The 56,724-nt window shown below is 45.8% G+C and overlaps 2 protein-coding genes and 2 long non-coding RNA genes across 4 annotated transcripts; 2 read left to right on the top strand and 2 right to left on the bottom strand.

Annotated features, from left to right (window-relative positions):
• The first annotated feature begins 2,125 nt into the window (after positions 1-2,125).
• On the top strand, positions 2,126-4,200 carry LOC131698807 (uncharacterized). Its single transcript, XR_009307832.1, has 3 exons — positions 2,126-2,245; positions 2,502-2,545; positions 3,252-4,200. It is a non-coding gene; the product is annotated as an uncharacterized LOC131698807 (long non-coding RNA).
• Positions 4,201-4,217: 17 nt separating this feature from the next.
• Positions 4,218-10,726, bottom strand: LOC117963809 (vesicle-associated membrane protein 3-like). Its single transcript, XM_058992974.1, has 5 exons — positions 10,561-10,726; positions 7,201-7,303; positions 6,612-6,770; positions 6,366-6,417; positions 4,218-5,673 (listed from the first exon to the last, which is right to left on the bottom strand). Coding segments are annotated over exons 1-5 (333 nt in total). The 5' UTR covers positions 10,563-10,726; the 3' UTR covers positions 4,218-5,656.
• Positions 10,727-15,743: 5,017 nt separating this feature from the next.
• Positions 15,744-37,576, bottom strand: LOC131698805 (calmodulin-binding transcription activator 1-like). Its single transcript, XM_058992972.1, has 15 exons — positions 37,349-37,576; positions 28,290-28,435; positions 27,819-28,015; positions 27,623-27,701; positions 27,258-27,457; positions 26,976-27,100; positions 26,145-26,611; positions 23,014-23,204; positions 22,215-22,458; positions 21,156-21,227; positions 20,175-20,195; positions 19,836-20,023; positions 19,107-19,181; positions 18,298-18,328; positions 15,744-17,444 (listed from the first exon to the last, which is right to left on the bottom strand). Exons 1-15 carry the CDS (start codon positions 37,365-37,367, stop codon positions 17,412-17,414), a joined length of 2,088 nt encoding a protein of 695 aa, XP_058848955.1. The 5' UTR covers positions 37,368-37,576; the 3' UTR covers positions 15,744-17,411.
• Positions 37,577-37,925: 349 nt separating this feature from the next.
• Positions 37,926-53,665, top strand: LOC131698806 (uncharacterized). Its single transcript, XR_009307831.1, has 5 exons — positions 37,926-38,137; positions 39,184-39,374; positions 50,766-50,992; positions 51,248-51,420; positions 52,963-53,665. It is a non-coding gene; the product is annotated as an uncharacterized LOC131698806 (long non-coding RNA).
• Positions 53,666-56,724: the final 3,059 nt, after the last annotated feature.

Raw genomic sequence — 56,724 nt, 5'->3', positions numbered from 1 at the left:
CTTTGCTGTGCTTTTACTGTGGGAAACTTTTATAAGGGAGCTGGCGCTAGCTGTCAAAGGAGTCGATGATTTTTGATCGGTTGACTAGCTGTGGTATCTATTGCCAGTACTGACCGGTGGTATTAAGACCCGCCGCTGCTTAGATCATTAAAATAGAGCCCTGGCACTGTACCGGGTATCACAGTGATGCTTTTCAATCGAAGAGCACACACACATCAGGAGGCAACGTTGCTAGCAACAGGGAGGAAAGAGCTTCACTGATAATAGCCGGAGAGAAACATCAGTCAAGATCCAGCTGTAAAAAAGGCTCAGTTGGGGAAATGGCATCTCATTTCATCCTGTCTGGACATAGGCCAATGTCAGCCTGAATCAGGCTTCTCCACTGGCCGTAAATCCACCTGAGTGCCCACCAGAGCCATCCACTGACCAGTCCGTCCCTCATAACTCAGGGCTGATCTCAATACACCATCTGAATTCATCAACCCCCACCCCGTCACCTAATAGGAAAGCACTTTGCACACCTGCGTTCCTCAAATTTATGGACTTATGGATAAATTGAAATACATCAAATTGAATAAATTGAATAAACTGACGCGCGGCCGGCCGCCCCGGCCCGAAATGGGATTAGTTTATAAGCAAACGTGTCCTTCGTAAAATATTAATTTCGGAGCAACGTGGAGAGAGGCAGGGAGGAGGAGGAGGATGGAGGAGCGGGATGGCTGGTGGGGTATATAAGTGCAGTTCGGAGCGAGGGAGAGAGCAGAAGTGACTCAGGACTCCTACTGGACTTGTGAACCTGCACACAGCACCTCAGAAGAGCCCTCTGACCTCCAGAAGAAACACCATGATGTGCAAGCTTCTCCTCGCCTGCTTCATCCTCCTCAGCCTCTCCTGGAATCTGCTCTCCCACCCCATCACAGACTCCAGCGAGATGGCTTACTCAGTCCAAGGTAAGCTTTTTAAATATAGATAGAGATAGATTGATAGATAGATAGATATCTTATCAATGATTGCTTTTGTGAAAGCACTTTGGCAGCTCTTTCTAAATGAGCTTCCGTATTATAGCGCTTGGCAATGGCCAGCACAAGGGCAGTTACAATGGTAAGAGGCTGCCATCGGTAGAATGAGATGACAGCATTCTAACTATACCATTCCCAAATGATCTTCAGCGGCAATGCAGGCAGACAGACAGTGGCACTGCAATGGCAATGCAATAATAGATCTGTATTATTTAAAAGAGGCAATGCACGTGTATAGGGCAGCTACAGTGGCATGACAGTTTCTATACCCTTCCCAAATGATCTTCAGCGGCAATGCAGGCTTTAGACTTTAGATTGATTAGATTGTTACCAGCTCCTCAACCAGCAATAGGTCTCGCTTTTCAAAAGAAATAGGAGAGTTCATTAAGGCTGGAGTAAACGCTTTGAAAATATTCAGCTTGACTGCTTATTGCAGAAGGCACTGTGTTGTCATGTCGATGAGCGACTCACTTAATTTAGTAAAGTAACATCTAAATGATGCCACAATCACCTCTGCAGCAGTTACACCAGTTTGATATTGTTCTACTCTGGTGTTACATTTATTTTCATTCTGCTCGCTTAAAATCAACACAACTTACTGAAGAGCAGAGCAGATTACAGTCCATTCCTTCCCAGTCGCTACAAACCCCTCTCCTGCTCTGTGCTCAGTGTTCCTGCTCTGTGCTCAGTGTTCCTGCTCTGTGTTCAGTTCCTGCTCTGTGCTCAGTGTTCCTGCTCTGTGTTCAGTATTCCTGCTCTGTGCTCAGTGTTCCTGCTCTGTGCTCAGTGTTCCTGCTCTGTGCTCTGTGCTCAGTGTTCCTGCTCTGTGCTCTGTGCTCAGTGTTCCTGCTCTGTGTTCAGTGTTCAGTGTTCCTGCTCTGTGCTCAGTGTTCCTGCTCTGTGTTCAGTGTTCCTGCTCTGTGCTCAGTGTTCAGTGTTCCTGCTCTGTGTTCAGTGTTCCTGCTCTGTGCTCAGTGTTCCTGCTCTGTGCTCAGTGTTCAGTGTTCCTGCTCTGTGTTCAGTGTTCCTGCTCTGTGCTCAGTGTTCCTGCACTGTGCTCAGTGTTCAGTGTTCCTGCTCTGTGTTCAATGTTTCAGGGTCGATGGAGGAGGGCCACGGTGTGAACTCGGAGGCTCTGAGCTCGGCTGATAAGAGCTACCTCTCCCAGAGCCTGCCCGCTCTCCTCGCCTACCCCAGCCTGCTTGCAGAGGAGATCAGCCGTGACGGTAAGCACTCCGACTAGAAAACAAACGAGGACAGCGACCAACACAAACTGCAGCACGAACAAACTACTGCCTCCCCCTCCCGGTCGCTTTTACGAGTTTAAAAAGAGTAAGGCGATGTCATTTGAATTGGGCTTAATGACATCACGATGAGGTCACAAACTAGATCCCACGCTGAACTATAACAGTTCCGATGCCTGCAGTGAACCCCCCCTAGTCTCAGCAGCGCAGTGACAGGCGTCTCTCGTTTCTCTTGCAGGCCTGCGGACAGGAGGCTACATGCCGAGCGGAGCTGTGAAAGAGGTAGGGGGTCCAGCAGCTCTCTCTAGCTGCCTACCTTTCAACAGCGTTGGCACCAGTTCTCACTCTGCAGTGGGAGTTGCAGGAGTTTTGAGGGTTTAACACGTTACAATGAAAGGAAAATGATTTTTCTTCTTTTAGATAATAATAAGAATAATAAGAATCATAGTAATAATCATGGACCTGAGGGTTAGTTAGCTTCAGAACCCTTTTCACTGCCCTCCCTGGTCATGGCTTTTAAAGCATCACTCAGCACCCCAGTCAATGCAGTACAAGTGCTACTGAAGTGCCATCCAGTGGAATTGCCTCAGGACTGCACAGCCTTTGACTGGCAGTGCAGTGAGCTGCTAACAGGGTTGTGTTAGAGATGCAGTGAGCTGCTAACAGGGTTGTGTTAGAGATGCAGTGAGCTGCTAACAGGGTTGTTAGAGATGCAGTGAGCTGCTAACAGGGCTGTGTTAGAGATGCAGTGAGCTGCTAACAGGGCTGTGTTAGAGATGCAGTGAGCTGCTAACAGGGCTGTGTTAGAGATGCAGTGAGCTGCTAACAGGGCTGTGTTAGAGATGCAGTGAGCTGCTAACAGGGCTGTGTTAGAGATGCAGTGAGCTGCTAACAGGGCTGTGTTAGAGATGCAGTGAGCTGCTAACAGGGCTGTATCAGAACCTGTTTTGTGCACTCGCATGACGATGATGTCGCTGTTCTCTCTCAGGTCCTCTTGGAGAAGCAAAGCCGACTCCCCCATATGACCCGGATCCTGGGAAACAGGAACCAGTTCAGGAAGAGAGGAAGCACGTCAGAATGCTTCTGGAAATACTGCGTCTGAGACACACACTGAAACACGCACACACACACTGAGAAACGCACGCACACTGAGACACACACACACTGAGACAGAGACACACACTGAGAAACGCACGCACACTGAGACACACACACACTGAGACAGAGACACACACTGAGACACACACACACACTGAGACAGACACACACACTGAGACACACTGACACACACACACACAAATCCTTGCATGTGTAATGAAAAGTACAGCCGCTGTTATTTTTTTATAACAGTTAAGGAGTGCTGTGCACAAACCGTGTAAATAACAATCTACTGGCAACTCACCGGCCTTCTCGAATGCTAAACTGTATCTTCAATAAAACTTCATGTTTCGAAAAAAAAAGAACCCCAGTCTGATGTGTTGTTTTTTATCTGAACGACTGAAAGTCTGTTTCGATTTCACTTCAGTCTGAAGCAGGTTCAGAAATATCACAAGAAAAAACAAACAAAGAAAAAGGTGTTCTTAAATTTTGCCTCTTCTGAACTTAAAAAAAAAAAAATAATTATATATATATATATCCTACAGCAGGTCTTTGCAAAGAAAGCTAGGTATAGAAAGGATCAATTACGTTCTTAGCAACCGTTTCTAACAAGGCATCAGCACCAGCTACCTCCCCCGCTCTGACGAACTTGTAATGAGGGAGAGAGGGAGTGAGAGAGGTAGAGAGAGGGAGGGAGGGGCTCACGCCAACATGAGGCAGGTACAGAAGTAACGCTTTTCATTTCTTTACTTCGAAATCAAGCATTTGAAATGAGGCTGTATCGGCTTCCTGAAGCAAGCCATCGTGATGAGCTTTATATAATCACTCAGAACAACAACAGCCGTGCTGATAAAAGTCGTGAAATCATTTTTTTATTAAACTTGCAACAATACAGGCATCTCCAAAGCGTAGGAGTTGTAAGGCTAGGTCGTTTAGTAATTGCACTGGTTTATAAAACACAAACCCACAATCACATACAGGCACATTGTGTGAATGACCAGGCACAGACCTGGGCTCGCATTACTGTGTGTCTTTTGCCACTTTGTTTCATTATAGAAAGACCGTTCTGGAGATCACAGAAAAATTACATGAAATTAAACAGCAGCTTTAAAAAAACAACACTTCTTTAGGCACTGGTGTGTGTATACTGTGCAATATACAGGGAGCTAGTCAAACAGTGAAGTAAGCCACAGCGAGAAACAATGTTAAACTGCCCGGGCAACACAACACAGGCATTGAAGGTCTTTTTAAGTACAGTAAGGTGGTTTTAGTTCTGCTTTTAGAGTATAGAGTACAAAGTGTTATATACTGTAGCAATGCACACTGCAATTACATTCAATTCAACAGGTTTTATAACCAGACTCCCGCAGGCCAGCCCCACTCCTTCATTTCCTACTGCAGCCGCTGCGCTGCACAATACTGGCAATGCCCTCCCCCTCCCCCCCCTCTACACGAGAGGATCTTTAATGTTTTAAGGTTAAAAAAAAAGAAATATCTATATACACACACAGTATTAAGGCACGGTGGAGTCATGTCTCACTACTAAAAACAATGCATACTCTGGCAAACCGTTCAAATGTTACGGGTACGTGTGCCTCTGCGTATGCCAGCTTTGTTAAATAGAAAGGCTGTGTTTTCTTCAGTTCCACTGCAGTGGCGTTTTCGTTGGCAGTGCGATTGAAAGGAACACACACAGGCCCGCGCTTGACATTTCATATATAAACAGTCTGCATTGTAAATCCCTCGTTCTCTGAAGCAATCTTCCACGCAGGGTAAGGCAAGGGGTAATCACAGAGGTACAGGCGGACAGGGAGCTTGGGGCACAGCGGCTGTGTTTTTTGGCAAGTTAACTCGGGAACAATTTTGAAATTAAAAAAAAAATAAAAGAAAGCTGAACCACCATGGCATGGAAACAGACGCCACACTGAGCTCCACGGGTCTTCTATCCCTTGCTTTTCCTTCCTGCTCTACCAGGCAGGCAGGCAGCCGCTGGAGGAGGAGTGTGGCTCTTATTAACAGCTGGTGGAATATACTGTGTGACTAATCCACTCTGTGCTTAACCCAATGTCTCCCCCACTCAGGTTTATAGACTGTTTTACATTCAAAAAGAACAATAAATCACCAAAATAATAATACTAATAATAATAATAATGATTTTTTTTTAAAAACCTGTTCAGATCATTTTTTTTTTTACAAAACCACGGGCTCTGGAATACAGTAGTCAGAAGGATTTTGGTGCTGGAAGTCGTGGTCACTTTCTCCTCCTCTCTCTCTTCGTTCCTCCAGGCACGCTCCCTACACCTGGCTCCAAACTGCACAGCAAAGAAAGGGTTAAACCAGGCTGCAGTTTCAGGCCAGCGCTTGTCAATACACAGGCTTCAAAAACCCGTTCACCCGATCCAACACTTGCGACAGGGAAGGTAATAAGACTCCTACTGCACAGCAGTGTCAGCCATTCCAGGTTTTACTATGAGCTTGATCAGCCACAGCATATTGGGAACAAGCTCAGGTGTGTCTTATTAAGCTCATGAGAAAACCAGGAATGGATCAAACTGAGAGTCTTATTTCCAACCCTGCATAGTGTTGGGAATAATATACACATGGAAATATTGCAAGAATCTCACTGAATAGCATTTGAAAATTTATATTTAAATTTTTCTTTTGTACTATTATTATTAATTAGTCATTTAGCAGGCGCTTTTATCCAAAGCGACTTACAGAGACTCGGGGGGGGGGGGGGGGTGAACTATGCATCAATAACTGCTGCCGCAGAGTCACTTCCAATAGGACCTCGTTTGTTTTACGTCTCATCCGAAGGACGGAGCACAAGGAGGTTAAGCGACTTGCTCAGGGTCACACACACACAGTGAGTCAATGGCTGAGGCGGGATTTGAACCGGGGACCTCCTGGTAGCAACCCCTTTTCTTTAACCACTGGAACCCCCCCCCCCCCCCCCCGAGCTAAAATAAAATTGCTGAGTATCGAAGAGAGATCAAATACTCACTTATAATGATAATGATGATAACCAGGACAACAGCTATCAGTATAGCCCACATCTGCAAACGAAGAATGAAAACACACATTCAAAATGCCTTCGTTCGCTCTGCCTGGGAGTTAAGAGCTAAAAGAAAAGAGTTAATAAACCGATACAGCCACTCCCCTAAGACAACGGCTTAAGTAATTTTTTTCAGTGATTACTAAGCATGCATGTTGCGTGTTTCAAACACAGGAACCCATTGCTTGCTTGCACCTTGCAGTTCTTCCACCAGTACTTTCTCTTCAGCCTGGCCGCGCTGGTCTCGAACTGGGAGGCCCCGGCCTGCAGTGCGTCCGCACGGTCGTCCAGCTCGGACAGCTTCTGGTCTCGCTCCAGGACTTTGTCCACGTTCACACGCATGATGTCCACTACCTGGGGACGGACAAGCGGGGACAGGGTTAACACAAGGAGTTTGTGAGGGACAGCACGGGCTCGTTTGATTTAACAACATGAGGACAGACGGGGGATTGGAGGACAGGATTACGCATAGCACACTTCAGGAATGGAAACACGACTCCCATTGCAGAGCAGTCTGACTCGCACCACGCTTTACTCTGAGTTGAGTAAGACACTAGCTAGAGACCTCTACACTGTGGCTAACTAAAAACTCATAGTAAATCCTGGAACGGCTCAAAAACACTCTGCAACTGGAGTCTTATTTCCATCCCTGGAGTAGAAAGACATTTCGGGGGGGATAGTGCCTTCTTCGGTGCACACGACACTAACACAGCTTCTTGTAGCATCCTGAAGCTCTTGGTCAGGGCTCCTCCGAGTGGCTTGACTGGTCCCGTCGGGGTCTTACCTCGTTCACCTGGGCCTGGGTCTGATGGAGGCGCCGGTTGTTCCCGGATGCCGGGGCTGTGCCAGGGGCACCGGGAGCGGGGGATGAAGCCGGACCTGCAGACCTGAGAACAAATTCAAAATGCAGCTGCAGTTTTACTCTGTTTTGTTTCCAGACTTTGCAAAGGCGTGCTGCTCCTGACACACAATTATTTTTTTTTGTTAAGGATAAACAGGATGTTCACGCACTGATTGAAACTTCTTTATATTGCTGTCAAAAGCTGTTTTTTTTTGTTTTTTTTTACAAATGGTATCGCACACATTTTTCTTTAACCATTAATCTTTGAACTTTTACAGCGTTAATGACGGTTATGCAAGCACAGCTGGGTGACGTGGGGTCAACACTGTGAGATCAACGCGAGGGCTATTTTTAGGATCCCTCCTAACAGCTTCTTTTGTACATAACAAGCCTGGGGCCTTTTTATCCATTTCTAGGTGTGACTCATTCAGAGCCAGCTAGCTGGGTTTGTTTTTGTATCTTTAAGGAAAGTCGCCCTGTCCCTCGCATTTTCACCCCTTTCCTCCTCTGCTAATATGTTAGATTTGTAATGTTGTGATGTTCGAGATTGCTGGCTAGCTTAACTGTAACAATCAAGTTCCTGTAATTTATGATATTGTTTGGTTTAACCCTGCCCTGTGTCATAACAGCTTGTTCCACACAGATAACCGTAATAAATATTCTGAAGGAGCAGCCACAGCAAATAGGAAGTTAGCTCAGCATTGCTTTTACAGCTAGAAATTCTTCAAGCACATACGTACGTGTTGATTCTGCAGCCCCAGGTTACTGCAAATTTAAAAGTGTAATGCCACTGCTGGCCAGGAGAGAGCACCACAGCCCTGCAAAACGACCAGCAATCGAAAGTAAACTAAAATACTGGTTGCAGAATTCACAGACCTTTAAACAGGGGGAGAGATTTCAGTGCGGGAGTTTGTCATCAGACATGCCCTGAATACTCTCAGTACTGCACTGATGTTTAGGGGCACTGGAGAAGTACCTCTCACACGAATGCAGTACATTGCTGGGTGCAACCCCAGCAGTGGAGTGCAGTTCTGTGAGCTGCAGGAATTCATAGATTTGGTTACTCTAGTTTAGTGATTTGCTGTTTTGAGTGTCGTTGTCTCACACTAGCCCGGGGCATGATCTCTTGTGTTCGCTGATGCGGAAGGTTATTGTCATTATATGGAATAGGAGGCCAATTCTATTTTTGATGCCTGTCGATAAGTTTTGCAATATCCCTTTTGTTTTTACCTCCTTGTGCTGTAGAGAGGCGCAGTGTTGCTCAGCCCAGCTGTAGATGGACAGTGAAACTCGCAACTACTCTTGAAATGTGGAAAGACCATGCAAGGTGAGCTCACTGTCAGCAAACAGGAGCCTCTCCAAACGAACCCAGGGAGCCACTGCCTCTGTGATCTCAGCAGCCATTTGATTTCACTGGAATATTACAGACTCTTAAAGACATAAACGCGTTAAGAATCTAGCCTTTCTTTCTTATTTGCTTAATAAAACACAGTCCGGTGCTGAGGACACTGTCCACAGCCGCTGTCCACTTCTTTTAACCACAGTCCAGCGTGCGTCCACAGATTAAACTGGTTCCTGTAAACCCATTGTGATAGACCCTGTGACGAAAGGAAATCCTCGTGACTTTGGGAGGCCAAACTGGGTCGTTTGTGGATGAAAGCACATCCTAGCTGGAGCACAGCGAGAGGGCCTGTGACATGCGATAACAAATTAAGATTCCTTGCGGTCTCCGGCTTCTTTCACTCCCAGTCTAATGTTACACTGTGATTCCGGTCCTGCACAGACAGTGGCACGCTCTTGTGACTCTTTCCATCCACTCTTATCCAGCACCTTGTTTCAGCTTGGTTCTAAGTATATGCCATTGCTATAATGGCTGGGGCACTGCTATCACTTTGTATTCATCTAGGTCCAGGTATTTCATTGCTTAGCACATCAGCACTGTGCTGGCTGTTTCGGTGAAACTTAATTTAACAAATGCATATAGGAGAAAATATCTGTATATAACTCCAGTCTAGACTGCATGAAAAAAAATGGTTTAAAATGTTTTACTAGTGTGGTTTATGTTATTATTCTAACAAAGCAAAAGGTCATGTTTAATGCATAATATTTCATGAAAATGTGCACTTGGTATAACTACGCCGCTGACTCGCATAATATTGTTCCTAACGTCACTGTAAAACAGTGACATTAATTCTGATTTTGTGGCTACACCCTGTGAACACGCAGGCAACTGAACAATTACGTAAAGACAAACGGACAAACTTAGATATAACATAACTTAGCGAAATTACAACATATTCACAAAAAGCATCTAATATGAAAACATTATATAGATTTCTGGAACCTGTTTTTTTTTTAAAAAAGCGACTAGACAAGATTCACCCTTACAAAATAAAAGGGAGGGTGCGTTCACGGAGATCATTGTGCGCAGATTCTGACCAGTTTAACCAGTGGGCGCGTTCACGGAGATCACTCTGTGCAGAATCTGACCAGTTTAACCAGTGGGCGCGTTCACGGAGATCACTCTGTGCAGAATCTGACCAGTTTAGCCAGTGGGCGCGTTCACGGAGATCACTGTGCGCAGAATCTGACCAGTTTAACCAGTGGGCGCGTTCACGGAGATCACTCTTGGAAGATCTTTGGCTAAACTGGTCAGATTGTGCACAGAGTGATCTCCGTGAACGCACCCCGTATGTTTACCTAAGAAGCCAAACTGGTTTATATTTTATAGCATACATTATAAATTGTATTCCTGTCCACAGTGAAGGGCTGTGTACAAAACAACACCGCTGCAGCGCAACACGTTTACCAGGCCGGTCGGTATCCTGCCCAGCATTTTATAAACTTTACCAGAAGTTAGACTTTCAGCAAGACTTTTACAAATCGACTGTGCTAATTATACACACATTTTATATATATATATACATATATATATATATATATATATATATATATATATATATATATATTATATATATATATATATATATTATATATAAACACACAAACACAATTAGCGTGCAACACAACCCTGTTCCCATTTTTAAAGAGAAAGTTTGTTTTTAAAAGTTACGTGAAAATGTACACGGTATATTGCAGGCCTTCCACACGACCGAACTGTAAACGAAGCCTCGGCCTGTCCTGCTAACTACCCTCACAACCACCACCGCCTTTCCGCCCGCAGACTGGCGGTGTTTCGGGGGTGGCAAATATAAATTCAGCTCTCAATCCGAATACCGACAGTCCTCTGGTGTGAACTCGATGCACACGTTGCAATTTATAAACATTAAACACATTACTTACATGTCTGTTTGTTTGTTTTTGTTTTGCTTTCCAGCAAGTTAACCCGAACCAACTTTATTTGGAGCTGCGCTGTTCGCTTGACTCAACAACTTTCTACTGACACGAAGTGTTTTAAAGAGACAGTAACGGGCTGTGCTCCGGCAAGGGGGCTGACGATTACAGTGCAATTCAATCCGTGTGCCATACCTTAATCAACGCGACCCCCCCTCCTCTCCATTAAACTTACAACACCACTTCTGACCTTCACACACGTTTACATTTACCGTGCCCTGCTGTACACTACACTGCAGTCTATTTCAGTGTCAGTATTAATATTATTAGGAGTCTGTTTTGTGGTATTATTTCAGTTAGGTATTGGGTCTAAAAATGTGCAGTACAATATTTGTACCCACTGTGAAATATAATTCAATATACAGAAGTTCTGATGAAAATATACTGCTTTTAAAATAATTTCTCCATGATCCATGTTTTCTTACATTTAAAACGTGGCAATACATTTTTAAAATATGATTTATAGTTGTGTTGGTTCATTTTTTTAAGTAAGTTTATTGTGTTGCAGGGGTGGCAATAAGTCTCCTATTGCACAGCAGTGTCATCCATTGTGGAGTAGTGGTTAGGGCTCTGGACTCTTGACCGGAGGGTCGTGGGTTCAATCCCCGGTGGGGACACTGCTGCTGTACCCTTGAGCAAGGTACTTTACCTAGATTGCTCCAGTAAAAACCCAACTGTATAAATGGGGAATTGTATGTAAAAATAATGTGTAAAAAAATAATAATGTAATTGTATGTAAAAATAATGTGATATCTTGTAACAATTGTAAGTCGCCCTGGATAAGGGCGTCTGCTAAGAAATACATAATAATACTAATTCCAGGTTTTACTAAGAGCTGGGTGTATAGATAACAAGCTCAGGTGTGTCTTATTAATAAACTCGTAGTGAAACCAGGAATGGATCAGACTGCTGTGCAACGGGAGCCTGTGTTGTCACCATGAGATACACAGCTCACCCACAAGACAGACAGGGAGCGTTCTCATTTCAAACCATACGATGCGATAAACCTTGAAACGGGATCTCACAAAGCATTAAACACAGAAAGGACGCACTCAGGACAGAGCGGAAGACACTTTCATTCATTGTGTTTTTGTTTTTATTATTTTACAGCAGAAAGAATATAAAGCATTCAGAAAACATCTTCCGATATTTAAGGGCAATTCAAAACGTTTTGCATGGCTTCAGCAGCTGAATTATCTTTTTTTTCCTTTTTTCTTTTTTTTTTTTTTACATCTCTGTCGATTCAGTGACGCCTTAACATGCACAGCTACAAAAATAAAACTTACAAAAGAGGAAGGGAGAGAGAGAGAGAGGGAGAGAGAGAGAGAGAGAGACAGAGAGGGAGAGAGACAGAGAGGGAGGGAGAGAGGGAGAGAGAGAGAGAGGGAGAGAGAGAGAGACAGAGAGAGGAGAGAGAGAGAGAGAGATAGAAAGGAGAAGGCAAGGAGAACAGAGATAGGAAGAGAGAGAGAGCGAATGGGAGGAGGAGAGAGGTAGTGACAGGTGTGTATGGGTCTCAGGTGATTAAGCAGCAGCAGATTTTAAGACTGCCACTAACAATAGGAAACCTGCTGCTGTATCCCACAATCATAGAAAATAAGGGGTCTGTAAGCCACTCACGCTGTGGGGGAGCACCAGCTGAATTCTCTGCAGACCTAAAGCAGGGGTGGCAATAAGACTCCTATTGCATAGCAGTTTCACTCGTTCCAAGTTTTATTAGGAGCTTGAATAGCCACAGGTAACAAGCTCAGGTTTGTCTTATTACATTCATGGTAAAACCAGGAGTGGATCAACCTGCTCTGCAACGGGAGTCTTATTCCTGTCCCTGTGTGATACACAGAACCACCAGAGTCTAGATTATTAAAACAGAGAGTAGGAAGGTACGGAGGTAGTGATGGAGAATCAGAGAGAGAGAGAGAGAGAGAGAGAGAGAGAGAGAGAGAGAGAGAGAGAGAGGGGAGGGACAGACAGAAAGAGAAAATTCTACATTAGTTTTACATGCAAAGTGTTGGGGCTCCTGACTTGAAGAAGAAGAAGAAGAAGAAGAAGAAGAAGAAGAAGAAGAAGGAGAAGAAGAAGAAGAAGAAGAAGAAGAAGAAGAAGGAGAAGAAGAAGGCAGGGCCAACTACTGATTGGAACTGGTGAAAAACGTGCAACTATAATGTAGGGGTCTCATGATATCATCTCTACCTGGAAACTACTGCAGACTAGTCCTAGAATACTGGTGCTTGCATAAGAGGGAGTCAATTCATATTTTTTATATATATATATATATATATATATATATATATATATATATATATGTGTGTGTGTGTGTGTGTGTGTGTGTGTGTGTCTATATCTGTATAGATCTATATATATAGATCTATATACAGAATATTTTATGCTATCTATTTTTCTATAGCAGAAGTCTCCACTCTAGAAAAAGTTTATTGCTCTCTGTACACAGGTGGATAAAAAGTCTTGTCAAATACTGCATTGTTTTAAGGGATTATCCACCCCAATGCGCTGCTCTGACAGGTGTCTGGGGGGATAGGGGGACTGAGAATTTGGGCTATGGGGGGTGGAGAAGACAAAAAAAAAAGTTAGAGAGTTTAATAGAGGATTTTTTTTTTAATAGTTGTTAGACTTTTTTTATTTTAAATAGTTGCAATCCACCCAACGTCCAAGCCAAATGAATTAGCCCTACAAACATACGTACCAATAGCTTCTCAGGAACGAATGGTAAACCAGAACTACAGGATACTGTGGCATTTCTGACAATGCTGCTGCTGCTGCTGTCGCTGCCTTTGCAATGTGGTACTCAGGCAGGAATACTATATATTATATATATATAGTGTGTGTGTGTGTCTTTGCATATAAAAGTCTGCCAGCATTTTAATCTCCCATTCCCTTGGCGCACTATGCCACATGTTCTGCTGTACAGAACCGTAGATTCTGTCACGAGGAGTCTATCTGACTATTATTAGTAGTAAAAAAATAGGCATGCTCGGGCACTATTCAGACACCCAATTATCTACATTACCCATGCAAGCAAACAAGAGCATGGCAGTGCAACATTTCATTCAATCAGACAGCTCAGGGAGTCTGGTGGGCAGCAATCGCCATCGTTCGGACCTCCACCTCTCCACCACGCTTTGAGTTCTTTTTCTTTGTTTAGTTGTGTCCCCCCCTCCCCCCCCCTCGATCATGGTACTGCTGGAATGGAAGAGTAACAGTTTTTTGAGAGACAGTTGCTGTTCTGATAAGAGTAGGTAGGCACTTTCTATATAAACTCTTTGATAATGGTTTACATATCAAGTTCATGTTATTACATACACACAGGCATTCCTGAATTAGCAGTACCCCACCTCACATCCCAGCCCATTCGCCCCTCTCTATACAGTTCTTCAATGCCAGTTCTTATGTGTATATATATATATATATACAGTATATATGTGTGTGTGTGTAACATTTCATTCAATGTACTTGCATTTCTATGATGTATCTCTTTCCAAAATAAATGCCAACCAAAACAAACTGTACAGCGCCTGGCAGAGATTCCAACCGAAACATTATTTTGTATTGAATTATGATGACTTCATCGTCATTTCATGGTACACTCCCCGTATTCCAGACAGGAAGTTGATGTCACACGTGGGCGAGCCGCAGAGGAAACAAAGAGGCGGGGTTAGAACAGAGGTACGTGTGACATCACCTTCCTCCCCTGCAAAGCAAGCTGGCATGCTGTTCTGTATGGGAACAGAGGAGAACTCATTCAATATGAGGAAAAGTGCATTTCAAGCCGATTGCAAGTGTAATAAAGCTACCATAGTCACTGTCAGGCTTTGTATCTGATGTACCTTCAGTGGCAGTGAGCTTTCAAAAATTACTTTTAGGGTTATACTTAATAATATAAAAAAATAAATTCATGTTGCAAAGATTTGTAAGTCCTACAAGCTTGGAAACCTGCTTCATAAGAGAAGGTTTTTTCTGTATTTTTTTGCCAGTTTTGTTTTTACATCTATTTTGAAAAAGGATACCATCTAGGAAAAAGTATAGAAGCCTTAGAAATCTCTAACCTCCAACCCTTGACCCCAGAGTGCTTATTGTGCATGTAACCCAGCAGGCGCCCCTCTCTGTGTCTCCACTGCCACACATGCAGCGCTCTGCATCCCTCTGGAGGCTTTGGGGTCTGGCACAAATTCCAACTGATGTCGTTTCAGACAGGCGAGGCGTGACTTTTTCAACTCTGGTGCTTTCGACTCCTCTGTCTTACTATATAATACAGTAACTGTACCGCAGACAGCAGGCGGAGCCACAGAAAGGCTACAGCTGAAAGTTTTTTAAAATTTTTTTTCTGGAATGTGGAAACCAAAGCAGGTGTTTAAGTAAGTTAGCATTCCACAGCCTCAATGAATAGAGCTGAAAACTAGCCTGAGAAACTGACGGTGAAAGTGGATTAAAAAAATCAATATTAAAGCAACGGAGATCACCCCTTTACCCACACCGCCCTCTTCTACGGGAGGACTGCACCCCAACATCTCCCAGCAGGATTAAGCCTGGTGGCTCCCCGTTATCCGAATCTGTGCAGGGTCAGAGTTTGAGTTTCCAAAGACTGCTATTTACAAACCATTGCAATTGAATATCATGACACCCCCTTTTGAGTATTGATTTGCATTTAAAAACCTTTTTTTTCTGTTGTTGTTTTGTTTATTTTTATACTTTTTTTGTTTCTTTCTTTACTTGTGCAGTATTCTACCTTTTAAGAGTTGTGACGAGAAGATATGAGAATGTGAGAGTTATATCTTATCTCTACCCTCTTGCGCTACGAGTTCACTGGCGTGAGTGAATGGTGTTTATGCTATAATATTTCTCATGATTATCTGCTATGAAAGGATTATAACTTAATTGTCTCGTTAAGCAATATAGCATTCACATTACTTGGCACCATTGGCAAAAAAGATTAAATTCTTGGTAGCCCAAAACAAAATGTAAACATAACCCTTTTTTTTCATTAAGATAATTAGCCTTCTTTTTTCCTAAGTCTAAATACAGTTGCTTTTTTTTTTTCTTTTTGCAATAAGGTCATGCGTTAGCAAAATGCTCTTTAAAAGAACATTTAAAATAAAATACTCTTATAGTGAAATAAATTATTTGTTTTTCATTTTACAGACCATAGCCACTAATGCTTTTTTTTGTTTGTTTGTTCATGTCTTAAATTTCATGCACATAACTCCTTTTTGTTCGGTATATTTACACTATGTACAATCAATACATCTATACTTCTTGGGCATTCAAACAAAACTATACAAATATTTTTTTTTGTCTCTTACCATGTTATTGACCCCTTTTCATGAATAAAATAATATATATTTGTTTTTTTTTTTTAAATACAATCCCCTATCTTATTTTTTTTTTCATATCCACGTCTCCCTTCTTTATATACAGACACCTTTCTGTAGCCAAAAATATGGACTCATCTGGCCAGCAGGGGGAGACACAGGGATCCAAAATGTGGACCCCATGAAGTCAAGGCAATGTATGTGATTATCCCTCCAGAAACCGTCATGGGTTTTGAAGTTCATTGAAAAAAACAAAAAATTACAACAAATAAATACATAAATAAATAAAAAAAAACATACACACCAAAAAAAAAACAAAAAAACGCTTCACTTCAGCTAAATATATATATCTATATCTATAGATATACTTCTTTTAAAAGGAAAGCTTAAAAAATGAAATAAGGCCAAAATTAAAAACAATAACAAGATTAATAATAGTATAAATGAAAGCGCTGGGTATGACTTGGGAGGGGTATAGGAACGTGGGTGACGCCACCATGTTAAAACAAACAACACAGAAATAAATAAATTAATACATCTGAAAGCATGCAAGAGACAAAATCTGCCCAAAACATGCAATTATTATATATATTTTTTTCTTCTTATTATTATTATTATTAATAGAATTAATTAGACAACACAGGACTCACAAAAGGCAGGCTAGCGGTAAAAGCTTAACGTAAAATAGCCATAAGAAAAAAAAAAAAAAAAAAAGAAAGATATCTTCTTGTAAATGGCATTCTCATTTCTGGGTTTGCCTGTAGGAGCCTGTCATTAAAACCCCACCCATTTCTGCTCAAGTCCTGCCTACATTCATAGTTAACCCCACCCCTTCTGCTTTGATTGACATGGACAAGGGCAGATTGGTATGTGTGTGTGTGTGCGTGGGCATGTGTGTGTGTGTGCGCGCGTGTGTAACTGGGTGTCTGTATTTTAACAATTTTTGGTTAAAGTTTAGTTTCTTTTGAAAATGTTGAATAAAAGCCACTTTTAAAACAATATTAAATAAATTTTAAAAAGAGCCAAGGTCCCAAAACATCTGCGTTAAGATTCGGTATTTGTTGCGTCCCGACCTTCGACCTTTTCTCTCCTTCCCAGGCGCTGTCACAGAACTCCTGTAAAGCTCCTCTGCTTTAGCTCCCAAAGTGCAAAAAAAACCAAAAAAACAAAAGAAAACAAAACAATTCGATCCCTTAAAAAAAAAAAAAAAAGTGCAAAAAAATGCGATGAAGATCAAACCCTTGATTTAAGTTTAAAACGTCACTGGACTCCTCGCCACTTTTCTCCCTCGAAAAGAAAACATGAAATAAAAAGTGTTGTTGTAGTATTAGTCTCACTGTACTGTATTCTTAGTTTGTTCATTTCTTTAAGTTTTTTTTTTGTTTTTTTTTTGTAAAATGTCTCTGGTATAAACAGAAAAAAAACAAAAAGTCTGAAAAGTGATGTCACATCGCTAGAGGGTGGGGCTGCAGGTCTTCAAGTTCCTTGGCCTTTTTCAATTCTTTCACTCTAGAAAACAAAAGGAAATGTTTCAAACAAGGAGAAACAAACAGACACCTGAGCTGAGAAAAACGTCGATTCATCCGGCGTCAAATACAGCCATGCTCTCCAGAACCATGTACACACAAACTCAGGGGTGCGCTGAGACTGGGGACTCGTCATTGCCTTTCAGAAGCATTCCCAACGGGCAGATGTTCCTGAAATCCGATTCAGCAGGTCCTGACTGCGCAAACTCAGTAACATGCCTGTAGCAATAACCAGGGCAGCTGTGAAAGCCAGGACTGGCTGCAGGGGCAGGCGGAGGGTTTCTGTGAACATGTTTATTAAACCCCCCCCCCCATTACACCTCTTCCATATTCTCGAGAGTGGATCAGAACACTAAAACAAAACAAGTTACAGACAGTCGCTGCTCGGTTCCTCACACACAAAAAAAAACCAAAAAAGAAACAAGCCAAGTGGAAAGTTCTGCTCCCAGTGACATCATCATTCTGAGCATGCCTAGAAGGTTCAAGCAAGTAATAAAACACACTCATGCACTGTGACAGTCTCAACTCGTGGAGCGGGCGGGGGGGGGGGGGGGGGTGAGGGAGTTTCAATCCATTTGCTTTTCTTTTTCATAAATAATAAAAAGGGGTGCTGTGTTAGTTTTCTTTCGCTGGGTCTTTCTCTTGTTCATTCGTGTCGCAGCTAGTGTTAGTTGGGACTGGTCCCTCGAGTCAGCTGCTGGTCGGTAATCAGCGATCCAGTTTGCAGACTTTCATGCAAGCAGGCACCAAGCAGCAGTTAAGAAATCAAATGCAGCGAGAGAAATATAAACAAAACAAGGAAGAGCTGCAAACGGAGTAGCAGAGGCCGCACTCACCCTTTTGTACAGTCTATGGTCCATCAGGGGGCTTCAGTGTGACAGCAAAACAACACCAGACATCTATTAGCACACACGAGGAACTCTGGGGCAGGGGGGGTAAGGTGGGGGGGGGGGGGGGGGGGGGGTCCCTATCAGGTGTACTTGTGATGTGATTCACCCCACCCTCTCCCAACCACCCCTCCCTCCACAAAGCAAAGGGGAGAAAGTGCCCCAGTAAACCGGTGATGCGTTCCTTATTTTGTGACAAAAGTTACATTGAGTTTTAAAAGACTGAAAGAAACTAAAAGCTATGAAACACATAAGAAACTAAGCCAGGCAGACACTGGAATTCAGGCTAGTGCCTTCGACAGTCATGCAGGGATCGGAGGCACCAGCCGCACTGTCTGTCTACTGGAAAACAAATCAATAAATAAACAAATGAATGAAGAAAGGGGCTGAATCCAAGGGCATGCATGACTTTCATGGCAGATTATTATTATTATTATTATTATTATTATTATTATTATTATTATTATTATTACGGTTCCGATTGTCAAGTCAGTGCAGAAAAGTACTACACCCTTTTTGAAGCGAGGGTCGCTATTTCAAACTCTTACTACAGGTGTGACTGCGGCATTTCCTGCACGCTAAACCTGGTTTACTTCCCCTCAATTCTCGGTGTTAAACGAGATGAATAAAGTAACACACTCCTGATAAAGACACTGCCTGACCCTGCCCTCGCTCAACCTGGGCTTTGTGATTCCTCACGGGGAGGGAGTGCGGGTAATGAACCCCTGGTGCCTGTAGGTGGCGCTGTAGGCCCTCACCTGTGGCGACAGCGGCGCAGGAACCTCATGATCTTGCGCGCAGCCTGGTCCTGCTTCTTGGTGAGCAGACTGCTTCTGGAACAAGGAGACGCTGTTAAAGACACCCGCACCCTCCCTGCACGCTCACTTAGTTTACATGCACAGGGTTCTTATTGTTCAGCTTCTAGAATGTAAAACCTGGACTGGCTCAACTGTGAAACTCCCAGTTCAATCCCGGAGCTCTGGGAGTCTCACTGTGACGCTCCCTGTTCAATCCCGGGGCTCTGGGAATCTTATTGTGAAGCTCCCAGTTCAATCCCGTTGCTCTGGGAGTCTCACTGTGATGCTCCCAGTTCAATCCTGGGGCTCTGGGAGTCTCACTGTGACGCTCCCAGTTCAATCCCGGTGCTTTGGGAGTCTCACTGTGACGCTCCCAGTGGTACTCTGGGTGTCTTAATATTATTATTATTATTATTATTATTATTATTATTATTATTATTAATAAGTCATCTATCCAAAGCGACTTGCAGAGACTAGGGGGTGAACTGTGCATCACTGGGGAGTGAACTGCTGCTGCAGAGTCGCTTCCACTAGGACCTTGTTTGTTTTACGTCTCATCCGAAGGATGAAGCACAAGGAGGTTAAGTGTCTCAGGGTCCCACGCAGCGAGTCAGTGGCTGAGCGGGGATCAGAGCCGGGGACCTCCTGGTATGAAGCCCCTTTCTGTAAGCACTGAAGCAGCGAGCCTACCTGAGGGCAGCGGCGGCAGCGGTGCGGTGGCAGGGCTGCAGTCTCCCGAACTCCTTGTAGCTGCGGTAGTATTGCTGGATGAGCACGGCCGCGCGCCGGCTCTGCTGGAACTTCTTCTGTTCGTGGTAACTGCGGAATTTACTCTGGATAAGGATGGCGGCCTGCGTCATCTTTTTATAAAGTGCATACTGGTGAGAGAGGGGAGACGCACACAGGGGATCAAACAGTGATAATAGTAATAATAATAATAATAATAATAATAATAGTGGGCATTGTTTGTGATTTGGAAGCACAGTGATATCAATATTAATATGACAGCTGCTGTTCAATGTGTATTACCTTCAAGGCTATCCATGTAAGCTTGTAATTGAAATAGAAAAGGAGATGAAGAGATTCACAACATACAGCAATATCACAAAAAGACAACAGGTCCTCCGAGCACGTGTAACAGGGCAGGGTCCGGGCTCGAACCGGCGACCACGCACACCTCGAGCGAGCCGCCCAACCGCTACGCAAAAGAGCCGGGCTCGTCTGCATTCGTGGGTACAGAGCTTTTAACAGGGGCGCAGAACCCTTCCCTGCAGAGCATCCATCACACAACACAAACACAGTACAAGCGAGACACAGAATGAATCTGCTGAGTTTATACAGGAAATCCACAACGCATATAATCCCACACTTCACAGTGCAGGCGTTAATTATCATCATCACGATCAGCAGCAGCAGCAGCAGCAGACCCCTTCCCCCCCCCACCTCCCTTGCAGCAGCTCAGACGTCATTCCTGATAGGTCAGTAAGGGGGGGTGCTGGCTGTGTTGGTGACATCACAGGCGCCTGAGCCTGTCTAACAGGTGTGTTTGTCCCTGCCTGCGGAGAGAGAGGTCTGTGCCCGGGACGGACTGGCGCTGGGAGTAAAGCCCCCCCCCCCCCCACCACCACCCCCGGGGGGGCCGTGCTAATTACCAGGAGCCAGATGGAGTTTTGCACTTGTCAGCATGGCGCCAGCTTTATTGTTTAAATAATGATGCCCTGACCTCCTTTAGCTTGAATTAACTCATTATAAATAGAATGATCCCTCAATAAATTCATGTTCCACGCTCATGAAGTTCATGTGCCACGCTACCCTGAGGAGCAGAGCTCCCCTTGTTTAGGTGTAGAATTGAAATCAACAGGTGGCCGGAGTTTGAGCAGTCAGGCCCCTGTTAAATGAGCTCTGAATGAACTGATCGCTGTTTAATAAGTCTCTCCTGTGTCTGCAGGTTGGGCGCAGGGCTGGTGTGAGCTTCTGTCCCGGTACGCCTCACGCAAACTTCCTGCTTACCTCTTTGTACTTCCTGTAGCAACGTTGAATGACAGCAGCCGCTACTTCCTGTTGCTCTCTTAACGGACGTCCCTAAAAGAAAAAAAAAAAAAGGCAAAACTGAAAATACTAAATAAAAAAATATATAGATATATAGATATTTATATATTTCACCTTGAAATGGTACAACTAATTAGCCTTGATAGTGATGAAGGGTGGCAGAGAAGCTGCAGTGAAAGGTAACCCACGTGCCCACCCACTTCTGCAGCTCTGCACAGCCCTAGGGTAATTACGATCAGAACAGATGCCATTAAAGAACAAACAGTTTGAAATGCCAGGTTCATTAAAGCCAGCGACGGGAGGCGGGCTCTTTAGGTTTTGTTTCGCAGTGGAAAGGCGCCTCTGTGTGTGTCGCTGGAGATGCAGGCTTGCTGAAGGCAGTCTGCTGTCGTACCGGTGGAGAGCCGGTGTGATGCTGTCTTGCTCAGCTTGTACTTCTGAACGGTGTCTTGTTTGCCTCATACTCGTGGAATGCAAAGCCTGGTTTTTAATGGACCGCGTTGCATGTAGGGCATCTCCACTGCTGTATCATGCAGCCTGGAGAGAACTGCAAAGCGAAGCTGAGCTGCTCAAACTGTACAAAGCGATATCTCTGATACAATCTACACAGCAAGGCAGGGCAGTATGGATTCAGTGTGGTACTGCCTCGTTTACCTTGTACTGGCAAGAGGCAGTGTGGTATAGTTTCTGAAGGCAGTGTGGTATAGTTTCTGAAGGCAGTGTGGTATAGTTTCTGAAGGCAGTGTGGTTTGGTTTCTGAAGGCAGTGTGGAATGGTTTCTGAAGGCAGTGTGGTATAGTTTCTGAAGGCAGTGTGGTTTGGTTTCTGAAGGCAGTGTGGTATAGTTTCTGAAGGCAGTGTGGTATAGTTTCTGAAGGCAGTGCTGTGTTGTTTCTGAAGGCAGTGTGGTATAGTTTCTGAAGGCAGTGTGGTATAGTTTCTGAAGGCAGTGTGGTATAGTTTCTGAAGGCAGTGTGGTATAGTTTCTGAAGGCAGTGCTGTGTTGTTTCTCTGTGTTACCTTGTACTTGCGGAAGGCTGTCTGCACCAGCCGCGCTGCCTCGTACAGCTCCCTCTGCTCGGGGTCGGACAGGGTGAGCTGAGCCAGCTCCCTCTCCACCTTGTTGTTGGAGGCGTTGAGGAACTCAGTCCAGTCTGCTGCCGAGGGCAGGGTGGGCTTGTCGAAGCCCCCCTCGCTGACCGGGGAGCTGGCTGGGCTCAGGCTGGGGTTCGAGGAAGGGGTCAGAGGCTCGCTGTACAGGGATCTGGAAGAGAGGGAGAAGCATGGTCACAAACTCACCCAGAACTTCAAAACGTTCTGTCACAATTCTAAGAACTATAAGTGAGTGAAGCAGACCAGCATTTCAGCTAGTGCCCCAGTACACTGATGAAGGCACTGTCTGATCGAGAAAGGTTTGCTTGCTTCACTTAGTTGCTTATACTGTAGTTTTACCTGAGCATTAAAAACTCACACTGCACATCTGCCCTATGCAAGAAAGAATACTGGTCTAAATGGTAGAAATGATACAATAAAAATATCAATAATCACATTCTGTGCATTGAAAACAGTAAGACAGCATGAAAGTTAATAAACATACTCGGGGAACCAAAAAAACATTCACCAAGTTTTGTGTCCGTGTGAGTTCATTTAAGACCTACAGCTGTGGCCAAATGTTTTGCATCACCCTATAGAATTAAATCATTTAGCTTCATAAAGTCGAATGAATTTCGAAATCTAATACTGTACTACTATTATGGCTTCCGGTAAACTCTTTGATTACACAACGTTAAATAAAAGATCTAAATGATGTCTCAATCACCGTAAGTGAATGACGCTGGGCAGCTGTTCCACGTCGGCCAGGTAACTGGCCAGCCAGCTCATGGTGTTGCTGACCCCTGCGCTGTCCACTCTCTCGGCCAGCGGTGTGGTCTCCACGGCAACAAAATTCTCCCGCTTGATCCGCTCCGGAGTGGCCTCGATGATCTGCTCGGCCAGCGTCATCATGTTGACCTGCACAGACAGACACACAGACAGAGAGAGAGTCAGACAGACAGAGAGTCATACACACAGAGAGACAGACAGAGAGTCAGACAGAGAGTCATACACACAGAGAGTCAGACACACAGAGAGACAGACAGAGAGTCATACACACAGAGAGTCATACACACAGAGTCAGACAGAGAGTCATACACACAGAGAGACAGACAGAGAGTCATACACACAGAGAGTCATACACACAGAGAGACAGACAGAGAGTCATACACACAGAGAGTCATACACACAGAGAGTCAGACAGAGAGTCATACACACAGAGAGACAGACAGAGAGTCATACACACAGAGAGTCATACACACAGAGAGTCAGACAGACAGAGTCATACACACAGAGAGACAGACAGAGAGTCATACACACAGAGAGTCAGACAGAGAGTCATACACACAGAGAGACAGACAGAGAGTCATACACACAGAGAGTCATACACACAGAGAGTCATACACACAGAGAGACAGACAGAGAGTCATACACACAGAGAGACAGACAGAGAGTCAGACAGAGAGTCAGACACACAGAGAGACAGACAGAGAGTCATACACACAGAGAGTCATACACACAGAGAGACAGACAGACAGAGAGTCAGACAGAGAGTCAGACACACAGAGAGACAGACAGAGAGTCATACACACAGAGAGACAGACAGAGAGTCATACACACAGAGAGTCAGACAGAGAGTCATACACACAGAGAGTCAGACAGACAGAGAGTCATACACACAGAGAGTCATACACACAGAGAGACAGACAGAGAGTCATACACACAGAGAGACAGACAGAGAGTCATACACACAGAGAGACAGACAGAGAGTCATACACACAGAGAGTCAGACAGAGAGTCATACACACAGAGAGTCAGACACACAGAGAGTCAGACAGAGAGTCATACACACAGAGAGTCATACACACAGAGAGTCATACACACAGAGAGTCAGACACACAGAGAGTCATACACACAGAGAGACAGACAGAGAGTCATACACACAGAGAGTCATACACACAGAGAGTCATACACACAGAGAGTCAGACACACAGAGAGTCAGACAGAGAGTCATACACACAGAGAGACAGACAGAGAGTCATACACACAGAGAGTCATACACACAGAGAGTCATACACACAGAGAGTCAGACACACAGAGAGTCAGACAGAGAGTCATACACACAGAGAGACAGACAGAGAGTCATACACACAGAGAGACAGACAGAGAGTCAGACACACAGAGAGTCAGACAGACAGAGAGTCATACACACAGAGAGACAGACAGAGAGTCATACACACAGAGAGTCAGACAGACAGAGAGTCATACACACAGAGAGTCAGACAGAGAGTCATACACACAGAGAGTCATACACACAGAGAGTCAGACACACAGAGAGTCAGACAGACAGAGAGTCATACACACAGAGAGACAGACAGAGAGTCATACACACAGAGAGACAGACAGAGAGTCATACACACAGAGAGTCAGACACACAGAGAGACAGACAGAGAGTCAGACACACAGAGAGACAGACAGAGAGTCATACACACAGAGAGTCAGACACACAGAGAGACAGACAGAGAGTCATACACACAGAGAGACAGACAGAGAGTCATACACACAGAGAGTCAGACACACAGAGAGTCAGACAGAGAGTCAGAGAATTTATCAGTTATGGGCTGGTAAAGCATAGGGAAGCATTGTAAAGCACAGAGAGGTCTGGTAAAGCATAGGGAAGCATTGTAAAACACATAGGAGGCTGTGTGGTCCAGTGGTTAAAGAAACAGGCTTGTAACCAGGAGGTCCCTGGTTCAAATCTCACGTCAGCCACTGACTCATTGTGTGACCCTGAGCAAGTCACTTAACCTCCTTGTGCTCCGTCTTTCGGGTGAGATGTAGTTGTAAGTGACTCTGCAGCTGATGCATAGTTCACACACCCTAGTCTCTGTAAGTCGCCTTGCATAAAGGTGTCTGCTAAATAAACTAATAATAATAAGATCGGGATGGTAAAGCATATTAAACACAATCACAGTAAACTATGGTAAATGCAGAGCATAACCGTGGAAAAAGCATAGGGAGGGGTGGGGAATAAACATCCAGCAAAATTACAGTGCAAATTTATTGTGATAAACTTTTAAAAAGAAAATGATCTGAACATGATAAATGATAGGATCCTGCTGGTGCACTGTGCTGCTGCAGCAGCAGATTAAACACTTGTGTCTCTTACTATCTCACAGGTCCCGCAGCAGCAATTTATATTGAAGGCAGGATATGATTGAGGATATCATATATTTACTGCACCCTGCACAAGTCAATACTCCAAATCCCGTTCCGTTAATAAATTGTTACGTTACTGCATTGCCACTCCTACAAACTACAGGCAGGGTAAACCAAGTCATGTTTCACTTGTAGTTTCTCTCCCTCTCTCCCTACTCAGTGACAGAGATAAATCGCTAGTGGCTCTGCCAGCTCTTCCTTGCCTCCGTGTGAATCAATAAATCTCCCTCTCTCTCTTTCTCTCTCAGAGTTCATTATCTTCTTATTTTAACAGTGAAGTCCCTTTGTCAGCGAGGGCCTGGGGTTCAGCAGCACAACCTGTAAGAGTTATTGGCGTTGATGGGGCTAATTTACCGTTCCACGTGAAACGAGTGAAGAAACAGCTGCTTGGGTCTGTGTGGATCGCTGCTCTCCACAGAGTCTTTAAGAAAAGCAGAGATCATCACAAACCCAGCAGCTGCTTCTGCACTCGTTGCACTGGGATGCTTGCATATGAAGCGCGCTATATAAATTAAATTAATGGTACAGTCAGGCCGATCAACACCAATGACCCTCCCCCGATTGTCAGACCGTGATTTCTGCGGTTCGTGCAGCACTATAGTTCAGCCCAGCCCAGCCCAGCCCAGCCCAGCCCAGCACCTGCAGGTCGTCCATGTGCGTCAGGCAGTCCTCGTTCTCCAGGTTCTCTCGATAGGACAGCAGCTCCGAGTCCACCATCTCCCTCTCCGACATCATCAGCACGTTGATCGGCTCTCGCTGACGCAGGCGGCCCACCAGCTTCTCACTCCCCAGACCGCTCCCTCCCCCCGCCCCTCCTCCTCCTCCTCCTCCTCCTCCCCCTCCCTTCCTCCCCGCTCCTCCGTGGCTGTAGAAGTCCTTGGAGCTCCAGGTCATGCCGCTGCTGCCGCTGCCGGAGTTGGTCGAGTTGTTGCCGTCACTGTGTCTGCGGAGCTGGTGCTGCTCCAGGCTCAGAGGCACGGACATGGCCTTGTCGGGCCGGGTCTGGAGCAGCTCAGGGTTGGGTTTGTGTTTCTTGGCTAGGGGGAGGTCACGCTGGCATTCGGTGCTGTAGTAGCTGGAAGGCTCGGACCTGGGTCTTCTTAAATCTGAAATGCATTAAATATACATATGTTTATATATATATATATATATAGAGAGAGAGAGAGAGAGAGAGAGAGAGAGAGAGATTTTACAAAAGTTCTCTTTGGTTAAAAAAACGAGAAACCACGGTTGGAAATGGGACTCCCCATTGCAAAGCAGTTTGATCCATTCCTGGTTTTTACTATCAGTTTAATATGACACACCTGAGCTTGTTACCTATACACTGAGGCTAATCAAGCTTGCAGTAAAACCTAGAATGGGTGAAACTGTTGTGCAACAGCAGTCTTATTTCCATCGCTGGAAACACAGCCGATGTTGAAGAAACCCCAGCAAGCTTGACTTCGTCACTGCAAGCCCTGCTGGACTGACCTGGGTTGGGATTGCTCATGCTCCCTTTCTGGGTCTCCGAGGCCGTGACGGCTCCAGCACCAGCGCTGCTCCACGACGACATCCAGCTCTCATCCGCAGCCTCCGAGCCGGGGGAGAAGTGCATCCTGGGAGAGAGAGGAGGGGGCAGTGGAGGGTTTAAAACTGTACCGTACCACAGCATTCTTCTTTATGTACAAGCGACCCAGGGTGCTTTCAAAAACATGCGTTTACTATAAAAATGGCTCTTAACAGCCCTTTTAAAAGTCCTTCAGGATATGGTACCTGGGGGCCGGGGGCAGGTGTGGGGTCTGTTGCTCGTCTCTCTGCAGCTGCTCCAGGCACTCAGCCAGCTTGGTGTGCCCGCGCGAGCGAGCGATGGACAGGGGCAGCCGTCCCAGCGAGTCCGGGATCGACAGGGCCCGTCGGTCCCACTTATACAGAACCACCGCTGCCTCCATGTGACCCAGAGCGCACGCCCACATCTGAAACAGCGAGAGTGAAACCGGTGAACCGCCCCACAGAATACATGAGAGGCTTGATCACTGCCAGGACTGGGTGCAGGGCTAGCGTGAGTTTCTAACCCTCCTCCTTTCTCTTGTTGCGGCGACGGAGAGTTTGGGGTATTCATATAGGTGATCTGCTCTTACCAGGGGAGTGCAGGAGAAGTGGTCCACATTCAAGGGGTCGACCTCCAGCTCCAGATCGATGCTGTCGGCGTGCTTTGTGCTGGGGGAGGAGGGGGGGGGGGAAACGAGAAGCACATCACACGTTACACAGTAGATTAACCCTCTCAGCTCTCTCCAACACAAAGTTTATCACGTTAGTGGCGCATGAGCCTCTTACCGCCACTTGATGAGTGTCTGGATGAGCGTGCCGTAGCCCTGCGCGGCCGCCAGGTGCAGCAGAGTCATGCCGCGGAAGGTCTTGGAGTGGATCAGGTGTTTGGATTTGGCCCAGCAAGTCCGGCCCATCATCTTCTCACACACCACCACCACTCGGCTCTCGAAGGAGGTGCCAGCCTGGCCAGGACCCGATACGCACTGCAACACAGAGCAACACCTTCATATATAGATAGATAGACAGATAGAAAGAGAGATAGAGAGAGAGAGTACAGAGAACAAGCAACACAGAGCAACACCTTCATATATAGATAGATAGATATAGATAGATAGATAGATAGATACATAGATAGATAGATAGATAGATAGATAGATAGATAGAGTACAGAGAACAAGCAACACAGAGCAACACCTTGATATATGGATTACAGAGTACTAGTTTATAGTGCAGTGGGAGTGGGGCAGCGTGTCGTACCTGTGCCTGGCTGGTGTTGCCCCCAGCGCCCCCTCCTCCTCCCCCGGCCGGACCTCCTGCCCCCTGCTGGTGAGGGCTGCTCATCTCAGCCATCCTGCGTTCCATTTGCTCAAGTCTTTCCAGAATCGACATCCTGAACTGGTTATCTGAAACACACACAGACACACAGACAGACACACAGACACAGTGTTAGCAGGAACCTATGGGATTTGGGAACAGTGGAGCTGCGTGAACCAATTACTCGATTACTGAGCTCTCCACGAGGGAGGGTTGTTCATTGGTACTGATTGGGGCTAAACTGCCATTCCGAGTGAAAACAAGCAAAGCAAACAGCTGCATGCATTCGTGTGGACTGCTGTTCTCTGCAGAGTCTGAGAGAAGCAGCTATCATTTCTTCACTTTAATTCTGAACCCCTGTCGTCGAGATGAGGTGAGGTTAAAAGCTCTAGAACCACACACGCAGTGCAGTCAGACCCGGCTCTTTTGCACAGCGGTTAAGGGTTCAGGCGCTCGCTAGCGGTGTGTGTGTGTGCGGTCGCCGGGTCACTCCCGGCCTCCACCCTGTTGCAGCCTTGGGAAATGTTACCACCTCAAAAGAAAGCTGTCATTTTCACCACAGAGGTATTTGGTTCACGGCACAAAGCAGAAGAGATCCAACTTGACATCATATAAATCAGTAAGCTAGAGAAGAATCCATGCAAATTTCATCAAGACCAACATTTACTGCAGCCATGGGGATTGCAAATCCTGAAATCCGCTGAAATCCACCTGACCACGTTCATCCTTGCTCTATTCAGCCGGGGGGGGGGGGGCTTTCTTACTTTATTATGAAGCTGTATTGCTTTATGATTAGCTCTGCCAGGGCACAACACAAGCAGACGGGCTCAGCAGTACTTTGATCAGTTAAAACAGATCCTGTCAGGTTAGGAATAACAGACGTGTGTTTTCTTGTGTTTGTTTAATCACTGGATACGAATACGACAGGCAAGTAATCAATTCCATTTACAGTATGTTTGAGAAAAAGGATGTTTTCTGTATAGTTTTTTTTTTTATTCTTTATTGTTCTCCATATAATAATGTACACTCCTTTGTGCTACTGTAGGTAGGTTTGGACCCCCCACCCCCCCCATACCCGCTACCACCATCACTGTGGCTACAAAAACAAAACTCAGAATTCCACACACACACACGAAAACAAAGACTAGCACAAAGACACGTTTAATCAGACACACAGAGGCAAGACTCCAAACACATACGCTTACACAGCCAGCACAGAAACAGATACAGACAGACTGACAGACAGACAGACTGCTGTCTGCTCAATACACACACACACACACACCCTTGCTGTGTTTCTCTGTTACACAAACACAGGGCCAGTCCGACGTTGCTGTCTGCCTCGTTGTTTTTTTCCTGTGGGGTGGTGGAGGAACACAAGCCTACTGCAGCAAGTCAGACTGCATCCCCCCATCTCCATTAGCTATTAGTCTGTTGCCGTAGCAACCTGCTCCTCAGTGGTATCCAGGCAACGGGAGTATGTGTGTGTGGGGAGGGGGGCTTTAGTGACAGCTGCTCAGATCTTACTGATGCACAGGGAAAGGCAAACAATAGAGAGACCGTGACAGAAGGGCAAATAGACATTTAATGTGTGTGATAAATGAGATGTGTGTTGGGAATGGGGCAGAGGAAGTTGAGTTTGAATTGCTGGACACTGCCCAGCCTGTGCTGTACATTAACCCTCTGTGCTGCTTTAGAGCAGTTTGATTGTATTGTATATAAACCCTCCGTGCTGCTTTAGAGCAGTCGGATTCCTTTAAGTGTTCCAGTCTGTTAAACCAGTTGAAAACCAGCATGGCCAGCTCTACCCAGTTTAAAACCACAGCTGGTCCTTGCTGAGGTTCCTAACACCCTATTGGGAAGCTCATCTAGACGTTTCTCAGTACAATCTGCACAGTCATTTTGCAGTGCCCCCCTCCCCCCCCCCCCCCCCCCCCCCCCATGCTTCTGCTATGCATTTAGTTTGCCCGGGTTTCCTATGTAATTTTTGTAATATGCTTTACCATACCTCTCAGTGCTTTACAACCCTTACATATGCTTTGCCATGCTTTCACTGTGCTTTATTACTATGGACAACTTTTATAAGGGAGTCGTACGCACAGGTTGTTGCTGTGAACACTTTAGGCCAGATTCTCAAAGCTATTTACCCTAAATTTTCATTAGCCCAATATTTTCAGAAAGAAAAAAAAAGCACACAATAAAATGAACTCGAATCAAACAACTCGGCCATTTCATTTAAAGTAGTTGTAAGTGTTTTGTTTTTTTTTCCCTACAGAAAAAGAAATAAGCTGATAGCGATTTGGATTAGCTTTCAGAATCAAGTCTCTTATGGTGAAAAAAAAAAACAACAAAAAAAAACCTCTTATTACATTTAGAACTTAAATTTAGCCCGGAAGCTTCTCGGTGCCTCTGAAAAGCAAACCAAGCCCAGGTATCGCAAATCTCCAGTAAGTGACTCTGTATTAGACGTGCCTTTGTGTCGGGGCGGTGCTGCGGTGTGCGAAGTTGCTGTAAGTGTGTCAGGGAGTGTGTGTGTGTGTGTGTGTGACAGAGGGAGAGGGAGAGGGTGCTGGGCACTAGCAGTGCTCTATTAGCAGCAGCAGCAGCGGCAGACCTGACATGTCTTTGTTCAGTCAATGCTGCAGTGTGCTGCAGTGCCGATGATGTCATCCCCACCTGCTGCTGCTCTCTCGCTCTCTCTCTCTCCTGCTCTCTCTCTCTCTCTCTCTCCCGCTCTGAATGCGGCGCACGTACACTGCAGAGAGAGAGGGGGACGGGGTGGGTGAGTGGGGCGGGGTAGAGCACAGCACTACACAATAACACTGTGACATCACATCTCTGGTTCGGGATTTTTATCGTTTAAATAATGAAGATTTGCAGTAAATAGCTTCGTGAATCCAACCCAATAACCTGTATAACAGATTCCAAACCTCCAGGTCGACTTTTTCTCTGATTGCATTTGGGTATAATCAGAAAAACTGTGGAGTGTATAGAGTTGTTTTTTTTTTACACATATTTGCAATGGGAAATGAGGACGCACTGTACGTATTCATGTGTGTGAGTGCCCTTGTGGCTCACTAGATGGGTCTGGATAGTAATCTTCTGTTCATTACTGTAGCCTAAAACACGGTTTCATTTAGATTAATCAGCCGGGGTGGGTGGAAATAAACAGTTCATTCTGATTGCTGTTTTGGCTCAGTGTTATTATTCATATTATTATTATTATTATTATTATTATTATTATTATTATTATTATTATTATTATTATTATTAATGTTAATAAGCCCCAGGTATACAATCACAGGCTATCAACGCAATCAATGACTCCCCACTTCACTCCTCGTTACCTGTGCAGCGACAGTGTCTGTGGATAGTCTGTCTACAAATGATGGAAGTATTTTACAGTGTTGTGTTTCATGCCGCTTAAACCTGGCTGCTCACTGACTCTTTTTTTTTTTTTAATTATTATTTTGAGACTGAAGCGGTTCACACAGGGATGTCAGTAAGACTCCCGTTGCATAGCAGTTTGATCCATTTCCGGTTTTCCTATGAGTTTAACAACTTACAGTAAATATATATTTTTTTTATTTTTTATATAAAAATGCTTAAAGGCTTATTTATCAAAAGAAAGTTACATTTTCTGTTTAATGGCTGGTGCTAATGTTTGCCGGATGGATAATTAGTGTTAATGATTGCATGCTGGCTCCCTGCGGCAGTGTCTAGGACTGACTGACAGCTGGTTTTCTGTGAATGGGAAGGCACTGTGTACAACAGGCTGTGGATCACAGCTAGGACCACACCGGAAGGATCTCAGTGAGCCAGAGACAGGGGTGTAAAGCTGATTTTGTGTATCGATTTGAAAGATACAATCCTTTGGGGTTTTCTTTTTGTGGTTTATAATAATAAGGTAATACGGTGTGTGTGGGATGTCTCTTATTGTTATCGTGCAGTTCAGGCTTTGGGTTCACACAGTCTGCTCAAACTGTGTGAATCGCTTTCTGTTCTAATAACAGACGCCTTACATAAGACATTAACTGGCTCTGCATCACAAAAAACAAAAGAGTGCACCCAGGAGATGACGCAGTGTGTTTTTTTTTTTGTTTTTTTTTTAACCTCGGGACTTGCGTCCTCTGAACACAGGATAATGATAATGAAATGCTCTGGAATTACATCTCAGTCCTAAAATTCTAGGTGATGCTACTGTACACTGCATCAGTGTGACTGCCTCGTAGCTTCAAAATAAACACTGGCTGCGAGCCAGAGACGCTGGCACTGGGGTGGGGAAGTCACTTCATTACCCCACGGTAAGAGAGAGCGGTGGAGTAATGAGGCAGCACCGGGCTCTTTAAGAGGAGCCGCGACTTGATGTTCTTCTTTATTTGTTTGCAGACGCCCTCCGTTTCAAAGCGGCCGCGCCTCTGCTTAACGGAGCTACTGAAGCCCCAACTAATACCTGCCAACGGTGTGGAGGGAGATGAACTCAGCCTCAAACAAACACCTGCTGATGGGAACCGCAGGGATGGGAATAAGACTCCTGCCGCATAGCAGCTTCACCCACTCCAGGTTTTACTATGAGCTTGATTAGCCAGTGTTTAGGTAACAAGCTAAGGTGTGTCTTATAAACGCAGTAAAACCAGGAATGGATCAAACCACTATGCAACGGGAGTCTTATTTCCATCCCTGCAATACTGCATTGTGTCATCCATAACCTCCTGCTGCTGCAGGTAGAAGCAAGAGGTTAGCTATTTAGTTCCCATTAGAGTGGTAAGTGCCGATAACTCACAGGTTAGCTTGTTTGTTTTGTGTGTGTGTGTGTGTTTACCATTTGGCATTGTTAAGCTGTCGGTGCGTTTTCTTTCTTTCTTCTCTCTGCTACAATACTACTTCACTTACAAGCTGTGAGCCAGCGCTCTGCCAGGTGTCAGTCCTGCTTAGCACTGGCTAACTGAGAGACTTTCACAGCATCTCCCTCTGGTACTGCAGAGTGACCTTACACTGCCAGCATGAGAAAATCTAACTACTGTCTCAACAGACCCACCTTGTGCCTACCCTCGGCCAGCAGGACAAAATACTGAAAAGCGCTGGGCAGCACTCCACTTTATAGTGTTTTTCATGCGCTTTTTTTTTTTTTTTTACCACTAGGACCTATTAAAAAAAACATTTTTTGATTTTGAAGTTGGTTTAATACAGGGTTGTATAACTATCTTGTTTTTTTTGTGTCAGCGGAAACCAACAGCAGTCAGAGATCAAACTTTATTTAATCCATCAGCTTCTTAAACAGTCTTTCAATAACTCATGAATTGAAAGCTTTGTGAACAGGACAGCGTTGTGACTTCTCTTCCTCTCAGTCACTGCGTACATGAAGCAGTTTAATGTCTAAAGCCCTATTCAGATCACACGCAAGCCGTTTTGGAGTTAGTTCTACTGTGTTGTATAAGACTCTCAGACGTTGTGTTAATTAAACTAGACTAGGGGAAAAGGGAATGGGGTCAGGTGAGGTTAACTTGAACGTATTGTGCCAGGGCAGGAAGGAAAGAGGCAATTAGGCAGCAGCAGGCTGAAAATGTGTTTGAAGTCGTGCCCTAATTAATAATATAAAAAAAAAAACAGAAACGCATCCAGCACTGATTTATAAATACCTTGCTGTGTTCATTTTAGCACTGAGACAGATATCATTTAACACCTTCTAGTCCAAATGCGTGTCATTGAATTCATGAAGTTTAATTTAGTACACTTCTGAATCATTTAACACCTGAAATGCCTGTTCTATAAATAGTTTAAAAAGAAATACATTTTCGACTAAGCACGCAAGATATGGAATTTCTTTTTACAAACCCTCCCAGATTATCAAGGAGTGAAAATAGCACTTTGTGATCCTGCACAGTTAGCCGTGTCCAGAGTATGAATACGGTGGGTTGCAACAGGCCGCATGCATTTCCAACATAATGCACATTATCTTTCTTTCAAAACCTCGCCTTGACAGACCGACATCAGGTGCAACCTGAAACCTTAAAACTAGCTTCAAGCTTCTCTGTCTGCTTCGATTACTCTGACATGAATGACTATCCGGGTTCTGGCTTCAGTCACGCTGCAGTGAGTCGGCATCTCAGCCCATTGACTTGAATGGAGAGGCGAGGGCTGGACGCAGACCGCAAACCCTCCGGTTCACACGGCTTAGCATTCAACTAACGAGCAAGCTCTGTGTTCCAGAGGTTAAGTACGGGTCATATGCTGATGGAAATATGATTAACTCCTCAGCCTCTCGGAAGAGATCCGTTGCAACACACACACACACGCACACACACACACACACACACACACACGACATTTTCATATTTGTCTGTAGTTCTGAGTACAAAATGATCCACACTTAAATAATGGTCAACCACAGCACGCGCACACACACACACACACACACACACACACACACACACACCATGTATGCTCTCTCTCTCACTCACTCACTCACATCCATCTCACGCTGCACATTGTAAGGATAAGAGGTCAACTATGGGATTGCATGTGTGGATGATGGAGTTTCGGGTTCAAGCCTGGCTCACGTAGTTAGAACTGAACGGAGTCTCATGGTTTACTTCTCAGTGCAGGGATGGGAATAAGACTCTCTGTTGCACAGCAGTTTCACCCATTCCAGGATTTACATGCAAGCTTGATCAGCCACTGTGCACAGGTAACAAGCTCAGGTGTGTCTTACTAAACTATGCAACGGGAGTCTTATTTCTTTGCAGAATTTGGCTCAAGAGTACCAGCCTGTCAGAACTCCAAGACTGACTTAGCGGCACAGGTGTTGGGGTAATTGTAAAGCTCTAAGTCAGCTGGCCCTTAGCTCTATATTACTAGAGTTATGACCTCATGTGTCTTCTCTAAACTAACCTCAATCAAGCAGAATTCCTGCAGTGTTAAGATGCTGTTACACTGAAACTCATCCACTGGGTTATATCTGTTAGACGCCTCCTAAAATGTATTTTGTTTTTGGTAATGCATTCAAATCTAATTTAAATTAAAAAAAAATTAAAAAAAATTATGCATCAAAGAGACTTCTTGCAAACAAACCGAAAGCAAGCCAGGCTTTCACGACATAACTGGAGAATTAACATTTCAACTTTATTGCCACTCATCAATTGCTGTTTCATTTAATTATGCATTTACGATGCTTAAGTCATTCGCTTTTTTAGGTTGTAACACAACTGCAAAAAAAAAAAAAGAAAGGTTTAAATAAATCAATGTTCCGAGCTGAACCGGGTGGCACGATTAATAACCTGTGATGTGATCACTTTAGCATTGAGAGAGGCATGGCGCTGTCCTAGGATCGATGGTGCTGAAACTAGCTGCACGCACACAACACTACAGACCACCGGCACCAGACTGAACACAACTCGTCGCCAGACACCAAGCTGCTGCAATTTACAACCCCCGAGTCAAACAAAGGAATCCCGAAACTACACAACATTATGTAACGTGTTACGCGCACAAGAGTCGTTTGGTAGCAGCGTTTATTGCAAGTATGCAACAGCCTTTGCGTGCATTATCAAACCACGACATAAAGTGATGCATAAACAGACTGTAAAAACAATTGTATTGACTATTGAGGTTTTTTTTTCCTAAATCACATATGCATGCATACACACTGCTCTGCGGATACGATGTATTCTGAATAACGTGTGTCGATAGCACCACAGTATACAGACAGCACATAGTATAAAATAATGAATGTACTGATTCAGAAAACATGCTCTACAGCATTAGGCACGTTTGCAGCCCGAAGTTAAAGAAGCAGGAAAAAGCGAAATAGATGCATGCAACAGAGTGGGGGTGACTTTAGCGTCTAACGTCAACAGCAAGGTTTGATTTTAATGTCCAGTTTGGCAGGCAACACTCGGTGCGATTAAGAGGTCCTTTCAAAATGTACCTGTGCACAGCGCTTTCTGTGCTATTCAAACCCGGCCCTCGCTATCGCAACAACTTGGCAAGCCTCCCTTTAAATGGACGGGGAGTAAAGAATACTCTAAGACTGTATGGCGGATTGTTCTGTGTATGGAAACCTGTTGTTTTTGCAAATTACAAACGGATGCACACTTCAGTAAAACCAAAAAAAAAAAAAAAAAAAAAAAAACTCTCATTGAAAATATTTATACGGATCACGCCTTACTCGACAAACTCACTAGTCCGGATTGATGGTAGGTACCTTTTTAATTATTTGTTCATTTGTTTGTTTGTTTGTTTTTAAAATTCTATTTTACTACCAAATATGGTTTTAGGATGATTATCAAATGCAGCGGGTTTAAATGATTTTTTTTTAAAAAATATAATATGAATAATCATAGTAATAAAAAGTACCTTGAAATGCCAAATCGGTAACAGAACAAAAATGATAGGCACAGCAGAAGCGCCGAACTCTGCAGAAGTACCGCTGCGTGTCAGGTGAGTGGTTTTTATTTAGACAACAACTTTAAAAACGCGGACACGAATACATACTGGAGTTCACAATACAACGACAGCTACAATTCTGTACTTACACAAAAAAAATAGCACAGTCGTTATGCATCAAATTAACTCCAAACTGCTCTTCAGACTTCAAAAATAAATTAAAAAAATAGGCGTGCGAGCCGCTGTTGCAACCCATACTACTACCGTACTACAGATAATTCCAGATCATGAAAATATACTTTTCGAATAGATTTACACATAGAAAAAAGACACCACAATACACACACACACACAAACACAGTACTGTACTGCAAAAAAGTGCTGAAAAACTACACAAAACAACAAGGCACAGCCACCGCGGCACAACACAGTTTGCTTTGGATTACCTGCTAGTTTACGCGTCTGCATGGCTACCTTGAGATGCACACTGAAGTAATACAATAAAAACGTGGCTGTAACTTTGTTATCATCATTATCATTATCCTTATTATTCGCACTGTAGAGCGCTGTATATAATACAACACCACCACGAGACACAGTTATAACGTAAATCTAACCTTCTATTTCATTTTCCATTCACAGAGTCCCGCTTTAGCAAACTGTCTCCCCTTTTCTTTGGGTAAGAAGCGAGAAAGGCATTCCTCGGTATACTCGCTGTTCTTTCTCTCTTTCTCTCTCTTTCTCTCCTTTGATTTTTTTGTTGTTTGAAAAAAAAAAAAAAAATTTCCCCCCCCTCTCTCGTTTGTGTGTTTGAAGAAGCCGCTTTACTTAACGGAAGCTAACAACAATAGAACAAAGTGGAGGGAGAGAGGGAGAGAGGAGAGGAGGCGAGGACCCCCCCCCCCATATCCCTCCTCTCCTCTCCTCTCCTCTCCTCTCCCTCCCTCCCTCCATCCTTTCCCTCCCCCAGCGCGCCACCACACTCTGCCCCTTTCGAGCCTGCAGTAAAAAAAAAAAAGATTCAGCACGAGCAGGCGTTCGTGCGCACGTGCCGCAGGTAAACAGACGCCCTACTTTTTCAATCAGCCGTAACGCGAGCGCGAACGGGCGCGCGCGCCTGACGAAAGACTCCCTCGCGCGCTCTCAGTCTCAGGAGTTTTCAGATTTTTAAACTCCAACCGTCGGTCGGACAAATTAATACTCGTCGGATACGATAGGTCTATATAATCATAATATATAAACCAACTGCCAAATGTGTGTGAGGGAAGATTCGACAATATGATTTTCTTCGAAAACGATATGTTATTATTATTATTATTATTATTATTATTATTATTATTATTATTTTATTATTATTATTATCATCGTGGATATACCATTTTATTAACAGAAAAGCGACACTGTCAGTAAGTATGACTACAATATACGTTTCTTATCCTACAGCCTGTGTTTCCTGACGAATTGATAGTTTTATGTAATTCTCCATAGCTAGTCTAGTCTGCGGCTAGCCTTCCTTCAACCCCCCCCCCCCTTGTTGTACTATATCCGTGTTTTCTCAAACCCCCCTCACTGATATCCTATGACGACAGGGGTGCCGCTGAAACTTGGGAGGGCTTTTATCTATGGATATCGGACTCGTACTAAATATCCTCTGTTCTCGACTCCGCCACTGCTCGACCGAATGCGTGTGCTGCTGCTAGCGCTGGTTTCTTTTGTCCTGCCCGTGGGTCCGTACCTGCAATGCTGCAGAGGAGAGAAAGTCTCCGTCTCCCCCCCCTCTCTCTGCATTATGACAAATCAAGGCAGGCAGCTGTGCCATTAGCACATACCAGGGACAGGCGAGGAACACAGCGAGAGAGAAACAGACTGAAATAGGCACAAAGAGAGCTTGCTAATCGAACTGCAGGCATGTCACAATGAAAAGATTGTGCACGCGTTTCAGCTGTGCATTGATACAGCTGACTATGGGTATACACGTATAGATTCTCTCTAAAATAAATAAATGTAACATGTAGCAAAGAAATCAAGGTGCTGAAATAGCCGTGGTCAAGGGACTGTTGTCAGGTTCATCAGTAACTTGTTCAGTCTTGGAAAAACAGAACCCCCTCAAAGTGTTGCCCGTCATCGCTGAAACAGACTTTGAACACGGAGAAGTCATTTTCTTTTATTTAGCACAGAATTCATGTCGCTCTCTTTTATATACCCCAGAATCAGGTCTCTCTTTGTATCAGTGCTCGCACTATTGAGACGTACCTGCGCTGGCCCTGCAGGCACAACACTAATAAACTCAATCTAAACTAACATCATTATTCAGTCCTGCAAGTGAGTAGCTCATGCTTACAGACACAGGGTGATTGTACAGCCAGGTGATAATGCTGTCACCTGCGCAAAAAAAAACTGTCTAGAAAACCTTCCTCTGTGATCCTTACATCTTACATGATTTTCACTTCAGGGAGGAGGTCTGCTAGAGATGAATGGAAAGTGATGTCGTGCTTCTCCCCCAGTACGAGCGGCTCAAGGGAAGGGATTTCGAGAAATGTCACTGTTGTGGTGGAGGGGAGGAGGAGGAGAAAGGGGCCGTTCAAACGATCACAGCGCATCAGGATCAAAGCCCAGCAACATGAAATACCACAGCCACGAAAGGTAATTCACTACTGTAGCAAGTGTCTTCTTCTAAAGAGCCTGGGTGCTGGTCGGTCTGTCTGTCTGTCTGTCTGTCTGTCTGTCTGGCACACTGGCTGCCTACCCTGGTAACCCATAGCACACTGTCACTGTCCCCAGCCCCCCTGCTTTCAGCATGCTTGCAGCTGTCATTCCGTAAACTACACAGAACAATAATTGAACGGCACCACATTGCAATTAAGTTGTTTCCTCCTAGTTCTATAGTGGTACAGCTGCTATGCCTTTTTATTTGGGGTATTTTTTTTTGTTTTTTTTCATACTTTGCACATGCTTCAAAACAGGACCCCTTGAATCATGGTGCTTTTGTTAAACATTACTGATAACATTTTACCAGAACCATCCATATACAACTGATATTTTCAACATTGGCTTTTTACATAAAAACAGAGTTCTGGCAAACGTTAAAAAAAGTTCAGATTTTTCTTTTTCTGGGCCTCTTTAAAAGGTAAAATTCATTTCTTATCGCCTCGGAACGTCGGCAGCGCATTTCAGCCGTGCTTTTGTGTCTCTGCTCGGCAGTCCGCAGTGGCATTTCACGCACGCGGGTCAAGAAGCCTGCGCCCCTGTCACCATCGATCCCAGCTCAGCGCTGTCACCCCCTGTCTGAGCCAGCCGAAGCCATGCTGCTCTCTGAGCGACCCTGCTCTGCCTTGTGCTCCTCTCAAGGGATGATGAGCAATGAATTCAGTATTGATGTGTGGACAAGCCAGCTTGCCTGTGTTTGTGCACATCCATCCTGACAGTAAACAAAGCCTGTACTGCCCCTTGTGAAAGTGTGCCATGGTAAAAGCACAGCACAGAGTAGTAAAGCATTGTGAAAGCATGGTGAAGTATGAGAGAGAAGGCGCAACTGGAAACTGAGTACATGTAAGTCCTGTAGAGACAGCTTGTTTTTATTTTATATAGGGAGTTATACATGCCTGGAATAATGTACCAGGCGAAGCAGTAATATCTGAAACACTGGGAACATTAAAACAACAAAAACAATCCAACCCTAGCCAGGGACGAACCTCGATGAGCCAGACTTGTTCTGTGAATTACTTCCCTTTTCAGTCTCTCTGGCTGCCCACACTCTCTCACTCTCAGCTGAAGAGGTGCTGCTGTACTAAGCCGACCCCAGACAATCCCCACAAACACTCAACAGGATTCGTGATCGGCTCAGCTCATTACCACGCAGCAAGGGCACTACCTATTCACTTCACTCACTCACTGCATCCCAGTGCAGCACCACACACACGCACACACACACACACACACTGAGACACATGCATGCACGCACACACACACACACACACACACACACTGAGACACACACGCACGCACGCACACACACACGCTGAGATGCACGCACACACACGCACGCACACACACACACACACACTGAGACACGCACGCACACACACACACACACGCTGAGACACACACGCACACACACACACACTGAGACATGCACGCACGCATTCACACACACGCACGCACACACACTGAGACACGCACGCACGCACGCACGCATTCACACACACACACACACACACTCATGTAAACTACATATTCAGCCAGAACTTATGACACTCAATACTACATTCAAATGAGAACCATCTAACAAAGTCAAGCAGACTTTCTTATATGTTTTATGATCTGAAAGTCACAAACCAGCACATTTTTCGTTGAACAAATTTCTCAAGGATTTCTATATTTATTTATTTGATCATATAAACATATATACAATATATATTATTTTTTAAAGGCATTTACAAACCCCAGAACTAGTTTACAAAGCTGTACAGTTGTCAGTGGGTTAATCTAGAGAATCACCCTCCATTCATAGCAAAGTTCAATCTGAATGCCAAGACAGAATACAGTACCGGTGTTATACGGCGACTGCCTGCCCTATGCTATGACTTCTCCATATTGTACTGTGTAACATATACTGTGTACTGTGGACTGTATGTGCTGCTACAAGCTGACATAATTATTCCCTCTTCCTCCCACCAGGGCTCTCTGCATTGCAGCTGTCCCTTTCCTGGCTTTAAGCAATGCCCTAGTTTATCCTGTCGATGTAGACTGCAGCAATCCACCCAACCCCCCCTTCCCCTCCCCCTTTCCAAGATGCATGACCATAAGCACCACCAGACACCCCACCCTTCCATCACTCTCTCCATCTCTCTGTCACTCCCCCTCTCGCTTTTCTACACCTCACACTGTCTGCTCCCTTTGCTTCTCTTTTCCTTTGTCTTGCTCGCTCTCCTCTACCCTTCGTCTCTCTCTCTCTCTCTCTCTCTCTCTCTCTCTCTCCACCCCTGGTTCCACATCTCTCCCTCCCTTTCTCCCTCCCTCTCTCCCTCCCTTTCATCTGGCTACCACAATCACAAACAGACCAGCAGAACTGTATGAAAAAAGTGCACTGTGGTAAATGGAGGTAAAAGCTTAGCATGTTAGAGAACACACAAGCATGGTAAATATGGGGTCTGTTAAACCCGGGGTTAAGCAGGGTAAAGCACAGGGAATGCGTTTATGTGTCTACAAGGGAAAAGCTATAAAAACTGCAAAGGGATGTGAAGGGATGATTGTGATTCAGTTAAGACCGGATCAGCAGGTAATGAACAGGCATTACTGTGCTGTTTTTAAACCGCTTTGTGAGATACATTCAATGTGATTGGACCTGCTCTTCGGGGTGCTGCAATTATTTTTTGTTTTAGACTGGATAAAATCTGATACTTGGGTGATCCAGGTTTAATGCAATATTAGTGTAATCCATCTCACGAAAAAACCAAAAACACAGACACACAACAGTTTGGCACAATTGTCAGCTTGTGGCCCTGGACTGAATGGCAGGCAGGGGATTTGCTCAGATCAGGGTTGAGGTGCTCTCCCTCTCTCTCCCTCTCTCCCTTGCAGAGCTGTGAGGGTAAGCTTACCCACCTGCCAGCATCGGGCATGACTGCACCCAGTGCAACTCAACACTGAGGGATAGATTCTCAAGCTCTTTACTCCAAATCATCATTAGCATGATTGTTATATGAAAGAAAAGAAAAAAAAACACCCACCAAATAAAATCCTAAAATGAATAAGAAACGACTTAAGACTACTTACAAGTTCCTAAGGTAAAAGTCTTAGTTGTTTCTATCTGGTTTGGTAAACTTTATTGGGTGAGTTTTCTGAAAAAAAAAAAAAAAGTGCTAATGACCCTTTGGAGTAAATAGCTTTGAGAACGTAGCCCCAAATTCACAAACACCAGAAAAAAAATAACCTCACCTACACGCAGAAGGACCTATCCCAGCGTGGCCAATCACAGTCCAGGTTTAACAGATACAAATAAACACCACTGGAGATGGAATTGGTTCAGTTCATAAGCAGTTTAGAACAGCGTCAGAACAAAGACCAGGACTGGCAGGGCTGCCAGTTCCCCCGCTCCGTCATCCCCAAAATAGCAGCCACACTTTACCCCCATGACACAGCCTTCTACCCAGTCTTACCCCCCTCCCCATCCTCACCGCCCCCTGGTCACTTACCGTCCAGGGAGAGCCAGTCGTGCTGCGAGGAGGGCAGTGTGGGCAGGGCGCGGGCCTTGTACTCAAACACCACAGAGTTAGAGATGATCTGGTTACTGATGGCAACCTGCAGAGTGACCAGGCCGGTGTCATGGGCTGTGAAGAGAAGGCGATTAATACATAGTTAATATCCATATCCATATCTTTATCAGACGGTCTTCTGTGCATGAGTAAAAGCAAAATAAATTGTACTGAAATGCTGCGAGAATCTGAATTCCTTACCTGGGCAGTAGCAGCGCAGCACTCCGGGCTGTATGAGGGAGGCTGGGACTGAGATCTGGTCGAACAGGCAGCTGTAGTTACTGCTGGCCTCCTGCCAGGGGCCAGTGATCAGCACCTTGACTCCTCCCTGCAAGCACAAACAAAAGCAGCTTTAGACCTGGATGTTTAATAAGGCCAACTGTGCCCTATACCGTTATCACTACATACTGCACTGTACGGCTTCATACAGAGCAATAAACGCTCAACCAAAAGGTATGCCTCTGCTGCCTCCTAGAGTATCACAGCATGAACTGCTCAGCAGTTTCTTAGGTGGGCTTGGAAAGCTGTGTTTTAAGGTGCAACAGTGGCACACTGTGGAATTGTACATAACTGCAGGACACCAGGAGAATTTAGTTCTACTTCTACTGCTCGGGCCACTGCATTGTCTCTGCTGCCATCTAGTGGAGTAAAGTTTCCAAGCACGAATACAATCTGAAGAGAAAATAGATCAGGTTTGGAGGCAGCATGTTCAGCTGCAATAGTGGCATGAAGAAGAAAATGCACAACACATCAAACACAGAAACTTGAGTGCATACAGTACAGAAAGACAAGAACAGCATAGGCAGAGACAGAAATAAACAGACAGAGAGCAAGGGCAGACATACAGACTGAGACAGAAAGAAACAGAGCAAGAACAGCACACACAGACAGAAAGATACAGACAGAGAGCAAGGGCAGACATACAGACAGATGGAGGGACAGGCAGTACTGACCAAGGGACAACCATGTAGACAGTACAGAAAAACAGAGAGACAGACAGAAACACTGAGAACAGAAAGACAGACAGCAAGACTGCAGCTCACCTCTGGGTAGGACCATTCGGGGGAGTAGTCTGTCACAATGAAGAGCCTCCCTGTGGCCTGCAGCATCCCCAGGGCCCCCTGTGACACCACTTCAGACACGTGCATGTAGGCCAGCGAGCCCGCCTCTCCTCCTGCCCCTCCCCCTGGACCTCCTCCAGCTCCCCCTCCGTCCCCAGGACTGCAGCAGGGGGGCAGGCACAGCTCGGCCTGGACGTAGGCGCCGCGGCCCGCAGCCTCCTCCCCCTGGGGGCCTCCCTGGGGCTGGCCGTCGGGCCCCGTCTGCACCAGCTGGTGGGCATAGAGGGCCGCTCCGGGGCCCACGGCGGGCCCCCCTCCTCCGCCACCGCCGCCCTCCACCGAGATGAAGTCGTTGATCAGGTCAGAGAACTGGTTCCCGAAGGAGATGTCAAAGTGGTCCAGGCTGATCTCCATCCCCCCCTGGTGGTGGCCCCCCACTGTGCCGTACAGCCCCTGGACCAGCTGACCGACCGCCCCGCCCTGGAGGATGGGCTGCAGGTGAGGGTGTGGACCCGTGCCGTTGCTGCTGCTAGTGGCCACTCCGTTGCTCAGAACCTCTGTGCCATTTTCAGAGCCCTGCTGCTGCTGCTGAAGATAGTGCTCAGGACCACCTCCTCCTCCTCCCCCACCTCCGCAGGCTTGCAAGTGATCCACAGGCTTGAGCAGACCCTCCGTCCCTTCTCCTCCTCCTCCTCCCCCGTTCTCAGCCTGGCCGCCCGCCTGCCCTTGCTCCAAGCCCACAACTTCCTGGTGCTCCGGGCCCAGGCCCTGGAAGCCCCCCTGGTACTGCAGGAGCTGGAGGGGGGAAGGCTGGCCCGGTGAGTGGTCTTGAGGGGCAGGGCCACCGTTGCAGTTGGGGGGTGTGTGCTGGGGCTGCTGGTGGGGGTGGGAGTGCGCGTGGTGGGGGTGGGAGTGGGAGTGGGGGAGCTGGTGGTGGTGCTGGGGGAGATGGTGGTGCCCCCCGTTGTTGTTGCTGCCCCCCACGCCATTGAGGGATTCCGTCTTGACCACATGCAAGCCCAGGAAGATGCCGTTACCCCCGGATTCGGACAGACTGGTGGAGCCGTGAGAGTTTTGCTGCTGCTGCTCATCCAGGTGCAGGTGAGACTTCTGGTTGCTTTGCTGTTGCTGTTGCTGCTGCTGTTGGGAAGGCTGCTGCGGCGCCTCCTGCAGGAAGAAGCTGGGGGAGCGGCTCTGGTGCGCCAGGTGAGGGCTGTGAACTGCCTGGGCGTAGCCCCCCGCCGCTCCCACCCCGGAGGAGGAGTAATCCTGCTTGGAGTCAATCGCGCTGAAGTCCATCTGCTCCAGCGTGGTGCTGGGGCTCAGGCCGCCCCCCGAGGGAAGCAGGGAGCCCCCAGGGGCAAGCGTGGACGAGCCCTGGCCTGAGGACCCCCTCACGCCACCCCCGCCCCCCACCGCGCACCCCACCTGGTATCCACCCTCTTTAGCCAGCTGCTGCTCGAAGGACGTGTCTTCGGTCTTGATCTCCATCTTCACCATCGCCCCCGAGAAGCCATAGGAGGGGCTGGAGTCCGAGGGGGGTAGGGAGGAGCGTCGCAGGATGCCGTTGCAGCTGCCCATCCCACCGTCCCCATTGCTATCACCGCTGCCGTCCCCCTTCAGCCCGCTGCCCCCGTAGGTCTGCCCTTGCTTGGGGTTGTTCAGGAAGCAGTCGGGGTCGAAGTTCATGGCGGTCTCTGGGATCTTGGGGACGCCCGAGTCCAGGCTGCTGGACAGCACCAGCTCTTCGGACAGCATGGCCAGGCCCGCATCAGCGGCGCCCCCCGCTGTCGGGAAGGCGAACTTGTGGCTGTCGGAGGAGACGCCGAGCACCAGGCCCTGCGCGGCCGCGTCGGAGGAGATAAGGTGCTGGTTGGGGCCCCCTGTGGGGGACATGCTGTAGACAGGGTCCCCCGTCACTTCGGACATGAAGACGGCCGCGCCCTGGGACAGACCCCCCATCACAGAGGCCACGTGGCCCATGGCAGTGACCACAGGGCTGTCGGCCATGTCGGGGTCGCTGTTGAGCCCGCTGCTGATGGACACGGGGGAGTTCTGGGTGGTATCGGGTACCTCCACCTGGTTGGTTGAGGAGACCTCGGTGCTGTTCTGGTGCAGCAGCACTGGCTTTGGCACCTTGCCGTTGCGCTTCTCCCGTGCCCCGCCTCCCTTGGCCCCCCCACCTCCGCTGGCCGCCGCCGTCCCCCCGTGGCTATGCTCGTTCTTGCCCTCGGAGACGTCGTTGTTCTGGACCTCCGAGTGGGAGCTGCTGTACCCCCCTGCGCCCCCTCCGCGGGGCTCCACTTTCGGGGAGATGATGCGGTGCTTGGCACTGTTGCACTTGTGGTGCACGGTGCTCCCCGCACCTGAGAGAGAGAGAGAGAGAGAGAGAGAGAGAGAGAGAGAGAGAGGAAAGAGCGTCACTCTTCAGTTTTGGTCAGTGTTCATAATACAGCTTACAAGGTACACACACACCCCTGCCCACATCCCTCCTTACTTTCTCCAGGTAAAAACCCAACCTTTTACCTTCCAGAGTTTCTTAAACAGAATAAAGTCCTGTTCCTTAGTTTTGACATCTGATTTTTTGAGGCTGAAAGAAGTTGGTTTTAAACTGGTCATTCTGGTTCAAGAAAAAAAAATACTACAATGCCAATTTAATTCCCTAGTTTAAAACTGGCGAAAGCTTCATTAAAAAAATGTAGGACCGGTGTGTGTTTTGAATATTCTCTACAAGTAGGCAGCTGAGTGTATTACTAAGTAGCAAGTGACTGCAGTGCAATGTCGTCACCTTGTGGTACAGAGTGGAAACACACCCCTGACAACAGCTCCTGGCACTTAAACATATTGCAGCCCCAGAGCCTGACTGCTGCTCCACACATACCATAGTATATATAAACGAAGCAGCTTAGCTTTGAGGGTGCAACGCCAGCTCTGTGAAGCTGAAAAGGAGATTTTAATTCCAGAAGACTTTCTGCCTTTTACTTTTCCTCGCTTCTCTCCTCTTCCTTTCCCAGCTCAGAACAAGAGACTGATCCGTCTCCGCCATTACACTACGCCTTTCCCTTTCCCCCAGGTTCTTTGCTGTCCCAGTCTCCTCTCTTTTTTACTTTTCCCTTTCCCACTCTCTCCCCCCTTTCCTTGCTCTCCCTTCTCTCTCCTTCTCCCTCTGCCCCTCTGTCTCTCCCCTGTCCTCACTCCTTACCCAGGGTCCCAGTGCAGAGGCAGTTGTGAGTCCGTGGCTGGGGCTTGGTCTGATGGCTGTCCAGGATCTGCTGCACCAGCTGCTCCACAGAGAAGCCAGTGCTGCTGTTCCCATTGCTGCAAGTCCACTTGATCCCATGAACTGGCGGGACAGAGGAGACACAGTCAGCACGTCACTCACACACTCCTCCATCTCTCCCTCCCTCTCTCCCTCCTTCACTCTCAGCCTCGCTCCCTCCCTTCTCCTCCCTCCTTCACTCCCTCCCTTTTCACGTCCTGATTCACCCTCCCTCCTTCTCCACATCCTACCTCCTTCACTACCTCTCTCCCTCCGTCTTTATTTCCTCACTCCCTCCTTCATTCACATCCTCCCTCCTCCCTCCCCAGTTGGAAAACTAGAAGTAATGTCAACAGGAATAAACTATTATTATTATTATTGTTATTATTATTATTATTTTGTTTTGTCAGGGAGTTTATAGGACGGGAAGGAAGTTTGAAATGCTTAGCTGTGGTTGTTATAAAAGGTTTTTGCAATGTTGTGAAGAAGAGGAGGAGAAAGAGGAGGAAGACAGCGCTGTTAAAACTTGTGTTTTCTTAAACTTCATTTCTTTTGTCTTGGGTTATTGAACCCATATCCAGCAACACCCTTTCCACTAAGCCACTGAGTCTAAATGTGAACTCAGCGCTCGAGCAACGCGCCAGTCTCAGTGCCAAGGCGATAGAAGAACACAAATCAGAAATGTAACTGCAGTAAGAGTGTGTAAGATTCATACTTGAAATGTTTTTCTTCAGTGAAAAGAGAAGTGTGCTATTCCCATCGAGAGCCTAACGAACCACAGATCAAGCGCTGAATAATAATGGGTCAGAAAAGCAGATGGTTTCGGCATCTGGGGGGTCATTCCGAGACACTGTGGGGTCTCGAGGGAGACCCCTGCTGCTCAGAGAGTGCCGTTACACCCTGCTCTCTGTGTGCTGCTGATTGCTATGCTTTGAAGATCCTCACTGCAACGGAACGCATGCGAGACCCAGAGGCAGTCAACGGTGACAGAAAAAAAGAACAAATGAGAGAATGAAATGGAGAAGGAAGATGAAAAAAAGAAGGAGAGAAACGCACACTGGTGCTTCATTCAAATTCTCATCCATCTCTGGAACATCATTTTACAGGCATAACAAAAAAAAAAAATCTAATTAAACTAAATTGTATGAAGATAGGGGTACAAGCTCAGACCAGCTTTTGGAATATCAAACAATATCAAGGAGGCTTTTAACTTGCTACGCTTCGCTTGTTATGTGAGCTGGAAGAAAGGGAGGGAGAGAAAGGAGGGAGGCAGAGAGAAAGGGATTTATTAGTGAGAAAGATTGAACGAGAGCGAGTCGAATTCATCAGAAACATTCTCCCCCACTCTTCTCTCTCTCTCTCTCTCTCGACTGCCCATCAAAAGCAACAAGATAAAAAAAAAACACTCAATAAGGCTGTTCTGGCTCGCTGGCTGAGGACTGAGCAGCAGGGAGGCCAGGAGGCAGTTCACTGTTGCTACAATCATCATATGGTAGCTACAATTAAAGCACGAGCGGAAATGCAGTTGAACGGCATTACATTAGCAGCACGCTGTCTGTAATGGTAGTTTTAGTGGAGCATAGTCACTTCATCCCAGTTGTTTTATAGGGGACAGTTAAAGCCTCCAGATACCATGAAAACCTCTACCATGAGTGCATGCCATTACAGCCTCTGCCTGTCTTTCCAGGGACCGACCAGCAGGCGGCACCAAAGCCCTTAGTTGGGTTTGTCTCGGTCAGAGAGAGAGGTCAAACCCAGCTGAAGGACCTGCTCTCAGTGTTGCTGTGATGATGCTGATCGCTTTGGGAAGAGATTAGCATAGAAGAAGGCCCCGGGACTGCTTGGCTGCCTGCCTGCCTGTCTGCCTGCCTGCCTGCCTCAGAGTGCAGCACGCCATTCCGAGTTAACCTCCCCCATTCTGCAAATGAAATGCCGCTGTTGAGATGTGATGGCAGTGAGTGAAAAACATGCCAGCTCTCGACAGGCACAAGAGTGACAAAGCTCGGAAACACAAATCCGCTTTGACGAAACGCTGCCAAGGGCTTCCTGACCCTCAATCAGGGTTCATATAGGGGTCAGCGAAGCACCTCCCTTTTAAAAGCTTACCACAGTAAATCTGCATGGTCATTTAGCAGTTTACCACATGCATGCATGTTTGTTTGTTTTTTAATTATGCTTTACCAGACCTCTCTGTGCTTTGCAATGCTTCCCTATGCTTTACCAGACCTCTCTGCGGTTTACAATGCTTCCCTATGCTTTACCAGACCTCTCTGTGCTTTACAATGCTTCCCTATGCTTTACCAGACCTCTCTGTGCTTTACAATGCGTCCCTATGCTTTACCAGACCTCTCTGTGCTTTACAATGCTTCCCTATGCTTTACCACACCTCTCTGTGCTTTACAATGCTTCCCTATGCTTTACCATACCTCTCTGTGCTTTACAATGCTTCCCTATGCTTTACCATACCTCTCTGGACGTTACAATGCTTCCCTATGCTTTACCACACCTCTCTGTGCTTTACAATGCTTCCCTATGCTTTACCATACCTCTCTGTGCTTTACAATGCTTCCCTATGCTTTACCATACCTCTCTGGACGTTACAATGCTTCCCTATGCTTTACCACACCTCTCTGTGCTTTACAATGCTTCCCTATGCTTTACCAAACCTCCCTGTGCTTTACAATGCTTTCCTATGCTTTACCAGACCTCTCTGTGCTTTACAATGCTTCCCTATGCTTTACCAGACCTCTCTGGGTGTTACAATGCTTACCTATGCTTTACCAGACCTCTCTGTGCTTTACAATGCTTCCCTATGCTTTACCAGACCTCTCTGCGGTTTACAATGCTTCTCTATGCTTTACCAGACCTCTCTGTGCTTTACAATGCTTCCCTATGCACTTTGTTGTGCTTTTACTATGGGAAACTTGTAAAAGGGATCACAGACTTTCTCGCTAATTTAAATAGAGGCACTAAAACAAACTTACCCATGTTGTTTCACAATCGGATAATTCTGTAATTCACGCTGACAGTGAATTGTACATCAGCTGTACTTTACTGTGTAAAGAGCGTTTTAAAGTGATGGAGCAGAGAGATGAAAGAATCACGTAACATAAAATCTTAAGAAAGATGGTCAAGTGGACTGCACACAAGTTTTGGCTAATGTCTTCTCCAGTGTAATTGCTCTCGGAATGACGTTTGTAGCCCAGCAGGCTTCAGTCACCTTGTTTTTTCATTGCAATCTTACAGTTTTTGTTTCTCTTGAACCATCACAACCAGCCTTTGAACCATTATTCAGTCTCTTGAGCCGCCATCACCAGTTGGAAACCAGCACAGCAAACATTTAAAAGATTTAAAAGTGCGACTGGATTAGAAACGTAGGAAGAATGAACAGAGCTGCTAAACTAACCCCTGAGTTTCTTTATCTGAAGCTCTGTAACATGTTGTTTCCTTTTTATCACAGAGAGGAAACAAGCTAGAGGTGAATCAGTAAGGACTGGACACCAAACCCCAGTCATCAGGAAAGTGGAGGGTCTACTTGATTAACCAGGGTTGTCAATCCAAAATCCAATTGGAACATTTCTACGCTACGTGGCCCTTGGGCTCCTGCTCTTTCTTTCAGTGTCCAGTGGGGTACCGGCATGGCTCGTTCTCAGTGGGATATGGGCCGGTCCCACAGAAAACGTGCAGGTAATTTTACAGTATGCCCCCATGCTTTTCCCAGTGTTGTTATACTATGCAGTTACCATAGTTTACCATGGTTTTTTTATATGCTTAATTCCATGACAGCCTTTATCAATGTCTTCAGTTCAAGTAACTGAGTTCAGTTTCTTTTAGTATTTCTAAATTCAGTGTTTCACAGTTAGGGACGATTTTAAAATGCTTTACCCATGCCTGTGTGTGCTTTGCAATGCTGTGCTTTACTGCCCTTGTGCTTTATTGCAGTTGGCTGTGCTGTGACTAAGGGACACTTTTATAAGAGATAACTCACACATGGGTTTCAGCTGGCCGATCAGCTCCTCCTTGGTCCATTTGGCCCACTCCTTCTTGTCTGTGTTGATGGAGCACAGGATGGGGCCGCATGGCTTCCCACAGTCCTCTATGGCAGGGACGTTCAGGTAATGCACCAGCACAATGTCAGGGTTCTGCAAAAACAGGACAGAGAAACACAGCCATGAACCTTCGCTACTTCAGAGAGTACAGTCACCCACCTGCGCACACACACACACACACACAGCTTTACCATACCTCTTTTAAAATGCTTCTATGCTTTACCATGCTTTCACTGTGCTGTATTAGCTTTATTACACTTTACTGTGCTTTTGCTGTGGGAAGCCTTTCTAAGGGGCTTCTCAAAACTTGAGTTATTGTCATCTGTTAGCGAGTAAAAATGTAATGACAAACGGTTCAGCTAGAAGTCGTGCTCTGCATCAAAGACATTGAGAAAGATGTTGAGGTCGATACATTTGTCACTGAATTTAGCATTTAGCATTTGCGTCATTAAAGATGTTACTGGAACAAACCTGCTATTCCTTGTTGATAATCCTCCATGTTTTATTAACGGATCCTCAATGTAAAATGTTAGCACCTTTATAAAGGAAAAGGCTAGGTACGTATTCCATACATATACAGTGGATGTGTTGCATGCATACAGTGGCGCACACTCACTCTCACACACACACGCACACAGTCACACATGCACACGTAAAAGGCAACATGTTTTGATAAAGAAAAATGCAGCAGTAACATCTGTTTGACTCTTGTTTGCAGCTTCATCAGCACTAAGTGGTCTATAAATCAGGCTCATGCTGGCTCTGGGCTCCCGCCATCAATCTCGGCCCGCGCTTATGACAAATGAAGCAGCCGGGTCAGGCCGCTGCGAGAATGTTTGCATTATCCCCCAAGTCATAACGTCAAGGAATAATCCATCAGACCTCACACTGAGCGTGTGCTCCGAGACTTAGCAAATCACAGCCTGTCATAACAGTACAGAGCATCTCACACCAACTCAAGCAGATCTGCACCTGAAATAACACACACACGCACACACATACACAGACAGAGACATACACATACACGCACACACACACACACACAGAGACACATACACACGCACGCACACACAGAGCTACACACATACACACACACACAGACACACACGCATGCACACACAGACAGAGACATACACACACACACACACACACACACACACACACGCACGCACACACAGAGCTACACAGACACACACACAGAGCTAGACACACACACACAGGCAGAATGTCACATCGCTAATCGAAAGGTCACGTTTTTAATTATATATCAATATATACACATACCCCAGGCTGATGCATAAGGAGGTTAATTTCGAGTAAAAAGAAAAAGCATATTTTAGGCTTGAAAATGCCAGTAGTTAGTTAGTTCTGCAATTAATTCAGAAATGTGTGCATAGGGTGATATACAGGATTTCTGTTTCCGTGCTGGTCACCTTTCAGTCCAACACAATGTTCTTGACACTCAGACACTCAATACCAGGGGGGGTATTCAAGCAGGTTAGCACACATTTACTGTTGGCTCTTTAATTATTCGTCTATTATCTCGCAGACAGCCTTTCCTTGGCAGTTTTTATTGTTTTTATCATTTTTTTCGTTTATTTTTTCCAGAGCTGCCAGCGTCCCGTGGAGCGTGTGGTGCCACGCTGAGAAGGGCGACGGGGCCATCATGGCGGGGCAGCCGGACGCAACCTGACATGAGTTTGTCAGTCGCCTCTTGTGCAGAAAACAGGAGGTTGTCTTTTATATCAAACCCCACTGGCAGAAAGGACCGTCCAGTGGGGAATTGCTGGGGCCTCTGTCTCTCTGCCAAACAGATAAAACAGAGCAAAGAACAAAACTAGCATCGCCCGTCGTCCCTCTCTCTTTCTTTCTCTCTCTCTCGTCCCCTCCCTCCTCTGTCTCCATGCTGTCGACACAGGAAGATTTGATCTACAGACAAATATGCTTTTCATTCACAGCTGACTAGGTCATTGCTCGCCATACTTTGGGTTTAACCATGCTGTGCTTTACAACACTGAACTGGGCTTTTACCACGGCTCTTCAAATTTGTAAGGGGAGTGTAAATGAAATAAATAATTCGATGAAGATCTGTACCCTGAAGGAGTGGTTTTGGAGAATGTTTGATTCGCGGGGGCTGATGCCCCGCTCTGCCACCAAAGCTACTCTAAGAGACCCCTCGGCTTGAGGCCAAATGTGGGGCTGTCACTCTGGGCCGATGCCAGCCAACCAGCTAGGCTGCTTGCCTGAGCCAGCGAGGGCTTCTCCGCTCCCACTGGCCCGTGCTGCCAGTCTCCATGGAGATGAGGTCAGAGTCAAGGCAACTGGAAAACTAAATCAAACGAGTTTCATTTCCCTTCCTCCTTCTTTTTTTCTTTTCTCAGGGGGTGTTAAGGGAATTTGATTTATTTCGGTAAATTTACTTAAACTGAAGGGTGCTTATGCCAGGCTTGCCAGGGCTTTGACAGAGTCAGATGTGTGTCTAAACCACTAAAAGCATCGTAGCAGTACCTGCATGTGTGTCAGTGTGAGTCTGTGTGTGTCATTGTGTGCCAGTGTGAGTCTGTGTGTGTCAGTGGGAGTCTGTGTGTGTCAGTGGGAGTCTGTGAGTCAGTGGGAGTCTGTGTGTGTCAGTGGGAGTCTGTGAGTCAGTGGGAGTCTGTGTGTGTCAGTGTGAGTCTGTGTGTGTCATTGTGTGCCAGTGTGAGTCTGTGTGTGTCAGTGGGAGTCTGTGTGTGTCAGTGGGAGTCTGTGTGTGTCAGTGGGAGTCTGTGTGAGCCTGTGTGAGTCTGTGTGTGTCAGTGCGAGTCAGTGTGAGTCTATGTGAGTCTGTGGGCACAGGCACACCACACACAGAGGGCAGTTCTACACACAGACCAATATTGCCGTGATATGAACTGGTGAAAGCACAGCAAAAGTGTAGCAAAGCATGGTGAAAGCATGGTGAAGCACCGGTGAGCATGGTAAAGTCCTGCAGACCACAGCATAGCATTGTCAACTATGGTGAAACACACACAGTAACTGCGTACTGCCTCAGTATAAGCAAGGGAAAAGCTCTATTTTTTTTTTTCTAAACAGAATTCAAACCTGCCCTGGAAACTAGGTCTAAATAGCTTCAAATAAGAAAGCTGAGCCTTGAAATATTAGCAGGGGACACTAGTTACCAATAACATGTGTGAATAGGGAGCACTTTATTACTGAGCAAAATACAAGAGAAACATTTTTATGACAGGTAGCGCCGGTATCTGTGTGTCTGGCATCCCTAGACAACGCTAGACAACACTAGACAAGCCTTGTGCCACCAGGTGGGAATTACGAAGAGACACGAGATCAAGGCTGAGCGATCTGCGTGGACAGGACTTTAACACTAGAACCACGCACGATACCCCCTGCCCCTGCCTCCCACTCCCCCCCTCCCACCCTGAGCAAGCAGGTTAAATGCTTTCTTTTTAAATGCAGTCTCAGCAGCCCTGATTGTTTCAGACAGCCGTGCTGCATATTGAAGCAAGAGGATCACAGCTGAACTACTGCAGCTCAGCCAGGGAGTGCCATTCCCCATCCAGCCACCGGGGGTCCCCGCAGCTCTTTGAATGGGAAAGGCATTCCTCAGAAACGTTTACCATACTCCAAGCATAGCAAAAAGTAATAAATCACAGTGAAAGCATGCTCAAGCACAGGTAAGCACTGTAAAGAACAGTGAGGTATGGTAAAGCATATTCAAAAACATGGCAACCCAGGGTAAACTGTGGTAAATGCAGAGTATAACCATGGGAAAAAGCTGCAAAAATACAGTGAAACAATACTGTGGTCAAGTTTTATAAGGGACCACCTTAAAGCTGTACTGTCGCATTTATTTATATTGTGTTTTCCTGTAAAAAGAACATAGTCCGTGCTTTAGCACCCACACTTCCAGCAGCATCTACACATAAACCTGCTCGATTTAATCCAACCGTAAAGTCACTGTCAGATTTTAAAACTGCTATCCAGTCCCCAGCGCGATAGTTAAAATGTTATTCTCTATAGTACAGAAGCTACTGAAACTGTAGATGTTCCTGGGGTATTAATCACAAATCAATACACTACACTTTACTGTGTGTTTACCAAGCTGTGCTGAAGTGACAGGTCTATATAGATTAATAATGGTTCATCGTTAATAATAATAACCATTCATTATTATTATTCTGAATTTGTTGCTATTACTGGTTAGTGGACAGATAGCTGTGTCAGGTGCTGGGAGCAGCGCTAAAAAAAAAAAAAAAATTTAAACGAGACACCGGTTTCGACAAGTGAGCTCAGCGGTGAAGGGGTTAAGCACAGCCACCAGGCAGGCAGATGGTTCACCAGCGGGTGGCGCTGTGGTGTGTGGGAGGGACGTTCCTCTGTCCTGTGATACTGTTCTGAGCTTGACAGGAACTCGATAATCGCGCGGCCCGTGTTTTTAACAGCACAGGGAGGTGGGGGTTGTTTTAGCCCAGGGGCGAAGGTCCAATTCACAAGACAAACAGCTTGCTCTGGGGTCCCTCTGCATGTTATTACTGCATTTGTTTCCTGGTAGTAGTCAAGAAGTCACTGCTGATCCACAGTAGCTGGCCATGAATATTGCATCACCTCCCTTCAGTTGTTTATTCCCCGGCTATTCATCTGAACCAGTTTATCTAGCAAGGATGGACAAGCTGCAGCCACATTCTCTTTTGAGATTAACGGTGCTGTGAGTAAGGTTTCAGAGTCATGTCCTTATAACAACAGCTTTGCTTGTATTTCTGATACATTTTTTACACGTATCACATCAAAATGGTACAGCCCCATAGGTCCCTTTATTATTAGAATTTTTTTTAACACTGTTTTTAAGAATGAAATACAGTTCAATATTCCTGAAACTGTTCTTAATGAAAACATCACTAGTCAGTTTCAGGTATACAAAACTAGATTTTATTCATAAAGACAGACCTTGATTAGAGTTGGATTTTTCGCAAAAAACTAAGGCTGCTGTGGGTTTCAACATGAGTACCAAACTGTATCCAGTATTAAAAAAACAGGGGTTAGGACAGCGACTGAACTGTAAACTGCTGTGGCACAGTTTGTCCAGAAGGGGGCAGTAATCACAGAGACGAAAACAACAGTGTCAAGATGAGTCCCACTGTATCTTAAGTTTGACTGGCAAGAAACAGTAACTGCGTCATCACTCCTATCCAAAATTTTTTTTTTTTTGTGAGCTCAAGAGTAAATCAACCGCGATTCAGCACTTCCGAGCGGGTCGTTATCGCACTTTTAATATTTCAAGTTCATCTGGTATTCATTCACGTTAATCCCATTTCCAAAAAAAAAAGTCATTGATATAAATTAAACCGACGTTCAGATCGAAACGCGAGCAAT

Source organism: Acipenser ruthenus, chromosome 20 (assembly GCF_902713425.1).
Source record: "Acipenser ruthenus chromosome 20, fAciRut3.2 maternal haplotype, whole genome shotgun sequence".
Classification (NCBI taxonomy): domain Eukaryota; kingdom Metazoa; phylum Chordata; class Actinopteri; order Acipenseriformes; family Acipenseridae; genus Acipenser; species Acipenser ruthenus.
This window is presented reverse-complemented; position numbering and strand designations above follow the sequence as displayed.

Bases quoted from the DNA above. Each gene is read 5' to 3' on its own strand.
- LOC131698805 (XM_058992972.1), bottom strand. The intron at 20,196-21,155 runs GTAAGCAGGAAG...TTCAATTACAAG, and splicing joins GCTACAGGAAGTACAAAGAG to CTTACATGGATAGCCTTGAA. The intron at 17,445-18,297 runs GTGAGTGCGGCC...TTTGTTTTCTAG, and splicing joins ACCATAGACTGTACAAAAGG to AGTGAAAGAATTGAAAAAGG.
- LOC117963809 (XM_058992974.1), bottom strand. The intron at 6,771-7,200 runs GTAAGACCCCGA...GTCCGTCCCCAG, and splicing joins CCCAGGCCCAGGTGAACGAG to GTAGTGGACATCATGCGTGT. The intron at 6,418-6,611 runs GTGCAAGCAAGC...CTTCGTTTGCAG, and splicing joins ACTGGTGGAAGAACTGCAAG to ATGTGGGCTATACTGATAGC.